This window comes from Oculina patagonica, chromosome 4 (assembly GCF_052425735.1).
Source record: "Oculina patagonica isolate OP01 chromosome 4, crgOcupat, whole genome shotgun sequence".
In the NCBI taxonomy this organism is placed as follows: domain Eukaryota; kingdom Metazoa; phylum Cnidaria; class Anthozoa; order Scleractinia; family Oculinidae; genus Oculina; species Oculina patagonica.
Genome location: NC_135761.1, coordinates 53,838,133 through 53,910,221, shown reverse-complemented (window position 1 = coordinate 53,910,221; position 72,089 = coordinate 53,838,133). Strand labels below are relative to the sequence as shown.

At 38.8% G+C, this 72,089-nt stretch overlaps 2 protein-coding genes, 1 non-coding gene and 1 pseudogene across 4 annotated transcripts in view; 3 read left to right on the top strand and 1 right to left on the bottom strand.

The window, feature by feature from the left end:
• LOC144650667 (uncharacterized) overlaps positions 1-3,297 on the top strand; it is a 3,515-nt pseudogene extending 218 nt beyond the window's left edge. The window contains exons 1-2 of the transcript XR_013570162.1: positions 1-671; positions 2,756-3,297. The exon at positions 1-671 is cut by the window's left edge and continues 218 nt beyond it. The product of XR_013570162.1 is annotated as an uncharacterized LOC144650667 (transcript). The remainder of the gene's footprint in view (positions 672-2,755) is intronic.
• Positions 3,298-11,867: 8,570 nt separating this feature from the next.
• Trnas-uga (transfer RNA serine (anticodon UGA)) lies at positions 11,868-11,940 on the top strand. Its single transcript has one exon. It is a non-coding gene; the product is annotated as a tRNA-Ser (tRNA).
• A 31,656-nt stretch (positions 11,941-43,596) lies between these two features.
• On the top strand, positions 43,597-59,886 carry LOC144650666 (deubiquitinating protein VCPIP1-like). The gene is given in 10 exon segments (XM_078510387.1): positions 43,597-45,152; positions 47,443-47,621; positions 49,264-49,481; positions 50,570-50,838; positions 51,055-51,269; positions 52,938-53,092; positions 53,095-53,154; positions 53,893-54,086; positions 55,146-55,415; positions 56,810-59,886. Coding segments are annotated over 10 exon segments (4,161 nt in total). The 5' UTR covers positions 43,597-43,652; the 3' UTR covers positions 57,911-59,886.
• Positions 59,887-70,034: 10,148 nt separating this feature from the next.
• Positions 70,035-72,089, bottom strand: part of LOC144650684 (RUN domain-containing protein 1-like) — a 27,270-nt gene continuing 25,215 nt past the window's right edge. Inside the window, exon 22 of the mRNA XM_078510412.1 lies at positions 70,035-70,226. Within this exon, the coding sequence (XP_078366538.1) occupies positions 70,111-70,226 (116 nt within the window). The 3' untranslated portion in view covers positions 70,035-70,110. The remainder of the gene's footprint in view (positions 70,227-72,089) is intronic.

Genomic DNA, 72,089 nt, shown 5'->3' with positions numbered 1-72,089 from the left:
ACCGAGAACACAGATCCATTTTCCAAAGGCATCTTTAGAAAATCGAGATCCCCGGGCTATTCTGGCGGATAACAGCATACACAGGTTACGGAACGAAATGTTTGCTGGCCGTGAGTGCAGTTGTGGAGCAGACGGAGCCACGATGGCTGTTGGTGGACCAAATTGGATCATGTGGAGACCCCCAATGCTTCCCTCCCACGAAAGCTACAGAAGGTCTCGAGAAGTTTGTAATAATTTATTATTAACTCCATGCTAGTTCACCGTCAAGGCAAAGCGTTACAGGCGTTACAAAGTTACAGACGCAAAACCCTGTGGCTGGAGTAGAGGTGGAGACGCCTGCCACGGAAGACCATCACAGTGAAGAAGACGAAATTGAGAGCGTAGAATCGCCGCGTTCGTTTGCCTCTTCTGGATCCAACAGTAGCCGAGATGACTTGGTCATCCAGTTCCCAGAGATGCAGAGCCCAGCAGAACGACACACACCTGTTCCGAAACCGCGGTCACAGCAGTCGAACCCTTGGGGGAGAGCCTCGTACTCCGACTTGATCACAATGGCTATAACTTCCACGGGGAACAACATGATGACTCTGTCAGAGATATACGGCTGGATTGTCAAGAACGTGCCGTATTTTAACGACAAGGGAACGTACTTATCTGTGCAGGGATGGAAGGTAAGTCAAGGGAAATATCATAAGATTTAGAACCGGCACTAAAGTATTAAAGACTGACCGTGCCTTAAGTTTTAACCAAGCCGTCTGGCAATGGACCTAGTTGCTTTCCAAGCCAGCCCTACTATCGAATCTGCAGCTTTAAGATTGATACAGCAACAACTTCATTGCAATTTAGGCTTTAAAATTGAAACAAAATTACCCGATTTTTAAGTAAAATATTATTTTGAAAAGAATGCCATCGTACAAAGGAAGCAATGGAATGAATCACATCGACCGTCAATAAGGTACTCTGGAAACTTCACCTAATGAATACAATTTAAACATACATCTTTTAAATGACATCAAAAACTTTTGTCTCGAGTATTTTCACATACTTGGGTGAATAATTTGGCTTGTTATTCAACGCATTAAGAAGCGGGGAGACAAAAGCAGGTATTTTAAAACGCGAAGGATTTCAACAGCCAGTTGATTGTTTAATGGAGGGGCTAAGTCACGCGCTATTTTGGGTACTATTCTGCTTGAATAAGAAACTGGTCTTAAAACCGGAGTAAAACCTGAAAAGAATTGGATATTTAACGATAGAAAAACACAAACAGAAATACTAAGAAACCGCAAAGGAGTGCGATGAGAAAACCCGCAGACAATTCGAAACGACGGATTGCAACTGAATTTAGGTCAAATTTTGTTGTCTATTTTGACTAAAAAAAGCTTTCCGTTTAACATGCTCAAATACTTCACTACAAATGGAAGATACGTTTTCACTGCTACACTTGAATTTAGAATCTCATGATTTAAAGAAGAAGACTTTAAGGACTTGAACCGGTTTGCCTAAGTCAGGTTTAACCCCGTTCCCTGACTCACTGATATGAGTTAAACAATGGAATATCAGCAACACTAATACTATGAAAACTCGGTCTTAAATATACCCAAGGCTATAGTTAGATCCCAGTGAGAGAGCTCACAGTACGCAAAATAGGCACGAGCGTTTATGTAAAATATTTTAATCAAGTTTTACTAAGCCTTTGAAACATATTTCTGGTCTTGCGTAAACTCGGTATTAGGCCTCGTATAAGGGCCCAAATTCTGAAAATGTCATATCCGGAAGATTGTCTTCCGCCCTGAGTATTTTTGTCTAAACTTTAAGTCTTCCTGTGTAGGTTCCAGTCTAATAAGGCTGCTTTTTTTCCTTTGAAAAGGAATTTATGTATATATAAAGAGACAGTATTTTTACTGACTTGCTGACACTCCCATCAGACTAAAGCCTTCCGTTCCTTTTACTTGGCGTAAAGACAATTACAAGACCAAAAAAATATTGAGAACGGCTCACCTCTGATTGCCATAATAAACTATTTAAAGTTAGTGACTCTGTATTCTTCATTTATACCACCTTACACGCTCTGTTTGGCAACTTGTTGATACTGTATAGGCTGAAGGACGGAAGGAAGGACAAATATGAACTTGATTTAGTTGACACAAACTGTTTCAATCTCGATACCTTCGCTTGAGCTCGATCCAAACTGGCAAAGTACGTCCTCTTTAAAGGTTCTCAGCGCCATTTACCGTAAACAACTTAGAGACATTTTTCTTGAAGCTTCGGTTATCAGAACTGAAAATTTATACTAATTGCAGTCGAGCTAGTTTGTTAGTGGCGTCCATGACTTCAAATATAGACAAAGGAACGCGGACATCCCGAGTCTCGAACCTTCTCCTGTGAGAGTGATTCAAACCCGCGCCACAGTTTCACCAAAGCAATATTTTAGCTGTCCACTAAACAACGATAACGGGAAAATTACAACCTTCGCTGGACTATTAAAGAAACACTGACATTAGCCAGTGAATGTAGATCTGCAGTAGAGCCCCCTTTACGCAATCTCGTTGGTGACGACCATGTCATTATTACAGCCAAGTTTTGACCGAAGAAAAGCCCAGTCATTTGCTTCCTTGTTTCAGATTATCTTCTTTCAAACGACCACCCATATTAAGTGGCCCACTAGTGGTCGTATCAACGGGGTCACACTAGCTACAGAGTTGCTTTTGAGTTAAAAAATAAAATTTATTTATAGTCTTTGTCCATCTCCCAACAGAACGCTGTCCGTCATACTTTATCACTCAGAAAGCGCTTCGTTCGTGTCCCGGACCCCAAGCGACCATACAAGTCGATGTGGACAGTTTCCGATGATTATCAAAGAAGCCATTTGAAGCAGAAACGAAGTCATTTAAAGAGTCAAAGAGAAAGCGTGGAGATTAAACAAGAAATGAGACAACGAATGGATCTAGACGGAGCTATGCACTGAGAAATAGTTTATTAAAAAGACTTGTTTTTAATAGGATATTATCAAATTCTGTTTCATAACTTACGCGCATACACTGTATAGCTATTTTGTTTTTAAGATATATTAACAGCTAAAAATGTAAAGTAAAGAAATATTTGCTCTAAACAAATTGTCATAAATAGCCAAAGGCTAAGTAAAAAGAGAATATATATTTTATAGTAATACTTGTAAAAAGAGATGAAGAGATTTATCCAAATTTTTATTCTTATACATCTGTACATATGATGTAAAATATAATATTACATTATTTCCCGTTTTGAAAAACTGAATAAAAATTTGCTTTTAACTCATAACCCACGTATTTGTTTTATTTCATATGATGGATTCTGCCCTTCCTTTGATTGGCTGTCTCGTCAGAGTATTTAAAAAATATCGTGTATTATTTCTATTCGCCCTTACGTTTCTGTATTGATAAAAAAATGGAACCCCGATCGGCGATAATATTGCAGTGTTTGTCTTTAGTGAAGTTATTCCAAAGGAAAGACTTTTGGTTGATTTATTCGGGATGTTTGAGAAATTCGGATTTCAATTGTAATACGGAACTGTTTGGAGTTCAATGCACTTGTAAATTCAAAATAATCATTTCATAATAGTGGCAAAAATAAACTTGAACTTGAACTTGAAGATTTTGGCTCACACTAGTGACATAAAGAACAAAAAGCCGTTTTATCCTTTTGTCATTATGTTCCTGCTATGCCGTTGGTTGTGATATTAACACTGGTGGCATAAAAATCCAAAGTGTGGTGTTTTTTGAGTTTGCAAGCGTGACTTTGCCTTCGTGTGCTATGTCCCTTTTACGAGGAAGGCTTAACCATGCGATTGAATGATCGACTTCCTCATGTCATGAATAGGAATATTAAGCAGTCAAAAGTTCATCGGACAGAACTGAACAACAGGAAGTCCTGTTACCAGTTAATCTTAAATGAAATTTGAAAGAAGGAAATTTTAACTTCGTGTTGAATAAACGGAGGACATTAGTTGTGCTTGTTTACGATATTCCCAAGAAAAGGAACCCACTTCAGTGCACCTGTCCGTCAAAGCTATCGCGATGAACGATGGAAAATCAGCAACACTGAGAAAACTCGTAGTTTTAAATTTCCCAGGGCCATAGCAAGGTCCCACACAAAGCGCTCACAGTACGACAATTTACTTAACGAAGTCAGTTTTGAAAATTATCCAGCTGACTTCAGGCTAAATCAATTATGCATCTTTATTCCTCCCTTTGAAGAGGACTTGATGTTTTAAATAGACAGTATTTTTACTGAATGGCTGACACCCACCAAACTAGCGTCCTCCGTTCATTTTAGTCGGTTATAGTTGCAAGACCAAAGGAATTTTTTAATTCTCATCGCTGATTGCTATGATAAACCATTTTTTAAAAACAAAAATCAGTAGTAGAAGTAGTATTTTCATCACTTGACACGCTTTGCTGGACAACTTGGCGAGACCGTTTAACCTCAGGGACGAATGGAAGAACAAGTATGAGCTTGATTTAGTTGATACAAACTGTTTAAATCTTGGTCTCTTCGTTTCAAGTCGATCCAAACTGGCAAAGCACGCCGGCTTAAGCACGAGTTCCTAAAACTTCGGATTAACCGAAAAACATGTGGTCATTCCACCTGGTTATTAAACAACTTAAGTGAATCAAGTTTTTCTCGAAGCTTCGATTATTAGTACTCTTGCAGTGAAACGACTCTTTTGGTATAATCATGGCGTTCATGACTTAAAATCAGCAAGAGAAAAGTAAGCGGACATCCCAACTCTCGAACCTTTTTCATTACAGGAGCAAGAAGTGTAACATAAATACAAGAACAAGTATTATCTCAATTTAGTTGATACAAACGGTTCAAACCTTAGCCTCTTCGTTTCAAGTCGATCTAAATTGGCAAAGCAGGTCGGCTTAAGGAACTTTTCTTGAAGCTTCTGTTATCAGTAAATGCAATTTCAGTAAACTGAGTGTGTAACGATAAGAAATACAAATAAAAGACTTGAATTAACCCTGATAGGCCAATTTGTGATCACTGCCGAATTATGGCGTCCATGACTTTAAGTTATAGTTAAAGGAACGCGGACATCCCTGAGTTTGAACCTCTTCCCATGAAAGAGATCTTAACTAGGCCAAAATTACACCAAAACGATATTTTAGCTGTCCACCTTCCAAAAAGGAAACACATTAATGGAAAAATAAGACTTCTCACTACAGTAAAATCTAATGTGGCCTTTCGCTATGCGTTACACGAACAAGAAGCAGACAATACAAGGTTAAGAACTAACTGTGGACTTTAACTAGCACTATAACTGATGAAACATTTACTAAATAGTTTTATTCAGGATATTAATCGGTCTAAAGGCAAAATCAGTCGTAACCTTGGGTAGAAAACTGGCGTTACCACAATTTAGCTTAATTTTCGTTGATACAAACTTTTCAAATTTTTGGTCTGTTCGTTTCAGGTCGATTCGAACTGGAAAAGCAGGTCGGCTTAAAGTCGAGTTACTGCAACGTCTAACTTACCGAAATACATGCATGCATTCAATCTGGCAAACAACTTAAATGAATGTCATTGCAGTGAAGCGAGTTTGTTAGTGATAATCAAATGGCGGTCCCAGTGACTTAAAATATAGACAAAAGAACGCGGGCATCCCAAGTCTCCAACCTTTCCCTGTGAGAGCGATTAAACATAAACCGGTGGCAAAATTTCACCAAAGCGATACTTGAGCTGTCCCTCTACTTTCCAATAAGAAAACGCTTAAATGGAAAAATTTGACTTTCCACAGCAAATCTAATGTGGGCTTTCGCTTTACATTACAGGAATAAGATTAGAAGCCGCAGAAATACACGAACAAGTATGATCTCAATTTATTTGACACAAACTGTTCAAATCTTAGTCTCTTTGTTTCAGGTCGATCCGTTTCAGAATGTTCCTGCAAGGTATGATTACCAAAATACATGTAGTCATTCCAAATGGGAAAAATCAAGTGTATTTTCCTTGAAGCTTCGGTTATCAGTTCTTTAAATGTAATTGAGTGATGGTCACGACGTCTCCTGCCATCTTCTGTGAAAGCGATTCAGGCGATATTTGACTGAGCTGTCCACTTTCCAATAAGAAAACGTTTGAATGGAAAAATATGACTTCCCACAGTTAATTCTGATGTGGCCTATCGCTATACAAGTATAAATAAAAAAGCTACCTTACCCAGTTTTTTTTTTATCAAGAGCGATCTATAAGATTTAAATGTAAAGCCTTCGAAGTACAGGAACAAGAAGCAGAAATGCACGATTAAGAGCTAAGTGCGGACAATATCTAACGCTATAATAGATGAAACATTAAGTTTTATTCTGGATATACAGAAATCGGTATAAAGGCAAAAGCAGTTGTAACCTTGGGTAGAAAACTTGAGCGTTACCTCAATTTAGCTCTTGGCACAAACTGTTCAAATCTATTGGTCTCTTTGTTTCAGGTTGATCCCATCTAGTTCATTGAGTGCATGCTGCAATGTCTAATTTACCGAAATACATGTAGTCATTCCATCTGGTAAACAACTCAAATGAATTTTTCTTAAAGCTTTGGTTATCAGTACTGTAAATGTATTAAATTGCAGTGGAGCGAGTTTGTTAGTAAAAATTATTAAGTTGGTGACTTCAAATATAGACAAAAGAACGTGGACATCCTGAGTCTCGAACCTTCACAACCTTCGCCCTGACGGCATGCAATTCAAACCTGGGCCATAAACTCGCCAAAGCGATATCAGTTTTAGCTGTCCACTTTCCAATTAGAAAACGAAATCTAAAAAGTGAAATCTGATGTGGCATTTTACTAAACATGTATAAATAAATAGTTGCTTTACCCAGGTTCTTTTATCCAGAGCGATCTATAAGATTTAAATGAGGCTTAGACGTACGGGAACAAAAAGATTACTGAAGAGCCAAATGAGGATATCATTTAACACTTTAACTTATTAAACATTAGGTAAGTTCAATTCAGGATAAAAATCGGACTAAAGGCAAGAGTAATTGTAACCTTGGGTAGAAAGCTTAGGCGTTACCTTCTCCTAGAAGGAATTTATGGAGAAAAGTTATTTCATTTGATGTCTTACCAGTGGCGACATAAGCATTAATTGAAAGAAACGGTTGCAAGATAAATTATATATGTCCCAAAGAAGAGGTTTATTGAAAACGAAAAAATTACAAACATTTACTGGACTATGAAAGAAACACCGATTTTAGCCAGAGAAGCCCCCTTACTAGATCTGCAGTAGAGCTCTCTTTAGGCTATCTCGTTAGTAAGACCATGTCATTATCACGGCCATGTTTAGGCTCCTCCATCACTTGCTTCCTTCCTTGTTTCAAGCTTCTTTAAACAGATCACCCATCTCACCCTACGAACTGAACGACAGGTTGTCCTGTTGCCAGTTAATCTTAACCACAAAATTCTGAGAAGAAAGAAAGTTTTAAATTTATGTTAAGTTAACGATTTCGGCGAGAAAGGAACCCACTTCAGTGCAACTGTCCATCAAAGGTATCGCGATGAACGATTCAAAGTCAACAACACTGAGAAAACTGGTAGTTTAAAATTTATTCAGGACCACAGCGAACCCCCACAGATAGCGCTGACAGTACGCCAAATTACTTAGGAAAGTCAGTTTTGAAAATAATTCCACTCTTCTCTAAAACAATCATGCATCCTTCCCTTTTGAAAGAAACTGATGTTTATTAAAATAGACAGTATTTTTACTGAATTGCTGACACTCTCACCATCCTCCGTTCATTTTAGTCGGCGACAGATGTAAAACCAAAGAGATTTTTGAGTTTTCATCGCTGATGCCATGATTTTTTTTTAATTAGTTCTCAGTAGTAATATTATTTTCACCACCTGACACGCTCTGTTTAACAACTTGTCGTGACTGTATAACCTCAGGGACGAAAGAAAGAACAAGTATGAGCTTGATTTACTTGACACAAACTGTTCAAATCTTGGTCTCTTCGTTTCAGGTCGATCCAAACTGACAAACCACGTCGGCTTAAAGTAAAGTTCCTGCAACTTCTGATTAACCGAAATAAATGTAGTCATTCCACCTGGTGTAACTGTTTAAACAACTTAAGTGAATTCGAAGCTTCGGTTATCAGAACTGTATACTGTTATCAGTATTGCAGTGGAGCGAGTTTGGTAGTAATCATGGCGTTCATGACTTAAAATATAGACAAAGAAACGCGGGCATCCCAACTCTCGAACATTTATCTGATTGCAGGAACAAGAAGCGTAAGCAGAAATACAAGAACAAGTATGATCTCAATTTAGTTGACACAAACTGTTCAAATGTTAGTCTCTTCGTTTCAGGTCGATCCGAACTGGCAGAGCAGGCCGGCTAAAGCAAAGTTCCTGCTAGGTATGATTACCAAAAGATACATGTAGTCATTCCAAATGGGTAAAAAATCAAGTGTATTTTTCTTGAAGCTTTGGTTATCAGTACTCTTAATGTAATTGAATGACAATCATGGCGTTCATGATTTAAAATATAGAGAAAGGAACGGGAACATCCATAGTCTGCCACCTTCTGTGAGAACGATTAAAAAAGGCGCCAAAATTTCACCAAAGCGATGCTTGAGCTGTCCACTTTCCAATAAGAAAACGCTTTAGTGGAAAAATATGACTTTCCACAGTGAAATCGTTTCGCTATGTATGTATTAATAAAAAGCTACGTTCAGGCCCAGATTTTTTTTATCTTGAGCGATCTATAAAATAAGTACAGGAGCAAAAAGCAGAAATACACGATTAAGAGCTAAATGCGGACATTAACTTGCACTAAACAACTCAAAAGAATTTTGCTTGAAGCTTTGGTTATCAGTACTGTAAATGTAATTTCAGCGGACCGAGTTTGACACGATAACGGCATGGCGTTCGTGACTTTAAATATAATCAAAGCAACGTGGACACCTTTTCTTATGAAAGCAAACTAAACCGGGCCAAAATTTCATCAAAACAATATTTCAGCTGTCAACTTTCCAATCAGAAAACGCTTTAATGGAGAAGTATGATTTACCTTAGTGAAGTTATTACAAGGGAAAGACTTCTGGTTTGATTTATTAGGATGTTTGAGAAATTGGGATTTTACTTTAAAGGTAATACGGAACTGTCGGTTTGGATTTTTTAGTGCACTTCAAAAATTCAGAGTCATTTCATTAAAGTGGCAAAAATAAACTTGAACTTGGACTTAAAGTGCGATCTATTGGTTCACACAAGCGACATAAAGAAAAGATTTTATCCTTTTGTCATTATGTTACTGCTATGCCGTTTTGTTTTGCCGGTTCACACTGTTGACATAAAAATCCAAAGTGTGTTTTTTTTTTAGTTTGAGTGACTTTGCTTTATGCGCTATGTTGCTAGTATGAGTAAGGAAAAACATGATTTATTAGTCAAAAGTTTGTCGGACTGAACTGAACGACAGATAGTCCTGTTACCAGTTAATCTTATTCACAATAAAATTTGAGAAAGAAAGAAGTTTCAACTTTGTGTTAAATAAACGGAGGATAGTAGTTGAGCTTGTTTACAAAAAAAGCAAGAAAACGAACCCACTCTAGTGCAACTGTCCGTCAAAGCTATCGCGATGTACGGTGGAGAATCAGCAACACTTAAAGAAAACTGGCAGTTTTGAATTTACCCAGGGCCACAACAAGATCCCACAGGGAACGCTAGCAGTACGCTAATTTACTTAAGGAATCCAGTTTTGAAAATAATCCAACTAGCTTCAGGCTAAATCAATTATGCATCTTCCCCTTTGAATAGGAACTGATGTTTTAAATATACAGTATTTTTACTGAATGGCTGACACTCCCATCAAACTAGCGTCTTCTTCTTGAACTTGAACTTAGAGTGCAATCTAGTGGTTTACACTAGCGACAAAAATACATATTTTCCAGCACTCTGTTACTAAATATACCTATATTTACTGTGAGACGTATCCGTACATTCATATATTTAGTTTTTTCGGTAAGGGAACCGTTTGGAAACTCTTTGGAGTCCAATGCGATACATTGGTTCACACTAGATCAGTTTTGTCCTTCGGCGATGTACAATGGAAAATCGACAACACTGAGAAAACTCGAGGTCTTTAATTTACCCAGGGCCACAATAAGGTCTTACTGAGAGCGTTCATAGTACAACAATTCTATTAAGGAAGTGTCTGTTTGCCTTACTGAAGTTATTCCAATTGCAAGGGAAAGACTTCTATTGGGATGTTCGAGAAATTGAGATTCCGAGAAATACGGAACTGTTTCGAGTTCAGTGCACTTGTAATTTCATATCATTTCACTAAAGTGGCAAAAATAAACTTGAACTTGAACTTGAAGTGTGAAGTACGATCTATTGGTTCACACCAGCGATATAACGACATAACAAAAAGTAAAGGTTTTATCCTTTTGTAATTATGTTTCTGCTATGCCGTTGAGCTGCGTTGTTTTTTTCACGCTTTTGACCTAAACATGAGTCCAAAGTGTAATGTTTTTTTAGATTGCATGACTTTGCCTTTATGCGCTATGTCGCCTCGATTGATTAATCGTCTTCCCCGTGTCATGAATAGGAAAAGTAAGCAGTCAAAAGTTTGTCGGACAGAACTGAACGACAGGAAGTCCTGTTACCAGTTAATCTTTTACCGAAAAAATTGAGAAAAAAGGAAATTTTTACTTCGTGTTGAATAAACGGAGGACAGTAGTTGAGCTTGTTTACGATATTCCAAAGAAAAGGAACCCACTTCAATGCAACTGTCCGTCAAATCTATCGCGATGATGGATAGAAAATCAGCAACACTTATAGAAAACTGGCAGTTTAAAATTTAGCCAGGGCCACAGCAAGGTCTCACAGAGAGCGCTCACAGTACGACAATGTACTTAAGGAAGTCAGTTTTGAAAATAATCCAACTGACTTCAGGCTAAATCAATTATGCATCTTCCCCTTTGAATAGGAACTGATGTCTTAAATAGACAGTATTTTTACCGAATGGCTGACACCCACTAAACTAGCGTCTTCCGTTCATTTTAGTCGGTGATAAATGCAAAACCAAAGAAAGTTTAGAATTCTCATCGCTCATCTTAGTTTTCTACCCAAGTATACAACTGCTTTTGCCTTAAGACCGATTAATATCCAGAATAAAACTTAATGTTAGATCATTTATAGTTCTACACAATGTCCGCATTTAGCTCTTAACACCGCGTATTTCTGCTTCTTGCTCCTGTAATGTATAGCGAAAGGCCACATTAGATTTAACTTTCCTTATTGGAAAGTGGACAGCTAAAATATCGTTTTGTAATTTTGGCCCAGTTAAGATCGCGTTCATAGGCAAAGGTTCGAGACTCGGGATGTCTGCGTTCCTTTGGCTATAACTTAAAGTCATGAACGCCATGATTTCCAAGGATCACTAATTGGCCTTTCAGGGTAAATAACGGTTTTTTTATTTATTTATTTTTGTAACAAACTCAGTCTACTGAAATTGCATTTACTGATAACAAAAACTTCAAGAGAGGTTCCATAAGTTGACATGCTTTGCCAGATAAGATTGACTTTAAACGAATAGAGCAAGATGTGAACCTTTTTTATCAACTAAATTGAGATCATACTTGTTCTTGTATTTCTGCTTACTCGATGCTTATGGTTCGCCGGTTAATCAGAAGTTGCAGGAACTCGCGTTTAAGCCGATCGACCTGCTTTGCCAGTTCAGATCGACTTGAAACGAAGAGACCAAGATTTGAGCCTTTTGTATCAACTACATTGAGATCATACTTGTTCTTGTATTTATGCTCACGCTTATTGTTCCTGTAATGATAAAGGTGGGAGAGTTGGGATGTCCGCGTTCCTTTGTCTATATTTAAGGAGGCAGCGTGGCCGAGTGGTTAGAGCGCCGGACTTGAAATCCGGAGGTCGCGGGTTCAAGTCCCGTTCTGACCACTAGCTGGTGTTGTTTTCGGTAGCCCCGAATTCAACTCCTCGGCTACGCTTGTAAATAGCCAACTGGTCTGCCTCCTGCCAGTTGGGATTCTTAATCATGTTTCGTTCATTTACAATATTTGTTTCAGAGTTAGTTTACATTGGCCCTGAAAAGCCCCATTCGGGGAGTGGTCAATTACATGCATATATAATTACATATATACATATATTTGAAGTCATGAACGCCATGATTATTACTAAAAAGGTCGCGCCAATGCAATTATACTTAGAGTACTGATAACCCAAGCTTAAAAAAAATTCACGCCTTTAGTTGTTTAATTACCAGTTGGAATGACTACATGAATTTCGGTAAATCAGAAGATGCAGGAGCTCGGCTTTAAGCCGACCTGCTTTGCCAGTTCAGATCTACCTGAAACGAAGATACCAAAATTTGTACAGTTTGTGTCAACTAAATCAAGCTCGTACTTGTTCTTCCATTCGTCCCTGAGGTTAAACGGTCTCGACAAGTTGTAGCAAAGCGTGTCAAGTGATGACAATACTAGTACTACTACGGCTATCGCAATGAACGATCAAAATCAGCAACACTGAGAAAACTCGTAGTTTTAAATTTATCCAGGGCCCCAGCAAGGAAGTCAGTTGTGAAGATAATCCAACTCTTCAGGCTAAATCAATTATACATCTTCCTTCTTGGAGAGGAACTGATGTTTCAAATAGACAGTATTTTTACTGAATGGCTAGCACTCCCATCGGACTAGCGTCTCCGTTCATTTTAGTCAGCGTAAAGACGGCTGCAAAAAAATATTCAAGTTCTCATCGCTGATTGCCATGATAACTGAACCTTTTTTACAACGAATGAGTTATCAGTAGAAGTATTATTTTCATCAATTGACAGGCCAAGCTCTGTTTGACTGTATAACCTCAAGGACGAAAGGAAGAGCAAGTATGAGCTTGATTTAGATTAAGACAAACTGTTCAAATTTTGGTCTCTTCGTTCCAGGTCGAGCCGAACTGGCAAAGCAGGTCGGCATAAAGTCGAGTTGCTGCAGCTTCTGATTTACCGAAATTAAATGTAGTCATTCCACCAAGAAAACAACTAAAGTGAATTTTTCTTGAAGCTTCTGCAGTGGAGCGAGTATGTTAGTGATAATCTTGGCTTTCATGACTTAAAATAGTCGTAGTAGCATCCATATATCCCATCAAACCCGTGTCTCGAACCTTTTACAGAGAGAGCGATTCAAACAGGCCCCAAAATTTCACTAAAGCAATATATGGACACTCAACGGAACACGAAGCATGTATATAATAATCATACGAGTGATCAACAAAATCGGACGACCGCGTAGCAGGAGTCCGATTCAGTTTGTTTAATGACGAGTATGATTACCAACAGAATTTGACGACAAAAGTCCTGTTATCAGTTAATCTAACTTTAAAAAATGCCCCACTGAGTATACTTCCAACCGTGAAATCTAATGTGGCCTTTTCAGCCTTTTGCCATTTACGTATTCATTAGTGAAACGTTGCTTTATCCAGGTGTGTTTTATACAAAGCGATCTATAAGACTCAAATGTCAAACCTTAGAATTTCAGAATCAAAAAGCAGAAATACACGATTAAGATGCGACATTATCTATCACTATAAATGATCAAGTGCATTAGGCTATCTCGTTAGCAATACCATGTCATTATGATGGCCATGTTTTGGCCTCTCAATCACTTGCTTCCTTCCTTGTTTAAGACTGCCTTCTTTAAACGGACCACACATTTCACCCACGTTGGTGATCGTATCAAAATCATACGATTGATTGATGGACGATCGCGAAAAGAGAGACCGATTTATTAATCATTCAGTTCAGTCCGACAGGAAGTCCTGTTACAAGTTAATCTTAACCGCAAAATTCTGAGAAAGAAGGAAGTTTTAACAAAAGGAGGACAGCAGTTGAGCTTGTTTACGATATCCGCAAGAAAAGGAAACCACTTAAGGGAAACTGTCCGTCTAATGTACAATAGTCTTCTTCACAGCCGTATTTTGGGATGTCACGCCTACATTTTGTAAATGTATTATGGATAATCGGCAACACTGAGAAAACTCGAAGGGCCACAGCAAGGTCCTGTAGAGAGCGCTCACAGTACGCCAGTTAACTCAAGAAGTCCATTTCGAACGTTATTCCACGTCTCTAAATCAATCACGATTTTCGCTCTTTGAAAACGAACCGATGTTTATTAAAATAGACAGTATTTTTACTGAATTGCTGACACTCCCACCAGATTAGCGTCTTCCGTTCATTTTTCTCGGCGAAAAGACAGCTCTAAACCCAAAGAAATATTGAGAGTTCTCGTCGCTGATTGCCTTAATAAACTTTTTTTAAAGTTAGAACTCAACGCTCTGACAAGCTCTGTTTGTCAACTTGTCGATTCTGAAAGGTTAAGGACGGAAGGAGGGAAAAGTATGAGCTCCATCTAGTTGATACAATTTGAACTGATTCAATCCTTGTCCCTCAGTTTCAGTTTAACCAAGCCAGCCAAACCAAGCACATCGGCTGACGATCGAGGTACTACAGTGTCTGATTTACCGAAATACACGAAGTCACATTTTAACAAACAACTCAAAGAAATTTTCTTGAAGCTTCTATTATGCTTTTCTAGTAATGTAATTGCAGTCAAGCGAGCTTGTGGTTTCAAATATAGACAGAAGAACGCAGACATTCCGAGTCTCGAACCTAGCATTCGAGTTGCTTTTGGGTAAGAAAATAAAGCGTGTTTAAAGTCTTTATCCATCTCTCAACAGAGCTTTTGGTTCGAATTCGAAATATTTATAGCACATGTCGCAGACCCGGGGGGGTGGGGGGGGGGGTACTCCCTATAATGGCCTATACGGGGAGGCTCCGCCCGAAAGGGGGACCTTTTTCAGGATTCAGGTATGTAAAAGGGTAGGGATTTTACAAGTTTAGGTATACGAAAGGGTATGGAAATCTGTCATTTAGGTTTTTAAAAGGACCTTTAATTAAAATATTTCGAACAGATGCAATTTATGGCTGTATTATTTCAACTTAAGAAGCGCTGCTTGAAAATGACAAGAAAACGTTATGTTTTAAGTCTATACCATTACTTTCAGGTATATGAAAGGGGTACCTTTTTCATGAAATGGTATACGAAAGGGATACAATTTCTGGCAAAATGGTATATAAAAGGTTAAGGGGTAAGAGCCCGGGGCGGAGCCTCCCCGTACAAAACTTCTTTGGGTACCCCCCGGGGTCGCAGACGGCCTAAACCACAGTGTAGTCCGAAAGACCATACCGCGGCTTAGTTCGTCTGCGACGCAGGAGAAAGTTATCAGGATATCGGGAGGTTCGGGTCGAGAATTCGGGAAGTTGGAATTCTACTGTAAAGATAATAGAACCGATTGGAGTCCAAGGCGATCTATAAAGTCTGGTTTATACATGGGACATAACGACATAAAGAAAAGACCAGGGTTATGCTTATGTACAGAAAGTCTTGGTACGGTAACCAGTTAAGGTTTTGTTGTTAAATAAACTGAGGAAAACAGTTGAGTTTAGCGATAAAAGGAACCTACTTCAGTGCCACTGTCCGTTAAAGCGAGTAAATGACGCATACTGTCCATAAACTCGGGCATGTGTCACCAATAAATGTTCGAATAAGGCCTGCTGATCACCAATCAGTTTTAAACATTTTGTTGTGTTAAAATTTGACCCATGAAAAGCCAAAGCCATGTAACTATTATACTATTAGAAATAACAATAACAAAACGAACAAAAGCAAACAAGCCTACGACTAGCTTTTGTTTCTTTATTTGTCAAATCCAGGAGTCGAGTCCAGTCCAAGGTCTAGTTTTCAAAATAAAAGCCTCCAATCACACTGAGTGACAGGGTGCTTGAAGGCTTTTACTCTGCAATCTAGACAGTTCTAATTTAATTTAATCAGGCACCAAAATTTAAACACAGGTACAGCCCCTTTCCAAGAAAGGGTCAAGATCACGTTTCACGAGTTAGGAGTTTTACATCACGCATTAAGCCCGGGCCAAAAGAGAATGAGAGTTAACTGAGAGTTCAAACTCTCGCTCTCGTTTGGCCTGAAACTCTCCAGCACTCTCATCGACTCTCGTGCACTCTTATCGACTTTGAACGTTCTCAAATTTGTCATGAAAGTCGATGATAGTTTTCTCTCGTTGGACGAGTTGACGATAGTCGATGAGAGTTGAAGAAAACTCTCATAAGAGTCATTTCTCATCAACTCTCATCCTCGTTTGGCCCTGGCTTCACAGTTAATCTAGTTTTTCATGTTGCTCAATACTGTTTGTACTCAGAGCTTCTTTTATACTGTGACTTTGAAGAAAGGAGGAAAAAATGTTTTGAAGGTAATGTCATTAGTCCCTGTTCGAATGTTCATTACGTACTGGAATTTGATAACAGAGTACATAATGACATTAACTCCATTATTCTCTGAGTGCTTTGTTTATTTGTTTGCCTTTTGCGATGTTATCACTCAAGAAACGTGTTATGGCATAAAATTGCAGTCATTTTTTCGTTTAAATAAATCTGGCACGAACAGTTTTGTCAAGTTGCATTTGCTGTCCAGCGTTGATTTCTGGTCAATAAATACAAGGCAATAAAATAATACAATAAATACTGGACCGGATAAATACAAGGTTACAAACTTTTGTAACCTCGAGATATTGCGCACGTAATAGACAAAGACTTTTGTAAATTGTCCATCAGCGAGTGCTGCTCACACATAATGGATTCGGAAAAAGAGAAACGACACTTGACCTAGATGAAATTTTAAATGACTTCCCCACATGCCACTTAGCACTATTTATAGAACAGCGCATGTGCACAGACCTTGGCACATAATGGTCCAAACCGACTAGAATGTGATTGGTTTAGAAAGTAATTAGCAACAAAAAGCTTTTGGCAAGCTTGTTGCTTCTACTCAATGGCGTTTCGTGAGAGTTCGATCAGGATTTTGGCAATCTTAAGGCACGATATCTTGCGTATGTGCTAGTTTGTGTGGGAGAAAATGTCAGGCTAACTGGGTCAAACTCAAGGTAAGCACTTTTTATGTGAAGAATGGAGGGATGGCTCCTATTTTGTGACACTATGGCCAATTGTCTTAGCTAAACAACACGTCTAAAGCAAGAAGCATCCATCCAAACTCGTTATAGTTTTGTAACAAAATTTACTAAGTTAGTTTGACACAGAAACAAATTTCCATGATAAGGAGTTTCCACAAGATGAGGCTGAGATGAGGTCAACAGGTACATGAGCATGTTTAGGTGTGTGAGACGGTGTGAGATATTTCTATCAGCTGAAACTGTGCATCAAACGTCTGTAAAAAATTTGAATTATCGTGTATATCAGAATTTTGCACGTATACTATCTGACTTAAATCGAGTGATGTCAACACGCAGTTAGCATTGGTCTGGGTAAAGAAAATGGATACGGAGACTGATTTCATTGGAATATTTGCATTAGAAAAAGAAAACCACTCTTCTAAGATTTTGTTCCCTTGCTGGAGACCACAAATCGTTCTAACTTCGAGCCAATATTTTGTATCAGTAGATGACTCTGGTATTCGAGTCTGTATTTCTGTAGTCATTGTCGGCTTTAGTAAGTCACTCAAGATTGTTTTTGTCAGATACAAAGACCGATATTTTTTAACAACTGCTGTATACAAATTTGAAGTTGTAGGCATTCAGAGATTTCTTAAATATTACTGTTTGTGTGGTCCACGAGGCGAGGTAAAATGTAATCAAAGTAACACCATTCAGAGCAGTTTTCATTGCCTTCGGCCTATTGCGGTTAATGCTTGAGATTTCATTTAAACGAAAACCTCTAAACATGAATGATTTATTATTCCATAAGCTAGCTGAGGTTTAATGCAGACCAATTTCTTTCTTCTTTATTTTTTCCATGAATTTGTCACAGAGTTTGTTTTCTCATCAACAAATGTTCTCTTAGAACATCGTGTGTCCTTAAATATACCTCCATGCATTTCAGTTGCACCTTTGGACTCCTGATGGCAATGGAATATTTCATTACCTCAGGATAGTTCTACAGAGGCAGAGTCAGTACGAATTAGGTTTCGTTGTATATAACTCAACGAGATAATGCGTTTCTTTAAGTGCTTTAGAAGATTTAGTTCTTTATCATCACTTAGTGGAGGAATAATCGAAAACCTCTCTGGCTCGTTGTTCATATACAAACTATTTACTATTATAGTTGTATTTTACTAATAAACTGAGATCCCTCTACTTATGTTAACGCTGTTTTTCTACATCCCTCTACTTATGTACCCGTGATCAACTTTTTTGGGAACCAGCACGTGGTTAACCTCTTTGTAACCCTTTCGTTTGATGGAACGTTTTGCTGTTTACATGTTCTTTTACTGCTTCATGTTATAATCCTTTGCAGTGACCCAAATTTCGCTTAACTTCGATTCCGTAGTAAGATTCACTAAAATTGTATGCTGTGGTAACGGATGATATGGAGTTTCAACAACCGCGACGAAAAAGAAAACAGTAAACTACAGTTAGCAGTGAAATTGTATATCAGTGTCAATTTGAGCCAAAAACAGTCTCTACATATTCAGCTACAAAACAGTTCTGTCCTAAAATCGATGAGATAATTTTTAGAAAACCTCTCGTTTATATCAGATTATTTAACCTCTTTACTTTAGCAGCAAGTCAGTTAAAGGTCTCCATTTAATGTTTTGTCGTACTTTATGCTTTGCAGATCGACTTGAGGAAAGAAATGACTGAACTCTGAAATTAAGAGATTGGAATTTAATTTAGTCGTAGGCAGGAACATAGGGTAAATTTAATATTTGTCAGGGAATGCTGCTAGTATTAAAGATAGTAAAACTTTAGCTTAGTCTCTTTTGTCTGCATGTGGCACTTATATGTTTTGATCCAAGGCAATCATGTATTCAACATTCTTGTTGACAAATGTTCCACAAATGTCTTAGCTCGTTGTATGCACTGTTGCAATCATTTATCATTTAGTTTATACTAAGGTTTGAACTTAATAATATGAAAGAGGTTTCGTTCTAAAAGAGGTTTCGTTCTAAATTGTTGACGATCAATCAAAAGGCAGCCAGTTTTACAGAAGTAATAGACGTTACTTTCCGTTGTGTTCAGTTGTTGTTGTTTGCATGTTAACTTTTCCTGAGACCAATGTAATTAGTTCCACTTTACAAAGCTTGATTCCGAGATGCAAAGTCGTAAATACTACGTAAATAAATGCTCGAGAATAAAAAAGCAAATCATGCTTTCCAAAAGAGGTCTTTTATAATTTCAAAGGCTGATATCCAAATATCACAAAGTCACGATAACATCAGTGCTCAAAAGAGAATTGAAGATAGCATTTGCAAGCATTTTGGTTGATGAGATAGTTACAAGTTAGTGTGCAGATGAAAAAAATTCAGTCTTTTAAAAAATATTTTGAGTGTATGAAGTTAACTGGATGTGATATTTACCGCAAAGTAACCTTTGTTATATTATAAAGTAAGAATCTTGTTTAACTTGTAGTTGGCCGGAATTGCATTCCAGGTAATGTTAAGGATTCTCTTTAGAGGATTACCATGAAAAGTTATCTGTTTACACAAATAGGCAGTGGAATTTTACATTTGCACAGCCCTTTCTACTGTTCATGCTAAGTTTGGTAGATAAAGCATCTTAAAGATTTAGATTGAAGAGCAGAACCTCGTGCAGTTATGGGATATTCAACGAGTTTTGATCACTTTAGATCAAGCTAGACTTTAGCTACAACTAGAACTGTTTGAAACAGTTAGAAACCAAATTTAGAGGCTTGCTTGCTCGAAGTTGTATATACTACCTGAAAGCTGCATTTCCCCACTGTTTCTTCCCCTTTTTGTTAAGTCTGACACCAACTGAGGAGAAGCACAACTCATATGTAGTGATACTTGGTTGCTAAAACGTACTTTTAGTTATACTTTAAACATAACTAAGTTGCAGAAACGTGAATAGAAACCTTTATAGTGGGCAGATTGGGTCATTGACGATTTCTAGCTTGTAGTTGCCTTTGGTTCAAGCTTGCTGTACTCGTTTGGGCTGCAGAACTATGGACCAACTGCCAAGGAGGCATGAACAAATCTCGACAATTTGGTCATGGTCACCAACGGTAGTTGAAGCTATTAGCTGCTAACAAACCCTATTTTAAACAGTTGCATATAGTCCTCGATTGCACTGGGTTTCGCAAGAAGGAGTGTGCAAAGTAAAGGGATAAAAATAAATTTATATATATAGAACTATCGTGCGACTAAAGCATTAAATAAAGGAAGTAACATTTATTTGCTTTATCTTCATATTTGACTGGAGCCATAAACGCCTTTGTTATATTATTTTAATATCAAGTGTAGAATTTCTTCTCCAAAAATAACCCTTTCATAAAAGTGGAAAGCCCTATTTTATTTCCGGTTGGGCCATAAACTAGTCATCAACCGAGTCAGGTTAGGCAGGTTGCTCCGGTTTCACACCAGTTTTAATGCAAACAATGTCAAAAGTTTTGATGAAGTTAACTTAAGTTCCCAGCTGGTTCCGATAGGTAATACAAATTATAACTCGATAAAGAACGCGCGTGACGTAAGCCGCGTGCTTTACGGAGCTATAATGAATTCGAACTGACCAATCAAAGTGCGCGCAATTCCTCGATCATTTTATAAACATTGATATCTCCGCTCTCCCTGAGTAGTAATGACTGTACTCTGAGAAATGATTTATGTCTTACTTAACAATTTGGCTTTCATCTAGATCATATCCCGGGGGCGTACTCCCTATAGTTGCCTATACAGGGAGGCTCCGCCCGAAAGGGATAACTGCCCAGCATGAACCGGAAATGAGCCGTTTTGAAAAACTCATTTTTCATGCCGGGCATGAAAACGGTTTATTTCCGGTTCATGCCCAGCATGAACCGGACCCGAAATAAATCATTTTCGTGTCCAGCATGAAATCCAGGACTCGGAAAATGTTCCTTTTTTCATGTTTTTCATTATTTTCTTCTTTTGTAGCATAGGTGTAAATTATTTATTGAATTTCTGCAGTATTTTTGCAAGCCTGTGCGGTGCAGAGATATTACACACGAAAGTGTACGGTTTTCAAGTGGTTTCTGATCCAAAGTTTTCTTTTATCAAAAGTTTGATTTTTCACGTTTTTGAAACTTTAGATAAATAGTTAAGAAGGACCCCCCTTAAATTTAGGTGTAGAAAATTGGAAACCAAACAAGGGATTTTTTAACATTGTGACATGGCTCACTGATTCGTTAAAGCGTGTTGTCGTTGCGTGTTGCTTAAAACAATTGACGTTTTCTGTGATATATGGGTTTAATTTCGACTCTTTATAGAAACATTACAGGATATATAGAGAACAAAATAAGACATATACCAAAAATGTATGAATTTACTATTTTGACTTAAAAACAATTCAAGCCAGGTCATTCAGATGAAGTGAACTGTACCGCGAAAAGATGAAGCTCCAAATCAGGCGGAGAGATATTTTTAATTAGTTGCCTTATAAGGTGCTTTAAGATTTTACGTGCTTGTAAGGGTCAACGGAAAAGTCAAAGTAACAAGCTACACAGTCGAAAATGAGAAGGACAGTTCTCTGAATGCCAATACATAGTCAAACAAAGCTTCCCGATGGCGGCTGATGATTGGAAGAATTTTCACTATCATTCTGTTAAGGTAAATAATTACATGCACCTGCGCCAGTGATAAATTTGGAGGAGGGGTAGTTATCGCCCATCTCTAATATCCTTCTACCAGATCCTGCCCCTGCGCCTATCCAACGTTATGACAGCCCAAAACAATTTCTGAAGAGGACAAAAATTATCTATGGGCGAGTACTGTTATTTGTTTTTTGATCTGTTGAGTTACTACCGCAAAATTCCCCCGCCCTCCTCCACACATACACACTTCCGAAAATGAGACCCTCGAATTTTAGATGCAAAAATCTTTTCAGGACTAGGTCATTTTCGAAAATTAAGGTATGGACTTATATAAAGTCTTAGCTCTTAAAGAACAATAGAATTCTTCCAACAATAAAGCCTCCGAATGTTAGCTACTGCAGGAGCCTTGCTGCAGCAGTTTGTGTGCGTCACAAGTCTCTTTCGCATGTAATCCTGACCATAAAAACCTCTAAACATAAGCTAACCTGAAGATTAGCCCACCAAAATAGCCTTTTGAACAAAACTTAGCCCATGGCGTATTATCAACTGTTTTGAACGTTTCCAAAAAATGTTCTATTTCTGTGAAAAGGGTGTTCATTTCATTTAAAGCCAGCTGATGGGATTATTTAGATCTTCAGGACAAAACCACCATTATTTCTTAGTGACGTGTGCAGACAATTCTGTTTAGTCTTTACCTACCTGTAGCTTATCCTCAAAGTAGAAAATAAAATAGTTTATACTACAAAAAAAACGTATCTCCCTTAAGAAAAAAAGGCATCTTTGCAAGCTGCCGGAAACGTGACGAGTTTCCAACAACGTCATCATCCCGACGCATATCCCGGTGGCCCATTGAAGTTAAAGATGAAAGTGCGCAAAGTAATGGAAGTTTCCCAATTAACCATAGGCGTACGGGCACCTTCGGACCTGGGGGGTGGAGACCTAATTGCCCGAAAAATAAAATGACATGCATTGAAAGCCGAATAAGAAGGCATTTTAAATGGATAACGAAACGTGCATTGAAATAGTTGTGTACAAACCTCGACTTGCCTGCTTGCTTTAAGGAAACGATCGTGTTTTTTTATTAATTTCGTGGTGTTGCCCGAAGATGTCAATGCACTGTATCTTTTTTCTTCGGAAATATAATTATTATTTATCCACTCCTGAGTTCAGCAAAATCTAACGTATTTTCGGGCAGCCAATTTACATTCCCTCACTTGAAAGATATGTAAAAGCGTGCATGTCAGGTAAATGGGTTAAAACATTTGGTTAAAAGTTTTGAGCTAGGCCTTACGACTTAACATTTGAGTCAAAGCACTAGTTTGTTTCAAGGTCTTAGGCTGGATTCACCGTGCGCAAACGGTCGAGCTACGGAGAATCCTTACTTCTGGTTACCCTCGCAAATTTCCTTCTTACTTCAAAATGATTGTAACTGAATCAAACTGTGGAGTAACACAAAATTTGCGAGGAAAATCGAACGAGATTATAGCAATTGACATGAGAAATCAGTTAGACTTTTGAACCACAAAGTTATATTTCCAATACATTTTTTCTGTTGATGTAATTCGTTTTGAACGTCCTGTTGAGATTTGTCGGCTTGTTTTCTATTTTTTCTCTAGGCTTGTTGCCCGAATTCCAAGCATTTTGCCCGAAAAATTTCGGCACTCGGGGGGCTGCAGCCCCCCTCGCCCCCCCGCCTCGTACGCCTATGAACTTGACGCCAGTTCCTATAGTGTGATCGTCCGGATGAGTTAGAAAGAACTAGAAAGAACTGTTGTTCATAACTTACGTTTCGACAACTTAAGCGGAAGTCATCTTCAGAGTGAAGGGAAAAGTTGTCGTCAGTCGATGATGTTACTGTATATCTATTACCAACTCACACTTTCGAGAACATTCTGCCCCCTTGTTGCTAAACTGGCCGGGCATCTTAGGCAAACAGATGGTGATGATGAAGTCGGACCCATTGAAACTGATTGAAGCAGTTAAGACTCGTGTAAAGTTTGTCAACAGTAGCTGGTCAGTTTCGTCCGTCTATTGTTAGAAAAATTTGGGTCGTTCTATCTGTTCGTCCGCTTTTTTACCAGCTTTCTAGAGTCAGTCGTTAAAAATAGTTTGTCCTGTAGGTTAAGCATTCAGTAGAGTCCCAGTCGATGATGTTCAGAAATGTGATTATTGACATCACCATTTCTCGTTGCTCGTTTGAGTTCAGTCAGTCTCTTGGTAAGGCGTCTTTCCAATGGAAGAGGCCTGGCAGTCGGAGCATTTGATCTTATCACCTGCTCCCTGTCTATCGTTATCTTAAACGTTGGTCAGTAAATGTCGTAATGTAGTTATATTGTAGGATATGAAGAATCCCTAAATGATCTCATAAGTGGGTCGCTGTACTGAAGGGGCTGCAGTATAGTCGTCAGGTATTTAAACAAGATGGGAATAGACTGTAATCTGTAAAACTGTCCAACTTGAAAACGTCTGCCTGACTTTTCAAGTTTTAGGGCTTTTCTTTTCTACCGGTGTCACATCACTGTTTAACAATTTTCATGACTAGTGCAGATCGTTTTAGCAAGGCCAGGCCACTATTATTGGATAATTTATTAATACCAACACCTTCATTGGATTTTCAAGTAGCACTAAATCTTGGTGACACTGCTCCTTCAAAGAAAGAAGTAATTCCAATCTTTGATGCAATTCCAATCTTAGATTTTATTACTGGACATCTTGTTAAGACCCGCATTTTTATAAATGCTGATAGATTTCTTTCCAGGTTAAAAAAAAGCTTTTATTATTATTGTTATTATTATTATTATTATTATTATTATTATTATTATTATTATTATTATTATTATTATTATTATTATTATTATTATATTAACTTCTTTCTGTTGAAGAAACCCTGTGGTAGTGTTTGTTTAGCATTGTATGTCGTTACATTATACTCAGAGGCTTTTGATGTTCACCTGTTGACTGAATTTCTTCGTTTGTGTTTCATACTGTTATGTTAAGACAGTTTTACAATGCGGTATTCGAATCCTACACGAACTTTCATTCGCAAAAACCCCTTTTCAAATTTAAGCCCAAATTCTTGAAAAGCAAAGTAACGTTCCTTTAGATAATAAAACTGCTTTTAAAAGGGTATCGACTACCTGCCATTTTCATGTGTAAGATAAAAAAAATAAATGAGAATTTACAGTGGCATATTCCACATAATGGCCCTTCTTGTTCCCACTGATTCCAGATCGAATTGAATTTAGTAGTGTTGGTTTTTGTGGAAGGAGGAAAACCGGAGAAAAACCCTCGGAGCAAGGACGAGAAACAACAACAAACTCAACCCAAATGTGATGCCAGATAACTGTGCCATCCCTGCTCCCTGGAAAAGAGGCGGAAAAGAAGTGCTTAAGACCTCACTTTCTCCGTAGTCGCAATACGTGATCAAGAAGGACAGGATTAAACACAATAGATGCCCTACGTGGATACTTTCAGTTTCTTTGAAAGTTGTATTTTTTTTTCTTCGATCCCTACTTTGAACCTCTTTAAATTCCATTCAAGTTCAGGTATAATGCCCCCTTAAGCTTGTGAACCCCATTGATTGTCTGGTCGATTGATTGATTGGTTTAATTGATCGATTAAATCTTATTATTTACAGTGACTGATAGTTGTTAAGAGTAAATGGCAAAGGTGTGTTATAGCAACAACAACAACAAACATCAATAACAACGTGTTTTATTTGTACTCTTGCTTGCAAATGGTGCATCATTTATATATCTGAGCAATATGTTCAGTATATTAATCATCTTTAAGTATTGGTTGCATGAAGTAATTAATGGGAGCTATATTAGAAATACTAACTACTCATTATCCAGGATAAAAACATCATTAGGCCGCTATCGTTTCAAGATACAATACACAAATACAACACAGAAACAAATAAAAAAGCGTCCAGTGCTATAAGGCTAAGGCCATACACAGTTAAAATTCAGTAATAGCTAGAGTTTGACAGAAACTAAAAATTGAAAACGAGGAAACATTGTATGAAATAGTTATGGTAGAACACAAATATACATAGTAAAACATCGCCATATTCACGCGACCTTTCTAGTGTCAAAGCTCTACTTGCTTGCCTTCTTGTTTGACCATAACCAAGGAAGTTATAATCCGAGCAATGATCCTAAGTAAAAGATGACTCCATTTTGGGTTTATACTTAGCTCTTGTTTTAAACCTTCTCTAACGTTTTTTCAAGGGAGTTTCAAACTGCCATTGAAGCACTTTTTAACATGAAGTGCTCTGGCTGTGATACTATAATCAATCTAAACTTAAATTACAACCATGAAACGAAGGCGAAATGTAGTAATCACGCTATTATTAATAAGATGATTTTATAATTAAGTGATCGATTGATTAGCTGATTGATTGATCGAGCGATTGGTTGATTGATTGATTGATTGATTGATTGATTGATTGATTGATTATTAGCAGGTTGATGATCGATTAAACAAACCATGTTAAAACTCGTGTCGTTGTTAATGCATGTTTCTTCCAAGCTGTGTGTAAATGCTCTCAGATCACGATAAAAGTCTCCAATCACACTTCATAAAGAGCGTGATTCAAGACTTTCATCATATGACACTGAGTGCAGAACAAGCTCCAAACTCTATCTGTATCTTGTCTTGCAACACCTGAAAATATTGACATAAAACATGCATTGTCGTAAAAGTATTTTGTGCCTTCTTTCGATATAATAAAATTCAGCCTGGTAGCAAGGCCTAGAAGACACAAACAAAAGAAATTTCAAAGCACGTTTATTCATTTCTTTTGTTTGTGTCCTCGAGGCCTCGCTACCAAGCTGAATTTTAATATATCGAAAGAAGCCTATTGTTGAACATCCTTGCTGGCAGGCCTGAGTAGCACTATCCATCGGGGACACTTAAAGTATTGGTATTGCCAGTTTTCAAATGAGTGTCGCAGCACCCAACCAAAGTAACCACTTTGACCAATCACGAACAACACAGGCAATCTAGTGAACCAATCAAAACTCGAAGCAAGTACATGTAGCCTGCACGAAATGCGGGAAATCGTGTAATTGATGGTTTCCGTATTACTTCGCATTGTTTATGGAAGTAGCTTAGTAATGCAAAACCAAAGAAAATGCGAATTACTTTCCACACTCAACTGAAAACTACTCCAACATCGCTTGTAACAATTATCCTGCGAAATCGCGCGGAATATCGCCTGATACTTAGCCGACGAGGCCGTGGGCCGAGTTGGCTAAAATCAGACGATATTCCGCAAGATTGAGCAGGATAATTGTTTTATTATTCAACAAATTGTCAACGAAACACATTTTGCACATAGCAAAACTGTAATTATGCAGCGCTTTACAAGATTTCGGACGAATCTTCGCAACCTACGAATATCGCAGGATATATGTTATGTACGGATGACAGATATCGTTAACATTTTGACCATATATGGGCAGCGCGCGCATCTGTTGAATAATAATTAACAACTAAAATGGTGGAGATACTTGATCTACGACAGGTTGCTACAAAAATTAGTTGGGAAATCAACCAACGTTCCACAAAGGCTAACTGACTCCAAACAGAGCCCTAAGATTTCAATACCGTTTAATGTTTCTTTGACTTAGGAGCGTCGCGAGGTATGAAAGAGGTTTCTTTGACTTTTAAGTAAAAAAAAGGTGTATGAAGAGCTGCTCGCTTACCCCAGGGTAACGGGGGCGACCGGGAAAGGGGTGAGTCTGGTTGGGTTTCCCGTAGGTTTCTCTTAGGATGCGTCACGCCCTTTCAGGGATAGGTTAGTTACACTCCTTCCCCATCCCCCCTCCCCCAATCTTTTGCATTCTTGTAAGCGTTTTTCTATAAAAGCGGAAATAAAGTGAGTAAGCCTTTATTTAAATAGGGTAACTCCATCAGCTTTACATTTAAAACTGTTATCAACCGAGGCCTTAGTAAAAAGTAATAATTAAAAAGTCACAAAAAAAACTTACAATACCCAAAATAGAGTAAACAAATATTAAAAAAGAATATTTAAAATACTAAGATTTAAGTTAAAATTTAGCTGCATCTGTATAAAATCGGAAAATTTTAAAATAACATATCATTTTGAAAACAGTTATAAATTTGGCAACCTGAGTTTCAACATTGCTTCTAGTTATAAACTGTTTTAGTTTGAGAACACCGAAAGGTATTCTAGGATACACCACACGCCCAGATGATATTTTTGAAGATAGAAACTGATATGAAAGAGCGAACATTGCCTGAGACCTCCCCCAGACTTTTTTTGGCAAAAATAACATTCTGTCGTGTTGTTTTTACTTTGGCTGTATATAACAAACGAGCTTTGTTTGTTATAGCAAAATCTTGAACAGACCTCACTACATTCGGTCTGCCCTTGTGTAAGATCAGATTCTTCTGTACAAACTGACTCAACTCCATTGTGGAAACAATATAACGAATGGAGTCAAATACTTGGCAACATTTCACACTTCCAAACACCATCGAGGAATGATTGTAGATTTTTATGCATATGTCCAAATTCTTCTAAATAGCACTTTTCTGGTTTCTTCATGTGCCTTCAAACGATTCTGCAGATAAAATTTTGCCCGGTAAGATGCTTACAAACGCATTGAGATAAAGTCAGAGTAAATAGAAATAAACTTCCTTAGTTTGTGCATATAGAAATGACAAACAGCCTGAGTTCAACCTCGCTTATCTCAAGTTACCCAAGTCCATTTCACCAGGACTTGCTTTTTCAGCCATTTTCTATCATTTATCTTGAACTCCCCACTTTCTCGAGCTATTTTTCGTCTCTTTTAAGAGATCGCGATAGCGAAGTTCAACTGTTTTCATTATTTTCGTTTAAATAGGAATTAGAAGTTCATCATGAGCCCGAAATTAACGTGATTTTGCTGAAGCGAAATTTTGACTTAATCAGCATTCGAGCTGCGAAAGTTCGACTAGACAAGCGCTCAAATTGTCTCATCTTTTGAACGACAAAACCCCGAACCGGTTTACATTTCAAGAGTAAGATGTCGAAAGACAGCAAAAACGTACGTTCTACTACAGAAATTCTATCCGATCTTTGAGCAAACAGCGACCACTTCGTTAAGCTTAATAGCCCCGAACGAACTACTTCTCAAGAGCTGGGAGAAGGTTGGCGTTCTATCTCGTAGCTTTTAAGTGATTACGTGGCTCGTTCCAGAAGGCAAAACTGGCAGAAATTTTACATACGTTTTTACGCCATAATGTAACACCTGTCAAGCATTTGATGGGTGAATCGTACCAACATCCCCCGCATTTATTTGTATTATACGTGAATTCATAAAATGGACTTCTCCTGATGGCTTGAGGGTCATGGTGGTATGAATAATCAGAGCGAAAAAATAAAACGGTTGTTCTATTTATACCGAGAGAGGTATATTTTGCGAGCCTGAACTGTAGTTTTAATCGCTGTAAATAGTCTTTTGAAAACCTCATTTCTGAAGTAAAACTGAATAAAAAGACTCGCAAGAAAGATTTCCTTGTCTCAATCTCAAACCCAGAAGTTCGCACAGCCGAGACTAAATCAGGTTTTGAGAAAACAGCGAAGAATTTGTGGCAACTTTGTATGATATAAAACTGACTCGATTATTTGACAAAAAATGTCATGCCAAGGGATATTTTATATTAGTGTTACACTAGCTTTTTATTCTGCTTTATCATGATGATGGCCAAATATTCTCCACACCTAAAGCTGAGGACATGAAATGACTGAGAAATGCAGAGCCAACTTTAACACGTGGTTTATTTTCTGGAGTTTCAAGGTTTTGCTGACTAGAATAGATGTTGTTAGACTTGTAGAATAACCTACAGTATATGCATCATCCATGAGTTAAATTCGAGTTCAAATCTGATCGAACCACCATGCAACAAACTCAACAACAAGGGCGTTTATAACTCGAGCAAATTCTCCATGACACTGGAACAGAACTCGATCCGGCTCCTTTTCAAATCAATGTAAATCTATTTGTCTCTATTCTTGACTTCCATTTACCAGTTTAAAATAGATTGAATGAAGTATTCGCCGAAAAACACCAATAAGGGAAAGTTCGTTGCTTGATGTTTTAGTGTTTCAACATATTTCCTTTGAGCAGTATAATGGCGAAATGTCACCACTCCTTACTAAGGGCGTGCAATGACAAAGAAAAGCAGAGCCAATTAAAGATGAGTTTCCCAGTTTTACCAACTAGAGAAAGATTTTGTTAAGACAAATGAATCATCGAAGTTAAATTCGATTTGAAATCGGATCGAATCGACAACTATCATGGCTTTTATAACTCAAACAATTCCACTATGATACTTGTGCATACTCTTCTCAAATCAGTAAATATCTACAGTAAAATCCCGATTTCTCGAGCCTTCGATTATAAATAAATAAATGAATTACCTTTATTTATACACGGTGAGGATTAAAGCTAGAAGCTTGTGTGGCCGTGTATTCCTGATCGAATTGGAATTTGGAAGTGTTGATTTTTTGTGGAGGAAGGAAAACCGGAGAACCCGGAGAAAAACCATCGGAGCAAGGACGAGAACCAACAACAAACTCGACCCACATGTGACGCCGAGTCCGGGAATCGAACCCGGGCCACATTGGTTGGAGGCGAGTGCTCTCACCACTGCGCCATCCTGCTCCCCAAATGATTTTCCTAGTTTTGCTAACTAGAGAAAGATTTTGTTAATCTTGTGAATTCAGTTTAATTTATGAAATATGATTCACCGAAGTTTAATTCGATTTCAAATCGGATCGAACCAACAACAAGAGTAGTGTTTATATAACTCAAACAAATTCACCATGATGCTTGTGCACTGTATATTACTCTTCTCAAATCAATAAAGATCTACAGTGAAATCCCGATTTCTCGACCCCTCGATTATAAATAAATAAATGAATTACCTTTATTTATACACGGTGAAGGTTAAAGCTAGAAGCTTGTGTGGCCGTGTATTCCTGATCGAATTGGAATTTGGAAGTGTTGATTTTTTGTGGAGGAAGGAAAACCGGAGAACCCGGAGAAAACCCATCGGAGCAAGGACGAGAACCAACAACAAACTCAACGCACATATGACGCCGAGTCCGGGAATCGAACCCGGGCCACATTGGTTGGAGGCGAGTGCTCTCACCACTGCGCCATCCTGCTCCCCAAATGATTTTCCTAGTTTTGCTAACTAGAGAAAGATTTTGTTAATCTTGTGGATTCAGGTTAATTTATGAAATACATGATTCATCGAAGTTTAATTCGATTTCAAATCGGATCGAACCAACAACAAGAGTAGTGTTTATACAACTCAAACAAATTCACCATGATGCTTGTGCACTGTATATTACTCTTCTCAAATCAATAAAGATCTACAGTGAAATCCCCATTTCTCGAACCCTCGATTATAAATAAATAAATGAATTACCTTTATTTATACACGGTGAGGATTAAAGCTAGAAGCTTGTGGGCCGTGTATTCCTGATCGAATTGGAATTTAGAAGTGTTGGTTTTTTGTGGAGGGAGGAAAACCGGAGAACCCGGAGAAAAACCCTCGAAGCAAGGACGAGAACCAAAAACAAACTCAACCCACATATGACACCGAGTCCGGGAATCGAACCTGGACCACATTGGTGGGAGGCGAGTGCTCTCACCACTGCGCCATCTAGCTCCCCTCGAACCAAAAGTGGTTTTCCTTCCCTAGGTCAAACAGTGTAATTTTACTCCCGATTTCTCGAACCGATTTTCATTTCCCTTGGAGGTTCAAGAAATCGAGATTCCGCTGTTTTTGTCTCTATCTTTTACCTCTATCTACCATTTTTAAAATAGAATAATTCAATTATTTACCGAAAAACGCCTAGTGAAACTATATCAGTGATCTTTTAGTGTTTTATTAGCATTTCACTGAGTCTCCTTTTTGCTTTTTGATGGCGGAATATCGTCGCCAAGCCAAGCTTAGGGCGTGTAATGACAAGGATACGGAAAGTCGACTTTTGGCTCATTTGTCTGAGTTTCATGGATTTGCCGACTACGAAAAGGTGCTTTTAATCTTGTGAATTGACTTTTAAGTCGTAATATGAAATATCCTAGTTAAATCTGAGCAATCTTAAACCGATTCGAATCGACAGAAATGGTGTTTTCGGCAAACGCCATTTTTGTCCTTTCGATTCGATTTGAATAACTCAGGCAAATTCTTCGTGAAACGTTGCGATTGCATGTACATGTTTAGATCAAATTTTTCTTTTTTTCTCCATCCTTTACGTCCATTAACCATCTAACAGTGTAAAAGGAAGACGAATAAAAAGCCAGAACAAAATACAATCTTATTCCTAGCCATGACCGCGAACTCATTTCAAGTACACGTACAACAGATAAACTTTCGACACGGTCTTTAGTGTTCTACGACTCCAAAACGGTGCGTCCTGATGCAAATACAAACTCAATTTTTACTACATGGCGAAACTGTACCTTTTATTTAAAAACTTGGCCATCATCTATCGTTTTTCTTACGTTAAACTTAGAACTGAATTGAGTTGAGCAAGTCTCGAACCACTGACAACTGATTTTCAAATCGTACTCGAGTAACTTTCATGAAACTATTAAGCCTTACTTTGACTGAAATGTTCCCTGACGCACTGAGCAGAGTTTTACACCATTAACTGTACTGTCTTGTTTCTAGTACTTTCTACAGTCTTCATAAAGACTGAGTGAAGTCTTTGGAAGGCTCGAATCGAATCGGCCGGAAATTCTAGCACGTCGAATATCTTTGGCTGACTATTGTTAAAGAGCAGACATCATCCTCGGAAGTATCCGACATTTATTTCTTATTTTCAGTACTACGTTTTGACCAGAAACTTCGTATTTATCATAGTCCATCTAGTTGGTGAGATTCTTTTCCTTTCTAAATCGATGTGGCCCCAAATAAAACACGAAAACTGCATTCTCTAGCGCTAAACGACCTCGAAGCAATTCTGTAAATGGCAAAACCGCAGTTTCACCTGCGATGCAGCTCAGTTTTTGTGGTGTATAATTTTGCTCGACGCTTCTGGTATCCTTAAATTATTCGCTGTAAAAGATTTTTCTCAGTTTGCAAGCATGCCATGCTAGATTTTTCACATCAAAGCATTCTATTGATAGTTAAAACTCACCAAAATGTTCCCTTTGAAGAGGAGATCCTTCTCAAAGCTCGCGACGGCCGTCTTCAGCTTTATATTTAGTAGTTGACTTCTTCCACTGCAATGTCATCAAATTTGATTCATTTTACGTTCATTTAAGGCTGTTTTAGTCAGCAAGTATTCTTCTTCCAAGATATTAGAACTTGCTGTTGTAAAAGTAGTATATTATCTAGACCGTGTGAAGTATATAATTCAGAAGGAAAGCCTTCCGAGCTGAAATGAAGTTTGCTACGAATCCCTAAATTCAAATCCGTCTTGCAACAAAAAGATTTTCTCATAGCAATCTTAAATTTATCTGCAGTGATATCTCCTGATTAATTCTATTGATTCGCAGTTTAACTATACTGAGCAAAAAAATAAATATTTAAAAAACCATCATGGTCGCATACTACATCAAGTCTACTGCAACCTCGGTTTCAAGACACCCGGCCTGCCCGTTCATGTTTTTTCCATTTGTTGTTTTACGGGTTCTCCTACATTACAGTTCTTTACTTAACGCACTTAGTAAAGCAGGAAACCTGTTTAAGAGTTTTCTGTAGTGACATTAAATAATAAAACAGTTTGACCCTTTCCAACTTACAAACTTACGCCAGGATAGCTTGACGGAGTGCATACACTCAGGTGTCAGTGATAACTACATGAAGCAGGCTGTCTTTTAAGTTTTCCTTTTTTAAGTACACGCAGATGCTGTAAAATTGCCTGGTGTTGAAACCACGAGCCAGAATCTTCAAGGAAAAGCACAACTTCGATGTCCAAGAGATTTTTGTGCGAGAGTACTACGTTCTAAAGCGCTGTTCAATTCACACAGTGAAAGACTTGCAAAAATCGTCCCTGTTCCGTCATTTTTATGGCGTCTTGTAGATTACACTCCCTAGAAGCCGAAGAGGGCTTCCACTTGTGCGGGAATTCCTCTTGAAAATAAGATTTGAACTCCGTAGAAAAGCGAGGGAGTTCGTTGAGATATATTTACCGCGTGTCAAGCGATAAAAAACCAGCTAAGATGCTAATTTTTCGCTTCTTAACAGTAGAGTGCGTGGGTGGTGGGTAGCGAGTCTGATCATATCTGGCTTTCTATTGGTTCGTGCTTGAAATTAAAATGACTGCGAAGTCGAACTTTATCTTTTCGTATAATTCCCCAGAATATTCAACTGTCAGACATAAATATGAGTCTGCCGTTAAAAGATTTCGCATTTAAAACAAACCACATAAAAATCCGTCCAAATATAAAAAGTCGGGGAATACATGATCACTATTGCATCATCTTTCGCTCTCGCCGGAAGACACAATTGCATAAATTCATTGTGTAGAATTTAGCCTTTTTGCTTGCAAAAGAAAAAACGAAGCAGGAATGAGCCGATAGATCACTCATTTATTGCTGTTTTATCGAAAACATTAAGCTAGCGACTATAGCAGAAAATGTTTTGCCGGGGAGCCGTTAGCGGCCCACTAAAACTAACTCATTATACGGCAAACAACAAAAAAGCTGAAGGTTATTTTTAGCTTCCAAAAATAAAAGTGGTTGATTTTCTATTGATAATGGAAGAAATTGCGTCCTATTTGTCGAGATCTACATTGTCTCCGTCTAAACAGCTGCATTTTAAAGGAACATTTATAATATAGAATTCCCATCGTCGACTGCTTCAATTTTATTGCTCGATTTTCATGGGTTTTTCCACCCACGCGAGTCGCTTACAAAATAAAGAAAATGACTGCATTATTCATTAGATGCGAGGAACTCTAAAAATAGACCAAAGCCTGCCTGATATACTTTTATTTCAGTGTAGGTTAAGCATGATTAAAATTGTATCATAAAGTGGAATTGTGGACACAGTTATCTATAAGCACAATTTTTGCAGCTCAAAACCCATTTATTTCAGTACATTTTGTCACTGCAAAGCGACGGCTTCGTTTCTTGTTGAAATTTCTCAGTAAGCGTTTTGGTTTTCAATGCCGGTGTTTCGAAATCCACATGTGAATCTTCGGGTAATTTCCCGCCATTTTCAGAAGAAATGTACCATTAAGGAGGAAGTAGAGTTAACTCCTCAGAACGTATTGTGCAATACACCGTACCAAAATAACTTTAAAACAAAATTAATATTCGCCATTGATTTTAGTATTTATTAAGACTAGAAGCGAGCCCGTCTACACACGGTACTTCGAGCGAATGATCCCGCGAAGCAGCGTAAAATAAATAATAAAAAATAAGGTCCATGAGACCAATTTTCTCTTCTGCGAATTACGCTTTCATTGAAGGCTCTCGAAAAAAGAACCAGGCCAGGAGGCAGGCCTCCTTTGCTCGTTTTTTTGCATTAATTCCACCTGGTTTGCTGGATATGTATTTTTTCCTGTTTCATCTAATATGGCGTCTTTTAGTGAAGGACAGGTTTCGACGCACGAATTTGTTACGGTTTGTTTTAAAAGTATTAAAGTCACTTCACCCTTCAAATTTGCTCCGTCTGGCGCAAAGCAAATTGAATTAAAAATAAGAAGGGAAGAAAACATGGCGGCTTGTAAACTCCAGTATATGATACCGCCATGATAATTCAATTCTCTCTCAGTCATTTTCCTTCTTGCCTCCTAAATTTAGGCAATTTCCTAGGCCTATTTTAAGTCAATATCTAAAAGCACGAACACGTTTATGATCTGATTTAGCTTTACACTGGTCATTATTTGAGGTAACAAAAAGTCCTCAACGTGGCCTTTCAATGCGAGCGTTAGATACATGTTACTATTACACGTCATTGAGAATAAAGCCTCCCTTTTGGCTGCGCATAAAATTAACAAAAAAGACCCCAAACTCACTTCATATTTTGGCATGTTTTTCCCCTTAGTCTTTTCGCGTCGAATAAAATCCCAACAACTTTTTATAAGCTGAATAAAATTCGAAATATCTTGGTTGCATATAAAAAGAATTAATGGTAAAATAAGGAAATTCTTGTTGATTTTTAAACGATTCCTCTAGGCTGAAGTGTGCTTATGTCTGTTTCCCACAGCAAATTTCATAGAGGAAAAATAAGAAACGGTTCGCGGAAGAACATGAATTCGACCCTTATTCGACTCCTATTGAAAGAATGCGCAAAAAATTGCGATTACCTTAAATGTCACATCTTTCTCAAGGAATTAATTTGGTTTCACTCAGGTTTTAACCCGGGATAAGCAGAAAAACTGATCAGAACAGGTAATTGTACGTCGTTTAATCTTTAGAAACTGAAAACAATGAATTTAACAGCTGAACATAAAATTGACAACAACATAGTACAAGAAAATTCGAGATGTTCTTTGATTCATAATTGTTCAACAGTGTTGCGAAACACTGATCAAAATCACTAGGTGGTGCATAGTGATTGTTTCGGCTCCGTTTTGGAGCTTACTTCATTCACCTACAATCATTCACCGTTGCTACAAAGGTTAGTGCCGGTATAAGCGACGGCGGGGGCAGTTGCATTCCACGACTACATTCCGGTTCGACCGTTGCCTTAAACTTCAAGGCCAAGTTTTTCGAAAGCCGATTAAGCGGCCAGGATTGAAAGTTGAGATTATTCGATGTCAAAACTGGAAGACAGAAAATATAAACAGAAAAACTCACTGGGAAGTTAAAAAAAACTGAATCAAAATTGGCGCTAATCCAGGATTAGCTTTATCACGTTTTGAACGACAGGGCCCAGAATAATAAACTTGATAATAAATTCTTGGTTTCTAAGTTAATGACTTTCGCTTAGGTTTTAAAAGATCACGAGTCCGCCATTGTGTTTCACAGTGACGTGAGTCCACCGTGTGGGAGTGAGTTATGTCGTCGGAAAACGCTGTGAAACAACAAAGTCTGAGTGAAATCTCCGCGGGTATGCTTCAAACACGAAAGAATGTGATACTATAGCCATCTAGAACTTCATGTTTAGAAAAGAAATAGTTCGCATACGCCGCTATTGGCAGACCAACAACGAAAAGTGACGACAAAAACAGAAGAGGAAATAACTGACGACGAATCAGATTTCGATTGGAAGAAAATTTTGCTTTAGCGAACGAAAAGTTAACCTAGCAACCATTAAAGTTAATGAGCTTGAATCATTGTAAGGTTGAGTGGTGGTTCAGATGAATTTAAGTTAACTCGTATCGCAGAGAAAGTAAAAGAACGAAGCAGTAGGAAAGAATAAATGAACAAACAAAGAAAAGTACGAAGGAATGAATCAAAAGGAAGGAGTGAACCAACCAATGAACCAACGAGCGAACGAAAGAACGAACGAACGAGCGAGCGAACAAAGAAATAAACTATAAAAGAACGAAGGCGAACGAATGAACGAAAGAACAAACGAACGAATGAGCGAGCGAGCGAACGAACGAAGAACGAACGAATGAGAACGAAAGAACAAATGAAGGAACGACCGAAGATCAAATTAACGAACGAAGGAACAAAGAAACGATAAAAAGGAACGAAAGAAGGAACGAACGAACAAACGAACGAACGAAATAACGAACGAACGAACTAAAGAGCGAACGAACGAACGAACGAAAGAACGAACGAACGAACGAAATAACGAACGAACGAACTAAAAGGACGAACGAACGAACGAACGAACGAACGAACGAACGAACGAACGAACGAACGAACGAACGAACGAACGAACGAAATAACGAACGAACGGAGGAACAAAGGAACGAAAGAAGGAACGAACGAAGACTATCACGACTCTAACGACTAACTTCAATGAACTGTAAATAGGCGAACATTGTCGCGAATATCGTACACCTTGCAAGTTAAATAAAGTTTCTTGGAGGATATTTGAATCAGTCGCAGATTCAAGGTGGGCGTTCTCCTCAATAAAGACGAGTGAATGCAGCGACCATGCTAAAAATTGCTTTAATCATGAGCTGTGTTAGCCATTGAACTTTTATAAAATAACCAAAACTGTGAGTTTACTCTCCAACAAAACAGGTTTCATGTGCAGAAAACTGGAGCTTAATACTTCTAGTTCCTATAAAATTCAACACGATATTGTATTATGCCGTTCTATTTTTATATCCTTGATCAGCTGCAACTTTCTTGCACTGAGGTAATAATTAAAAACTCAACAGATTCCAAGCAGCTTAAGCAGCAAGTAAAGTAATGAAAATAAAAAAAAAACCAAGACCAAAATCAAAAACACAAAATGGCTGTCTTTGAGGCAAAAGGTGCACTTTCGCTTGTTTCGTTTCCCTGCCTTCTTATCGTCCTGGCTTTCTTCGTATTTTAGAGCCAAAATGGAATAAATTTTAAATAAGTAATGATGTTGTTTCCTTGTTATTTTAACTCATCTGCGTGTTTGCACTGAGATAATGCTTAACATAGCGATTCGCCTTTCTTGTCTTCTGACAAGGGAGAATTATTCACCTCCGAAAAACTGAAATAACTTGCCTTGCGTGACGCACCCCAGTCCATATTCCACAGCCATGCAAATAACAACTCTAGGTTATTGACTCCCAGTTTTATAATTTATTGTATTTTTATTATTATGTTTGATGTGTTGAGCATGGAAAAGCAGGTCTATAATCGAATTCGTTCGTTTCTCCTTGAGAATATTTTTAGAATTCACTTTTTATCAGAACCGAGAAAGAAAAAGGACGACAATTTTGCGAAGAAAAAAGTGTCGCTTGCTGATGTTTCTGTGCCAAGCTAGCTAGCAGCGTTGCAAATGATGTTAGTTATAAATGATTAAGTTGCACGGCTATGTAGGAATCGAAACTGAGTGGAAGAGTTTGGTAGTTTAGCAACGGGCTAAATGTGATGATGTACTGAAAAGTGAATAGAAACTGAGTTTTTAAGCCTGTGAAAAATCCATCAAAAGAAGAACTAAAATTTTGTCACCTGCGAGCAGATTGTCGAAAATACTCTCCTAAATGCAATGGATATGTAGCTCAATAACTAAATCCAAAGTTTTCGAAACATTTTCAGCTACTTACTTGGATTTTCGGCTAGGCTCCCTTCACGAAACCGCATTACCGCTCTGGTTTTCTACTTTAATAAAACGTTTTTCGTGAAAAGCGGGCGTAAGTTGCTTGCATTTTGTGGTGGTTAAGCTGGCTGCGGCATAGTGTATATAGCCCAGCTCTGCGTGGGAGTAAAGGTTATTCTGGCTCTTTCTCCTTAGCTGTCATGTGTCAATAGTGCTTCTCACAAGACATCTGCAGCAAAGGGAATGGCAAAAAAGCAATTACTTGAGCTAATCACGCCAACAAAGGAATAGTTTTACCGCATAATATCACCTCCAAGCTTTAATACTTCACGAATCGAGGAATTGAACATACAGTACTTTCAAAAGCAGCATTGCACTATTCCCTTGATAAAGCAGGCCCGCTTTTTCAAAACCATTTCAAATCGATTACATGGCATATTAATTCATTTGAGCAATTTACACTTGAGTTGCGTTTTCTAATTTGTTCTTGTTTTGTCTTCAATGCTGCCAGCGAACACTGTGTAGGTGGATGCAAGCTTGATCCCTATCGCCACTCGCTTTAAATCGAAAGATTATTTTTCTGGCTTTTCCTTAGTGTTCCAATGCACAGCATTATTTTAAACTATTATCCAGCACCTTTTACTAAATTATCATCGACAAAAGAATGAAGTTTGCGTGTGTCTTTGCTTTCCAATGCATGGAAATAAAAAAAAAAAAAATGTAATTTAGATTTTATCTTAACTTGCACGATTGATCAAGTATATGGAGTTAGACCGGAATCCATGCGCAATATAAATTGCAGTTTCTCGCAGTTGCGTGTCCTTATGTGAAAAAAAGGGGGAAAATCGCCGATCTAAAAATTTACATCTCATTATTGAAGCCGACTGCAACAAACAAACAACATAAAAGGCAATAATGTGGTTAAGTATAATGAATATAGCATAGTTTGTTTCAGAGGCCCTGGGTATTTTAATACAAGGAATTCGAAGCGTGACACACGCACATTATTTCCATGAAATTTAACTATTTCCTTTATTTTCCTTTTAATTCACACAATTCATATGCGCATGCACAGATGGCTTCTGTCCGTGTCTTCACTATGTTGAAGAAAATCAGCTGTGTTCCTAGAAAAGCTATCAAATACCACGTCTTTATTCATTTCAAGTTGAATTAGGTTAATTTTGCTTCCGTGACCCTAACGGCTAGTATTGCTGTGTAGTGAGAGAAACTGTTCTTTGCAGACGATTTATCGATTTCAAAATCAGCAATAACGTACCGTCTTGTATAAAAACGTTTATCACAATTTGGAATAGATTAATACATGCGATGGCCTAATGGCTAACACATTGAGCTCCGTATCGGCAAGCGGCCCGATTTAAGGGCTGTGCGAGGTCATTATTTGTGTTCCTGGGTACAACACCTTGCTCTCAAATTACCTCTCTCCACCCATGTAGGAGTGATCAGTGACCTGTTAGGGAGAAATTAAACCTGCATGACAGAATGTAGGGCTCTAACCTCTGGGAAAAAGGGGAAGCCTTGAGCCATGCGGCCCATACTGCCGGAGCTTATCCCGGTTTCGGTAGCATTAAGCGGGTAGGAAGATTTCTACTCCCCCCTGAATTTGATGCTAGTCCATCGCAGGGTACCCTCCCCAAAATTATGTCGCCGGTACCCATTTATACGCCTGGGTGGAGAGAGGCACTATGAGAGTGAAGTGTCTTGCCCAATAACACAACACAGTAACCCCGGCCAGGTCTCGAACCCGGGCCGCTCGATCCGGAGTCCAGGCAGTTACCACTAGGCCACCACCCCTCCCACAACCTGTGGACTTACATCCAATCCACTGCCTGGGAGAAGAAATACTCCTAAGCACCAGGAGCCAAACCTATGGCTGCTGTAAGCACCTCACGCTACGGTAACCGCGGCAAACTCGGACAGTGTTGGTTGCAAGCCAGTTGGCCCTAGTGCGACTATAGAATTAGCTTTTTTGTTACTGTGAAACCTTGTTAAAGTGAAATCCTGTAGGTCCTTGTACGATCCTTCGCCTTTTCTCGCTACCGCTTACTAAGAACTGTTCAAACTCTAGATCTATTTTCTCCTTTGACTACAGCAATGCGATAGCAACCAGACACGATCCGGAGGGAAGGTAATTAACAAAAAGAATCCATTTTGCCATTGGTCTGTTCAGTTATAAATGAATCTTTTATAGTGTCTACTCAAACAATAAGACTTCTAGCCCTCGTTTTCTATGAGTGATAGTCGCTCATAGAAACTCGGGCTCGTATTATAATTAACACTTAGTTTATAAGCTCGAACTTTCTGTGAGGTGATAGTTGATGAGGCCATCACCTCATAGACAAAGGAGTCTGAACACTACTCTTAATTTTTTATCTGTGGCACATATTAAGGATATGTAAACGGAGACTCGCTGTACGCAACAACGCCGCACGAAGCAAGAAACAACAACTACAAATTCTTCTTCTTCTTCTTCGACACCATTGCTAGTTAATTGCGTTCGATTCCTAGCTGTGTTCATCTTCGACTCATCCTTTGCTTGCTTGCAGTCCCGGGGGGGGAGTACTTGACTTATGATAAGGTAAAGGGGTGCCGCTGGGGGTTTGAAACCCTGACCCTGTTTAGAACAATAAAAACTTAAAATACCTACCCTGTGTAGGACAACATCCCCCTATTTTAAGACCCTATTTAGGACAGAGGACAACATCGACAATCATTTACGCTTTTTGTGATTGCGTCCCGTACGCGATGTTCGACGCATTGAAATCCGAAAACCGATCCCACCAAATAAAAATATGCTTTTCATTGAAGCGAAAGAGAAAACAATATAAATACGGTACTCGACGACAGTCTTGCAGTCATACCCTGTCTAGGACAGGTTCAGGTCCTGTTTAGGACAGAGGAGCTTGAAATCATATACCCTGTTCAGGGCCGGAGGAGTCAAAACCATACCCTATCCAGCGGCACGTCCCCGTATAGGCCATATAGGGGAGTGCCCCCCCCCCCCCCGGGCTTGCAGTATCGCCACTGACGCGAGGCAGCCAGACGTCTGATTTATGTTCGTGGTTTCAGGTTCTCGGATATAACTCTTTCAGGAATGGATTACTACCCACACCCAACTTGGTTTTCTGTTTGGGTTTTCCTTTCTACTGGAGAAGCGCGGATGCCTAATCATTAGTGCGCTGGACTCCGCATCGAGCGGACTTGGACAAGACACCCTCATAGTGCCTGTCTCCTCCCATGTGTATAAATGATAGGCATGAGTACCGACGAATTTAATACCGAGGTGTAACCCTGCGATGAATTTATAGTATTCTATCCAGGGGGGAGTAGAAATACTCCTACTTGCTTTATGCTACGGAAACCGGGATAAGCTTCGGCCTGATAGGCCACTAGTCTGCAACGCAGACTTTACCTTTCTTTCCTACATCCACTGCACCCGGGTTTGAAATCAGAGTTTACCATTTCCTAGACGGGCTGCAGTTGCCCTGTAGGGCTACGGGCCTAATTTACCCGGGCACATATTAGTTCATTTGACCTTCTTGAAGAAGTGGCTGTATTTATGAACTTCAGCAGTTTGTTGATTGGAGAACCTGTTTTGTGTTAGCTCGGAATTGACAAGGAGATCACGTAGACTTGCGTTACGTCTGTAGGTAGGCGATAACTGGTAGCTACTAGTGGATGAGGGAAGGCTTTCTTGCAGTTGGCAGACGACTGGAGGATAGTGATAAGTATCTTGATAACAGATGATATTTTGGGAAAGGCAGGGTTGAAGGATATGACAAAGGGTTTTCGATCTGTTTTTGTTAAGTTTCCCGTTTCCCGTTAATATAATGAGGGCCACTAGTTTCTCAGTTTTTAATTGTAAAGTGTTTTTACCCTCGTTAAATAAAGTTATTATTATTATTATTATTATCTGGTGACTGTAGTGTTGCGTGGCGTGGAATGGCGTGGAATGGCGATTTCATTTCTCTGTAGGGAAGACAACAACAACAAAGAGAAGAAGAATAGCGGCTGTTACCACATTTCACTAGGTGCTTAATGAGTTCTTCGCTTCCGTTGTCAAAAAAAAAGTGTCGGTAGAGCATATGCGGCGGATTCGGAGGAAAAGACTGAATGGCTTCTTTGGTGTGGTTAGGGTGGCATGAAGTTTTGAGAAGAAATTGATGTTTGTCTGTCTGCTTTGTATATATGGAGATCTGTTTGGATGGGGAAGGGAGTGTCTGATGCGAGGAAATTGCATTGAATATTCATGGGTATTAAAATTTTGATGGCTGGGTGAATAAAGTTGAAGTATCTTTTGAAGTTCTTAAGGAGTTCTTCACTGAGCCGTCCATATCATGAAAACGTCATCGATTAACCCGCACCACCAAACGAGGGGTTTGTATACGGTGTTTTCAATGGCATTTATATACTTAACATACTAACTTGTGTCCATAAAAATACAGCCCCTCTTCCGGTGAGCCCCCAAGTGATTTTGTTTTTGCCTTACAAGCCTTTTAAAAGGTCCTGTTTTGTGAAAAATAACCCCCACCCCCTTAGTATGCAAAGGGTTTTAAAAGCCCATGAAATAGGTTATTGCACAATTTCTTTGTTCTGTTGATAACTAGGTACTCGACTTGCATTTCAAATTGTTTAAATAAACGAATTGTCGTATTTTATAACAATGTTCATGGAGAAACAATATTCACAGAGGCAATTCTGAGTGCCTCCCATGAGTCCCATCCCTAAAGTTGACCCCCACCCCTCCCATCTTTCATCTTTTTCTTCATGGCTCGTTCCCAGGCGTACTCGTGCCATGCGCAAGGGTGAAAAAAGAGACGAACAAGAAAACGGAAGCAAGTTCGTCTGTTTTCATTTGTTGTTTCTGTTCATGATGTGGCGAGGGCTGAGAGTTTACAGCGGAATTTGCCCGGACCCTGAGTGTCGAACAAAACTTTATTTTCCATCTTACGCCAGTTCAAGCGTGGAATGTACGGGATGCGGTCAACACCACGCGAAGGACAGTCTGTTAAACGTGGAAGACATCCAAGATCCCGACATCGCTCTTCGAAGTCTTTTACGTTCTGTTTTGCTTGGCCAGACTTCCTCCAAGACCACACCAGACCTGGTGAAAGTCAAGGGATATTCAAACTATCACTGCAAGCTGCTGTCTCCGCTTTTAACGCATTATGGTATGGATAAAAGAACAGGAGAGGGCAAATTGTTAAGTGAAATGGGGCAAGGTGCCATGTTCGACTGCGCTGTTTTGGGGGATCGCGCATTTCAAATCGAGTCAGAACACGTGGAAACGGCTGGCTATGGGCGGGATAAAACAGGATCACATTTATATCTTGATAAAACCCTACAGGCGATAAAAGTTGTTAACGACAACGAGGACCGACTGATCCCTGTTCATGTGGATGGTGACGGGCATTGTCTTGTTCATGCAATTTCGCGCGCACTTGTTGGAAGAGAAATCTTCTGGCACGCGCTGAGGGCAAACCTAAAGAGCCATTTGGAAAATGAATTACACAAATACAAAGGATTATTCCGAGATTTCATTCATGAAGATGAATGGAAGGATATCATTTCTGAAGCAGACCCATACTTTCAGCCGCCCCCATCCTCCGGAGAGGGGCTTGGGCTGAGAAACATTCATCTGTTTGGCCTTGCTAATGTGCTGCACAGACCAATCATTTTGCTAGACAGTGTCACGGGATTGCAGTCTAGTGGCGACTATTCAGGAATATTCCTTCCTGCACTGATCCCGGAAGAAAAGTGCAAAAGCAAAGACAACGTTCTCAACAAACCATTGGCGGTGGCCTGGAGTAGTTCGGGGCGTAACCATTTCATCCCGCTTGTTGGGGTGAAAGGCAAACCCATACCCAAGCTTCCTCAGTGGTTAATTCCCAAAGCCTGGGGAATACCCAATGAGGTAGTCAAACGCTATGTTGAATTTGATAGTGACGGACACTGTTTTGTTGGTGGGGAGCGATGCCTCCAAGAAAAATACTTGCAAAGACTAGTGAAAGCCATGGATGACCTTTTCGTAAAGAAAAACAATATTGCTGCACAGCTAGTCACTGAAGTGCACCAATATGTTTACAAGCCATCAGGAATGGTCGGTGTTAAACCAGAAACAGTTACCATGGCAGCCAAATCAGCTGTTGCTGACGGTCGGCTTTATAGATGCCTGTCATGCAATGCATTATGTGAGCTACATGTGGATGTTTCATCTGATGTGCTCAGGCCAGGAGGAGAGCTGTACAATATTGCAGTGGAAACTCATGGCCCTCTTGAAGAAGGGCTTAGTTACACATTCCCCACCCGTCAAGATCTGGTCTGTGTATTTGATGCAGAACGAGACATGTTGGTTCCTGTTAAACACAAGGTATCTTGAGTATGTTAAGCCTGTGAAGCAAGTATTACCACATTTCAACATGCTACATGTAAAATGGAGGTGAATGTTGAAAAAAGAGGACAAGTTTGTTCTGTTGGCAGGCATTCCCTTCTGTCCCCTTCTTCTTGTCTTATTAGTTTTGCCCTAACCTGATTTCCCCACAGCCAAAAACTCTTCACTAATGTGGGAGCCCTGTTATTCATGTCAATATCCCATTTAGATTTCAACGAGAGGAACAAGGGGTGAGTAATGAGGGTGGCGCAGGTTGAGTATGTTTTCAAACAAGATACACTAAAACATGCTGGAACAGCCCAAAACACCTAAACTAACCTACATGTTGAGCTCCCCCATTCCAGCATGTTCCATGTTCCTGGTTTTAGCATGTAATAAGAAGTTGGTATCTCATTGCAAACCCTCACACAAACAATTTATTGAAAATAAGCAGATTTATATGTACATGTAATTTGAAATGTTACATGAATGGTGTGAAGGGGGTTCAACTGATGTCCAAATCAAAATAACGTGACACAAAAACCTCTGTTTCTTTTGTAGTTAAATCACTGCTTGCTAAAGCATACATTATACAAACTACATACTGCCTGTAAATGTTCTTTTAAACTATTTTCCCAGAATAGTACACTGTACTAACTTAAATTTACAAGACTTATTGGTGTCACGGAAGGAAAATTGGCGTTTTAATTTAACTCAAATTATAGGCAAATTAACGCTTGTAACCCTAATAAAGTATGTATTTTCTGAAAGATTAACGCAACTTAAATTAATGCGAATTGAAGGAAAAATTGCTTCCTCGATAAAGCGCAAATTAACGCAACGTAGCATTTGGTTAACAATTCAAAATGAAGCGAAACTTTGGTTAACTTGACGAACCCATTTACAGGAAGCAAAAATTTTATTTAAACACTAGATCTAGGCGTATAATCGTCTAAACGAAAACAATGTTCTTGGTACTTTTCTCACTCTTGAGCGTTCATTCAGTATTTATGATAGTGTTAGACTTTAAAATGGTGCTTTTAGGGCTTCTTTAAGTCAAACAAAATCTGGACGTTGTAACTAAAGTATTAGGGTCAAAAAAAATCCAAAGTTACAATCGTTATTAAATTAAGCTCTCACTTAATATAACGTACTGGGGTTACAATTGACGGTTTGCACACAATTTCACTTGGAACGCGACACAAATTATCCTTCCGCGATACTTTGAAATTCGCGTTAATTTCATGACGCGTTAATCTCCTCTATTACTATAATAAGGTATAAAATTAAGTCAAAAGTGGTTGGTATTTTCTTTTTAAAGTTTTAATCATTATTTTAGCCATGTAAATATTTTTTTGATACAAAGTGAACATTATTTACATGCACTAACTTCATGTACACTGTTGTCTTTTACTTTTATGTCGGAAATTAATTTTATTCATTTTACATCAGAGTGAAGCCTAAGTCATGTTTTTCTTGTGTTTATACATGTAAATAGAATGTTCTGATTGTTTGCATTTTTCTATAAGTACTGGTATATAGTATCTCACTTTTAAAAGTTATTTAAACAAGCAATTAGTGTGCAAGTTTTTGTATATTTGTATAATTTAAGTTACATGTAATTCAAATTCATTTGGAATGTCTGGGATAATAGGCTCTTTGCATATATCCTGCAGTCATGTGACTTATGTTTGCCAACCACAAAAAAAATAGCCATGTAACATGGCTATTTTTTATGCTCAAATATAATTTAATTTTTTTGATGCTTTGAAAGTTTAGAATATTAAGAAAATTTGTTTGAGAAAAAGTTGCTAGATGGCAGGCTTTACCATGCAGCATACAAGTCCTTTAGTTTTTTTCCAACAGCCATAAAATCTCACACTGACACATCAGTTGTCTCAAAATAATTATTGACAGTGTTACAAATTTAATCGTGTTCTGACTTTCAGTTTCTGACATCCATTTCCTTATATGATTTTTTTCATTGACAATGATTGCACAAAGAGCCTATTTGGGATAAAATAACCAGGGAGATACATGTAGGAAGCATTTTTAATTTCACTGAAGCATTCCAGAATATCAATGTAGACAGGCAGACAGATAGACATGGACAGACAGACATACATACAGACAGTGGTGTATGATCCTCGATCAATCTGTACTTGTGGCAATTAATATTGGGTATGTTGTAATTGGGAACACTGAGATGTATTGAAATCCTCAATCATCTGGAATTTCCCCTTACTATGAAAATCAGGCTTTACAATATAATTGATTTTCATGTTCACAGAATGTGACCTTGCTTGAATGCCGTCTTTGTCATGGTCCTCTTCGCCGAGTTAAGTCAGATGGCAGTGCAGTGTATGTGAATGGCGACAGGACAACAACACCTGTTGAAGGAAAAAGTCGATGTGGGTGTGGCTTCAAACATTACTGGAATGGCAGAGAGTATGAGAACGTGCCAGAAAGGTCAGACAATAACTGTAACTATTGCTTCAGCTACTGTACTTAAAAGAATGCCATGAAATTAATACCATAAAAGTAAGATTATTTTCAGGGGGCTTATAATAAGCAGGGCTTATTATTTTAAGGAGTTTTGCAGTTTAAAAAAATAATGTTGTGGCTTAGTTTATATTATTTTGGTAGGGATACTGTTTCAGAAAAAAATGATAGGTACAGCTGTACGTACAGTGATCCTGCGTGCTTAAACTCTCTACTTATTTTAAGCATAATGATAGTAGGCGTACGCTCAGACTAATTTTTACATCTGAGAATGGGGGGATTTTTTTCACAATTTTTAAATCTACATTCTTTAGACATCTTTAGTGCATACAGTGTACAATAATGGGCCTTTTACAACACATGGATGTATGGAACAAAATCTGCCATGCTACATGTAGATGGCAAAAGAATGTAACAGCCTCCAAAACAAAACAACTAAACCCAGTCAAGCTTGACTTTTCTTCATTTTGGACGTCCCAGTGTGTAGTATAAAAATAAATCAAAATCAACTTTGTTTTACGAGGGTTGCACGTAACAGTCTTCGACTGACAAACCTGTGGCCCTCGGATTCCCGATCGAATTGCAGGGATCCATATTCGTTTTTTTCTCCAAGTCGTCAGCCGGGCAAGTATGCAAGATGACATACTTGCCCTTGCAAATTTTTACTTGCCCCTTCAAAGTGAAGAATGGCGACCGTACAACAAGTAAATGAAAAGTTGACTTTTTTGTTATTATCACATTATGTAACACTGTGTATACATGAAATCTTCAAGACAACGAATCTGTTTTAATAAAGTTTGATTCACAAGTATTTGTTAATGAGACTTTTTACTTGTCTACCTTGGCTGCCGGTTTACAAATTTCACAAAACATCACGCCCCCAAGCGGCCTGTGATGTTGCGGAAGCGTATGATGCGGGCACAAATGAAAGCCAGGGCCTCTTCGACTGCAACCACGGAAGAAAAGAACGCTTTTTCTCTTCTTATTCATATTTGGTTTGTTTTTCTAAAGTGTTAACATTGCTTTTTTTCCTTTGCTGGCGGCGCCAGACCAAGATAACGGCAAATTTTGATCAAAACATCAGCTGATGCGATCGCCTCGTGTTTTCGCGGATGCAGCTGCAGTACAAAATATCAGCGGCTGAGAGCTTGAAAATTGAGCCTGCAATGATTTCATTGATGGAAAATACCGCATCAGCCAAGATGGCGGCCAAAATTATGATTTTATCGCGACAGAAAGTTGCAAATTATGTTATGTTTTCGAAAAGTTATGAATGGATGACAAGTGGTCAGAACGCAAGTAACTCATAAGAAAACTTAATAATTGTTTTTATTTTCATTAAGTCAAACTTAAGTCGTCCAGCGGACGAGTTTATGTAATCTTTTGGTCGTCCATACTATTTTTTAGTCGTCTCGGACGACCGGACGACTGGGAATATGGATCCCTGAATTGGAATTTAGAAGTGTTGGTTTTTGTGGAGGGAGGAAAACCGGAGAACCCGGAGAAAAACCCTCGGAGCAAGGACGAGAACCAACAACAAACTCAACCCACATATGGTACCCTTACATGTAGATGTACTGATCTAATTATTATTGTTCTTTCTCATTAGCTTCCCAATTAGCTTAGAATGGGGTGGAAAGACTGTTACAGAGACAGTGTACTGGTTCCAGTATGAACAGGATCCATCTCTTAACTCCAATGTGTATGATGTCGCAGCAAAGCTTGTACAGAAACACTTCCCAGGGGAGTTTGGCAGTGAGAGACTTGTGCAGAAAGTAGTTGATATCATTTTACGGCAGACAGCAAGGAGAGAAGGAGAAAACAAAGGTTTGTTGCCACGGTGATATTCATCGTTAAGTATTTAGCCAGAGTAATCAAGGTCAACTTTCTGCTTCAAAACAAGATAAACAGCCACACCTGAAATATGACTGGTCTAGGGATGAGTACATGCCAGATTATGGGAAACCTGTACATTGTATAATTTACGTTTTTAGTTTTCCATGCATTTGTCTGCAAAAAGATACCATTGTCTACAGGAAAATTTATAGGAAATTGTACAAAAAACTAAAAATGCAAAATCTTACAGGTTACAGATCCAAGACTAGTGGCCCATTAGACCATAGCTTATCCCGGTTTTAATAGCATGAAGCGACTAGGATTTTGTATTCCTCCCTGGATAAGATGCTAGTCCATCGTGGGGTTCCCCAACCCCTGGCATATTTGCCAGTACCTATTCATATACCTGGGTGGAGAGAGGCACTGTGAGAGTAACATGTCTTGCCCAAGAACACAATACAGTGAACCCGGCTCAAACCACAGCCACTAGCCATTAGGCCATCGCACCTCCTTACAATATTGAAAAGCACTGTCAAGTGGTACAGCTGTAATGCACTCACAAAGATATGTTATTTCTTGATTAAAAATATAACACAAACAGCAGTGATAAACATTATGAAAAATCGTATTTTTATAAACTTGACGTTTCGTATGCTAAGCTACATACATTTTCAAAAGTAAGACCGTTAAAATTGTGGCAACTATTTATATATTGTTATGAAATATATATTGTTAAATGCCAATGTCGGCAGTGAGAGGTTGTTACTTTATTAGCCTAAATGTAAATATTAAGTTACTGCTGAAGATCAATTGTCTCAGTCTCGGTTCCAGACCCCTTTCATAACAATATATAAATAGTTGCCAAAATTTTAACGGTCTTACTTTTGAAAATGTATGTAGCTTAGCATACGAAACGTCAAGTTTATAAAAATGCGATTTTTCATAATGTTTATCACCGCTGTTTGTGTTATATTTTTAATCAAGTTACGATGGCCTAAAACCAAGAGTCTATATGTTATTTCTTATCAAGAGCCGTTGTACATTAAAAACAACCCTTCTAATGATTAAATCATTTTTAGGAGCACGTCCTGATTTTGTTCATCAACATGCTGCAAGTGGAACAAACAATGATCAAGACTCCAGTGCCGATAGCCCCTTCACTCCAAGCAAGATAATCCTGACAGGAGAAAAGAAGAAGACTTTACACAAAGAGGAGCTTACCATGAGTGAAGCAGAAAGAGTACTGAAGACCAAGACGGAGCATCATGCTGCTATTATGCAGAAGAGAAGGAGTGGTGAAGGGGCAAAGAAAACAGTGGAGAAAGAAGCTAAAGTTCCAAAACAACAGGTAAACACAAACTGTAAAAATGTACCAAGTGTTGTTTATAGCGGTCATGCACTTACATGAAGCTTCGAGATAGCTAGTTTCCACTGCATGCCACTGAAACAATGGACACAAATAAATTATTTTAAATTAACAAGGTAAAAAATCTCAACTGACAGTAGGCAGACCAGTTGGCTATTAATAATAAATAATAATTTTAATAACTGATTCAAATCACAGACTGGTGTTAAAACACAACAAGCTAGTCCTCAAACAAGCCCCAGTAAAGTCTCGCCTACACAACCAACTGTGAAACGAACAGACAAGAAAGTGCGCCTGTCAACATCAGATGGAAAGCAGTCCATGTTAACACTTGGCATGGATACTACATTCAAACAGCTTCAAAACCTGATTGAGAAAGAACTCGGCATTCCACCAGAGCAGCTAAGGATTAGGTAAGTACCATTATGATACTGATTTGATTTAATGCCCTACTTCCAATGTGTAAGTGCCCCACTCCCCATTTTTTGTAGTAAGGGTTCCTGCTCCAATAGGTCCCACATTCTATTAAAGGGGAAGTTCATTCCAAAACGGAATTTTGGTGAAGAATGTAGCTTGGAATTACCTTTTCATTGGCGTGAAGAAAAAAAGTGCCATTTTGGAATGAACTTCTCCTTTAAATGCTTCCCCATATTGGACGAGGGGCACTTTCTAATACGTGTCTATCTTCCAATATTAGTGTCGTCATACTGAGTTAAATTAGTGAGAAGTTTTTTAATTGCAAATGATAAAATTAATATTTTAAATCCAACAGTAAAGATTTTAGTGAGGTTTGGGCACTATGATGCCAGGGTTAAAAAGAAAAGAAAATAGAGTTTTCAAACATCAGTCAATTTTTAACAAGAATGTACATTGTACATGTACATGTACATACATGTATAATTTAAATAATGATCTCCCACCCCACTTCGCCATCCCAAAAAAAAAAGTTCAGCCATTTCAAGGCAGGGCGAAAAAGTCCTGATACAATGTAGGTGAAGATGTTGTTATTTAGCTGTTTTTTTTTAATGCACCTTTATTTAAACATATAACATTGACATTACATTACACTAAACTAAAGACTCAAAGGAAAAGAGAAAAACAAAATAAGTAAGCTACACTTAGTTACAAGATATAATAGGGATGTCGCTAAGGGCCGGCTGCCGGCTGATTTCACCGGATGAAAGAGGACTTAAATCCATCTGATTTTCACATGAAAACAAAGACATAGGTAAACTTTTAGGGCTGCGAAGGCCACAAAAGCCAGCTGGGCTTGTTGATGAGACGGCTTAGTGTTTTTTTTAGTAACATCCCTGTATACACATGCATTATTTACAAAATAAGTTCATTACATTATTTACAAGTCTAGATTATTTTAACCTTTTTTGCTAATTAGTTCCACTGTATCACCGTGTAAAACTCTCTCTAAGACAGACACCGTCGGGACCAGCCCCAACTGTCCGTCTTAGAGAGGTGTCCACCTTATACAGAGTCGAGGTAACGTGACACCAGAAATTTTGAGAAGATTAAGCTAAACGGCTATGCACAACGAATACACGTCTGTTTTAAGTCCCTTACTTTAGCAAAACCTGTAAAGTGGAACAAAAATAATATCAGAAATTCGACTTGTTTGTTCATTACAAACGGTAATACTGTAAGTAGAAAACTACCTTATTAGTGCCATATACTTAAGCAGAGAAGTAATATGTTATAGCGGATTGTTTTTGGTAAGTTTGGTATTCTAAAGGCGGACTTACTATGCTATTTAGTTTCGAAGTATTATTCAGTAAAAGATAACTTTTTGTGCGTGTCCGTTGGCAGTTTCAAAATGTCCGTTGTCTGTCTTAGAGAGATGTTTGTCTTACAGAGAGTTTTGTTACAGTAAAATGACTGAAAAATGGCAGGGACCATCACCAGGTGTCCGTCTTATAGAGGTGTCCGTTAAGAGAGAGATGACTGTATGTAATATAGTTTTTAGCTGTTGCTCATGCATGGTGACTATACTGAGAGCTGTCTCCCAGATCAAATATTGTTTTTGTTAAAACATTCACAGTCTGACAATGTACGATCATTTTGTTGACTAGGTACGGATTTCCACCCCGTGAACTACACCCTCCTGATGAGGGACATGAGGAGGACCCAGTTCCCTTGCAACATGGTGACAGAGTGATGGTAGAACACTTAAAACATGTTGTCCCAGAGCAGCACCCCCCTGATGTGGTTATGTCAGACGTAAAAGACCAGGGGGAGAGAGTATTGTTCCTTTGGGAGCAGAGGCACAAAGTAGTCAGCAAAGACAAGGTTATACATTTAACATAATTACATCATTGTTATTATTTATAATGCATTTAGTTACAATCTTCTGATTATGTCAATGATGAAATAGGTTTTATTTTCCTAGTAATGTTCTGCTTAAAACATTGGAAATTTTTATCTTATTTTGCTGGTGTGATGTTTTAGTTTCATAACTCATGTTTAGTTTAGTGTCAGAGCATTTTATCATAGTCCATTTTCATCCTTTTTCTCATCAATCCATTATATACAGCGAGTGGAATGGTTCATCATGACACTACTAGTATTGCAACCTTGGAATTGCACTGAGTGCACTGAATTCAGCAGCTTTTAATGAAATTTTAAATGTTCAGTAAAAGAACAGGCACTTGAAACTGAATAAACATTTATCATAATTCAGAAAGAAAAATATTTGAATGAAAATGTCAAAAAATGGGTCCTTGTCAGGGAAATCAGTCTTGCCTTCCATGATGGTAGCGATCCCGCCTCTCACAACCCTTGTTACATGTATATGCTTTCTGACATATCTTATAGTTGTACAGAGGCAATATGACCAATTTTGTATTTTTTTTTTTTTTGGGGGGGGGGGGGGTGAGGGGGTGTACTTAATTAATTTAACCAATGACACATATTAAATTTGACCAAGACAAATTTTAGTGATTCTTACATTTAGCGATTTTCATCCAACTCGCTAAAATCAGTAGCTGCTATCAATAGTAACCTTAAGGTGTATTGGTGTTTTTTCAGCCCAGAACAATGCTGCCATGGCGTCAGCTCTTTTCAACGCTCTTGGTGCATTGACTGGTGGCGACATGTGGGAAGCAGCGGAGAATTGTTATGAAATGTTTGAAAGAGGAGGGTTCTACTACAACAAGGTTGCTAATGATCTGGGCCCACTGCAACCAAACCAGCATTGCACACTTCCTTTCTTCCCAAACAAGGTCAGTGATTGACTGGTTACTTCTCAGTATACAGTTGAATCCCGATAACTCGAATCCTCAATGACTTGAACCTCCCGCTTTGAACCTTTTTCGATTCCCCTCCAGGTCATTTTCTTACCAATTTTACCCCCCCGAGAACTCGAACCTTTTTTGATTTCCCTTGAAGGTTTGAGTTATCGGGATTCACTAAAAAATACCCTACAGTTACTACACACAACATCTTTCAAAAACGTTGTACATGTATGTATGATTTGAAAATAATCAACTTCATCGTGTGCGTAAGATTTAATGGTCATGCAGAGGTTTATCATAAACAGGAAGTACCATATTAAAAACAGTGCTGGAGTTAAAATAATTTATTTGATTTTACATGTTTATTTCCAAACATTTCTTAGTTTTTCTTTGTGTACCTACCGGTATATTGTTCACTTCTTTACATTGATGATTTTCCAGAAAGTCCCAAAACCCTTTATCCTGTGCATGAATATTAGCTGAATATTAGAGGGCTCTGTGGCTGGAGGGAGAAGTGGTGACTTAACAGTTAGTGTGTTGAAGCCTGGAACAAGAGGTCCGGGTTTAATCCCTAGCTGGGGTCATTGTGGTGTGTTCTGCGACAAGACATTTTACTCTCCCCCCCCGGGTGTATGGCTACTGGTAAATAAATGCTGGTGGGTAACCCTGTGATGGACTAGCATCCCATTCAGGGGGGAGTAGAAATACTCCTAATCACTTTATGCAGAAGCTCCAGCTTGTATGGCCACTAGGCTCACACAGACTTTTTAACCCTGTGATGGACTAGCATCTCATCCAGGGGGGAGTAGAAATACTCCAAGTTGCTTTATGCTACAGTAATCCAGTAACCAGGATAAGCTCTAGCAGTATGGACCACTTGCTTCACACAGACTTTACCTTTTTGCATGGCTGCAGGCCTTTTGCATGAATTACAGGCTTATGTGGCCCTAGCCCTTTGCATGTGTTGTAGAGCTTTAATGCTAGCCATTGTTGTTTGTATTCTTTATCTGTGTTATCTGAGCCCTGTTTGTTTTGTCATCCTTACAGGTGTTTGCCTACAATGCTGACAAAGATCGCTTGGACCTGTGCCTCGGCCAGAGACACATTCAAGTACAACCACTGGACAAAGAAACCTTACTGCTGGCTCACACTCGTCCAACTCAAATGTCTACAGAGGAACGGGCCAGTGGCCTGTCAAGCGAGGCTAGCTTCAGTGGTGCTATTGGACACAAGGGCACGTCACATGCTCACAAGGCATTTTCTGGCAAGGGGCAAACGTTGTCTGGTGCTCAGTCCCCTCCAAAACCCACTGTTGAGGTAATAATAAAATCAATTCTTGGTTTTCATGTTACATCATAAAATTCTGAAATCAAAATTCACTAGGCCTACTAAATTTTCGTTGTCATTAGACGTAAGATAAACTAAAAGTATATCTTTTTGCAAATTTGCAGATCGATAGTGTCATTCGTTTTTTAAACAGAGCATTTTGAATATTTGAGTTCTCCGTCGTACATGTATGTGACATCAAGCTGAGTGCCGTGACAAAGCTGTTTTGTTTGAAAAAGGCCTTTCCTTTCCATTTTCAGCAGATTGAACATTTCAGATATAATAAGTGGTGTTTATGTGAAAGTGTACTAGCTCATGAGCCAAAGATTGCCGCTGTTGTAAACAGATGGCAATGGATGGTTTCTCTGACATCACGGCGGCCATATTTGTGTCCCTCGGAAGGACACAGTTATGGCATCTCCATACTAAGCTTTATAAATTTGCGTGGAAAGGTTCGGCAAATAACTCGCGAACGGTACACCGCACAGACCTAAAACTTGGAGAAATTGATTATCTATTTATCGTCTATAATATTTGAAATTCATACCTTCTGTGGTTGAATGGTTTTGAATTTATTTTTTGATTGCATGACAGTGAAAACCAGCAAAATTAATTTACTTGTAGCTACACCCAGGGTGTAGTACGGGTCATGGAAAACCTGGAAAGTCATGCAATATTAGAATTTCATTTTCCAGGCCTGCAAAGTCATGGAATTTAAGTGTGGATCATGGAAAGTCATGAAAAATGATTTTGATCGTACAAAATAAATTAGGCAGGTTATTTTTTGTAAAAAAAGGGGAAAGTACAGTATAGCCGATATCGAGATAATCTTTGAAAATTTACAAGAAAAATGATGAAATTTAGGACAATGGAAAACTTTGAGAAGTCATGAAAAAGGTCATGGAAAGTCATGGAATTTCAAAAGCTCAAAAGAGCATGAACCCTGTAAACGTGGAGTATTGCTTTTTTCTTGGGTAAAAAAATAAAAAAATGCACTTTGTGAAGTTGATATTACTTGCATGTTAAGTGCACATTAAATAATCCATTTGGCTCTTTGTACAAATAAGCCTATGGAAGGTGCAGAGGCCAATTAATGGTTAGTGTATTGGATCATGCTACAAACACTTCCTGACAGTTGGTATATAGCCAAAGTCTTAGCTGCCCACGAATACTACTAACTAATTTTTGTAATCTTCCATAACTATACTGTAATAGAGTAATAATCATCGTCATCGTTATCATCATCATCATCATACATGTAAATAGAATGCCATGGGCCCCGTAAATGTAGAGCATGGTTTGCAGTCAACCAACGATATGCCTTACAAAATAATGTAAAAAGAAAATTTGTTTCTCAAGTCCTGTTACTTACTGTTCCTTCTAAGGCTCCTGCACTCGGAATTGTGTCATCCAGCCCCAGCTCTTCGCAGACGAGCACAGATCAATCTGCAGCTGATCTCAAGCAAGAAGAAGTAAAGGAAAATCAAGGACAGAGTTCTAAAGATCTGAGCTTAGAAACAGGCCCACCTGCAGAGTCCATGGTCACCGAGCAAGTCGATGTGAAAAAGGAGGAAAATGTTCAGGAAATGCTGGTCGAGAGTCCTGCTGCAAAACAGAATGTTGTACAAATAGACCCAAAACAGGGACAAGTGGAACAGACCACACCGCCTGAGCGTGACAGTAGTGTTGAAACAGATGTCACTTGCGTGACAGCAGTGGAAAACGAGCAGGTCGATGTGAAAAAGGAGGGAAATGTTCAAGAAATGCTTGTCGAGAATCCTGCTGTAACACAGGATGTTGCACAAATGGACCCAACACTGGGACATAGGGAACAGACCACACCTGTAACTGCTGAACGTGACGGAAGTGTTGAACCGGAAGCGGCGTGCGTGACAGCAGAGGAAAATGTGCAAATGGAAATAAACCAAGAAAACGTTGAAAATGTTGTTGATGAACTCATCGTTGCTGATAATGATTCGACAAATCTATCAAAACAAGAAGGCAATGTAGAATGCACCGACACTGCGTCCGAATTGATGGAAACTGATCAACTGACCGTCAAAGAAGATGGCGTGACTCCGGAAGTCACGCTGGTCACGCCAGCCCAATCTGATGGTGAGACCTCAAAGGGCGACGGCACGGAAGGTGAAGTAAATGACAAAGCTGAGCAAAGTGACACTTCTGGAAACCGCGCAGGCATTGGGTCGAGTGACGCAACAATTCCACAAGTGCCTGTTGCCATGGAGATCGACACTCAGGGAGAAAATAGTGACACTAGTTCTTTAACAAAACTTGGACTTACTGAAAATAAGTTGGAATCACCAACTGCACAAAATAGCGAATCAAATCAACTTGTGAATCCTGAAACATCAGCTGTAATGAACATTGAAACTGCGGCCGAATATGATGCTAGTGAAACTTTTGTGCAAGTACATAACAGTTCAGAGCAGGATGGGCTTAGCACGAAACCTGCATCTAATACTTAAGGTAACATAAAGAGTAAAATTAACCGTTGCGATGGTGTTAAATGCTAGAAGTCTCTTCAGAAGGGATAAATGTTACAGAGAGGAGACCGGCGGCATGGAACGGCAAGCTCTGACTTTCACACTGGTTGTAACTGCTGACAGTGGAAATCTTGGAAAGAGACCTTTCACAAGTGCCAGTGGTGTCAAGGCTGACGGAGCCATTTATGCAGTCCTAAAAATTAGAGTCAAGTGCTCACAACCTGGTTGTTCATCAGACTGGGCAACATTAGTAATGGCCATACCTTCATAGAAGTACCTAAAGAATTTCTGATTCTTATTCACACCGGCAAGACAAAACAGTGCAAGTGCAACTTCTCCTGAAGCTGTCATTGCAGGTTGTTGTCGTGTCTCTCAGCAACTTTGTTATAAACTATAGGTTTAGTCAGTCCAGCCGAAAAATTTTGGAAGTAGTCTCTCGACTGTTATTGCTTGTTTGGAAGGTTATTTAGAACTACGCGATTCATACTTAACCTTGATTTAGGTACATATGTTGTGTACATGTTGTGTAGCTTAAGGGACAATCACAGAACAGGGGACCTTATGTAGTACACCCTGTTAGCCCAACACAAACGTGCTACCGAAATATGGCCACATTACGGGTTGCGAAATAAGTATTGAGCTGATGGGAGGACAGCCACAGAAAACCACAGCAATGTTTCTTGGTTTGTGGTCACGGCTATGCTAGCTCTTCTCTGACATGTTCGACGGGGAGTGCTGGGTCTGAGAGGCTAGTGTTTCAAAGGCTCCACTCCCTCAGAACATTGTGGTCATTTTGGAGTCCCCCCTCTCAGAATATAGTATTCTTTAAGCAACGTGGATCATACTAATTTGCAGTTAAGGGAAAAGACGTGATATTTTTACATCTTTTATATTTCAATGTCACATTGGTGCTTACAGTTATACATTATGAATAATTCTTATGGGACATAGGAATCACAGAGACGCGTTATTATTTTTTCTCTGGGAATAATAGACAAACTTTTCGACATTCAGTCCAAAAATTATTTTTATTATATTAGCAAACTTCAATTCTAACCAAAAGGTTCAGGGAGACTTAAAATTTTCAAATTCCGCCATACTCATTCTAGTGATATGACGTGGCTGAGTGATTGGATTAAATTAGTCACGTGACGGGAGAGTCGTCCTTAACCGTGAACTCTATCGTTGCTTTCGGCTGGTGAGAGATTAGTTGATTTTGAAACCGAGGAAGAAGTAGTTATCCCTTAGTAATCAATTGGTGTTACAATCCTGCAAAAACATTTTTTGAGGTTACTTTTTCGACAGAAACGTATTATACAAAAGTCCCCTATGCGTAAAAATTGCCCGTGTATACGCGGCTTAACAGTAACGCATAAAAAAGGCTGGTATTTTTGCTTTTCAAAACCCAATCGAACCTTTGCAACAGGCTATTAAACAAATGCGTGTGTATATGGAACGTACACAGCTAAGTTTCATAAAAGTAGGAGGGTAGTCATCTAAGGCCACCTTACACTAGCCTGGGTCGTTCGTGGAGTTGGAACGCGGGACGAGCCCAAAGAACGTCAGTGAAGTCCTGAGGATAACCTTGACAAATTAAATAACAATTTGACACGATCGATTTGAAAAAGCTCTTAACTGTTGGTTATTTAGTTCTGTGTTGCTTATCAAATCTTTTATGTAGTGGCTTAAAGTCCAACTTTTGTAGACAGTTCATGAAGACAATTAATCGGTAGAATTAACATGACCTAGTTGCGAGCCTCCCAAGCCCACTTTATCGTTACTCGTTCAGTGTGGAGCGCGGGTTAGAAATTAGTTTTACGTCAATGAGAGCTTTGGTGCTTACCTGGTAAAATTTATTGTAACAGTTCTTTGGTTTGAACCTGGATTAATTGTACAGCGAGAAGTTGTACCGTAAATGTTTGGTACTCATTAAAAACGGTCGAAGCTGGTTAAACTGTGTCATTTGTGCATTTTTGTTTGAGAACTTTAGAGCCGAGTGCGACCACGAATGCGAAATTTGAACACAGGTCTTCGGCAAATTATCAAGAAAAAAGATAACAGAAAGCTTTAATTTATTCTGTGGTTAGCGCGCCGGACACCGGATCGAACGGTCCGGGTTCGAGCCCTGGCCGGGGTCACTGTGTTGTGTTCTTGGACAAGACACTTTACTCTCATAGTGCCTCTCTCCACCCAGATATATAAATGGGTACCGTCAAAATATTGCTGGGCAGTGAGGGAGGTTACCTTGCGATGGACGAGCATCCCGTCAGGAGGGAGAAGGAATATTCCTAGCCGCCTAATGCTATCGAAACCGGGATAAGCTCCGGTAGGTATGGGCCACTTGGCTCGAGGCTTCCCTTTTACCCGTTTTCATTCATTCTGTGTAAACATGCCTTTCGATCAGGAACTTGTTTTCGCCACTACGGCATGACTTGATTCACGCGCGCTAGAGACATTTGTTCGCACTTAGAGTGACGTCTGGTACGAGCATTTCTTGAACAAGAGATCCGGCAGCAGAGAAGCAAAGCAGTTTTTTCTTCGTTGCGTGGTCCCCTGCATCCAAACTGTTTTTAAGAAGGTAAAGGTATTTCTTCTGCCCTGGGTATTGTTATTCATGACATTTCAGATAAGTTGTGAGGAATCGCCCTGGCCTAGGACAAGTCCAAACCAGGCTCAGTAGATCGCCAGGTGGATCCCGGAGACTTCATGCCAACCGCTCGCTTCCGCGGACTAGAATGGAGTGCACAAAGGGGAGCACATGTTGGTGAAAAAAAGTTCAAACGAGGCTTGCTGCAAAACCTTTCGTTAAAACAAGTCCGATTTGCATGAAGATGAACGTGAGTAAAACTTAGCTTGTTTTGATATCAAAGTAGTTTTCACCGGGCCTCGTTTTAAAACAAGTAAAAGACAACGTTGGATGATGATTTAAAGGAGCAGTGTCACCGTGATTAAGGGATGGATCATTATTTTCTTAGAGGGGGGGGGGGGGGGGATGAAAATTTTTCCTCTGCAAACTTTTTATTTTATTTTATGCACCTCTGCAAACAATTTTTTTCGAAATTCTTACTATTTTTTGTTATAGATATCGTGTTTGCAAACAATTTATTTTGTCTTTCCAGGCCCTGCAAACACTTTTTTTCAATATTTTTCATCCCCCCCCCCCCCCTCCAAAAAAAATAATGGTCCGTCCCTAAGTGCTACTTGAAAATGCAATGGAGGTATGAAAAATATCAAAGATTCCGACACTATAAGCTCTTTTAAAAGTAAACTTGAAGTCATTTTAATTTTACTAGACTTTTAAATGTTTTTGATGGTGACAATTTTCGTTCTTTTAAATTAATTTGTCCTAAGTGTCGCCGTGTTAATATTTTCTCTGTCTGTACTTGTTAAGTTGATTAGTATATTTCAGATTGTATTTGTGTTATTTAGATTTATTTGAGGGGGGGGGGGGGGTTTTTTGTTTTTTTTGGGGGGGGGGGGGGGGGGTTTTTTGGGGGGGGGGGATTATAAAAAAAAAAAAAAGAAAATAATAAAAAAAAAAAGGCAAGAAAAGAAATAAAGCCTAAAACTTGAAAACGTCTCAGACGTTTTCAAATTTGACAATGTCACTTGGAAGAAAACCACTTTAAAACCATTGACTATATATATTCACACCTTGTAGAATGAATTTATGCCTTTCTTTGTTGTACAAAGGTTATGATGTTGATCATTGAGTGCACCCCAATAATTCTATCATAGCTAACGAAAAAACTTATAAGAATTCTCGTGAACCGCTCCTTAAATTCTTCAATAGCTTAAAATATTATACGAAAAATAAAGCAAAGCCAATACAACGTAGAGTTATAAAATTGATTCGGTCCAACATTTCCACTGGAAACTACCAGCCAGATTGAGCCGTTTTCATTTATCAATCAGATTCGCAATGAACACGGATTTAACCAGAGGTTTTCTGCCATCGAGTGAGGAGATCTGGGAGCGAGAATACATTAGATAGCTTCCTTTCCCTTTCATCTCTCCGATTTCATTAACCAATTGACGTAATTAACAGCTTAATGTGTCAAATGAATGAATCAATAAACGTTTGCATGTGATATCATACTCTGTATTGTTCAGTTACACTGAAGGAGAAAAACTTTGCAGCGAATGTGCGTTAAACGAAATGGGATCATTTAGTTCTAAGGTGCGTTCAATCCGTTATGGCGCCAACCTTCGCGAGGCAGAGTCGAACGAGGAGGTAAATAGTGCAATTGAAGACGAGCCTCGCTCAATAACTAACAGCCATGAAACGGCGGAGAATTCTACAACTCAAGGACAAGCCGGCAAAACGAATGGAGATGTAACAAACACTGGCGCAGCCACGAGCCACGAACAACAAGTCGCTCCGAAAGTGGGCCAGTCATTTTCTTGGTTGGCATCGTCGCCAGTTGTTTTGAACACCACGACAAAAGATCAGAAGTCCAAAGGAAAAAGGCCCATGGAGGGAAGAAAAACAAGTCCCGTTATGAAATACAACAATGAAAAATATCTGAAATCCTGGCAGCAGCATTGTGGTGAGCCATCGTCCTCAAACGCGAAAGGAAACGCGCAATCGTCCTCATCACGGCATGATTATGAAGGAAGCAAAGAGGAAAAAACAACAAAGCAGGGAAATTTGGGCGACACTTCGTCTTCTCGCTGCCCTACCGTCCCTGTTGGCTTTGGCGTGGTTGGGAAGCAAAGTCCTTCAAATTCTTCGAGCCGTTCTCGGTTAACTGTCCGTGCCTCATTGAAGCCAACTCTCTCCTTGGAAAGTAAAGATGAAGAGATGAGTTTGCAGTCTCCGTAGAGACGACTTTCACTGAGGCTGATTTCAGTTTAAACTTTGTGCGCATGTGAACTGTAAGCTGAACTGTGAACTGCTGTAAGTTCGCCGAACGATTTTCTGAAGCGATCGCTAGCATAAGCTTTTGCAGGTAACGAATACTTGGAAACTATAGTTCAGAATTGAAGTGTATATTTTGACTTATTTTTTTGAACTTATTTAGTTACTTTGCTTGGAAAGGGACTCTTTCATTTATTTTCGCTTCATTAAGTTGTAAATTCGTTTTTACAGTGATGTTCTTTATCGAAGGCTTGATGACATAATTGCATTGGCTCTGATATGTTACAATGGTTAAGGGTAAACCCAAATAATTTTTAAAGCTTTTTTTTTAATATACCGTTTAGGCGAGATTTTTTCGACCGACTTTTATTTAAAATGCGATATTAGAAAAACAGCCCTTCAAAAACCAAAATTCAAAACGAAAAGCACTGATACATATTGCAACTACGCTCTGTTTTTTTTTTGCCATTTCTTTGATCGCAAAACGCGAACGAACTATGCCAGATGACTCTTACAACAAAACATATTTTGGAAATTAGGCTAATCGCAGGTTTTTTTGCAAAGAAAACTAAATAATAACGGTAATTTCGGCGCACTTTTTTTAAATATTTAATGAAATCAAAACTTCGGTCCTAGGGAAATAATAATGCGAGGAGCGCAGTTTTTTGTTAAAAGTGGAACAATTTTAGCACTATGCCAAGTCAATATTTTTCGGCTGTGACCCAGAGTCCAGAAAGCAAATGCGGATAAGTGATTTTGGGCAAATACTTATTTTATCGACCGATCAAGGTCTGCATAACTCTTGATATCGCACTAAATCCAAGTAAAATCATTGATTTATTGCTCATTAAAATAAAAAACAAAAACAACTCGTAGAACTTGACTATAGGAATGGGTTTTTCAGGGAATTATATTAAAGCTTGAACTCCTTATTGTAAATGTGAAATATATTTACTGTAAATAATGATCCAATGAGGCAAAATAATATTGTTTGATTACCAATTTGTTACTGAGGTCAAATCTTCGGCGCTTGTGAGATTTTCAGACTCGCGGTAGAACTCACTGCCGACGAGCCCTCGCCAAAGTGTAAGCTATCGCTCTCGCCTGTTCACTGGGAACTTCTTCAATGACTCTGATCGACTCGTACGTTTTTATCGAGGTTTAGATCACTCGTTCGATAGGAAGATAATGTTGATCAAAATTAATGTCGCCACATACTTACAGCTACCTTCCAAACGCGAAGATATCCGCAGTACTCGCGGAAGGACCCTCGCGCGCCTCGCGAGTGACGCCCGCGCACCTTGCGACGCCATGCCCATTCCCTCAAACACTTTACTAAAAGCCGTTTACGAGCTCACTAAATATAGGGACAGCACCATTTTATATCAAAGAGCGAATCCGGTTATCTTTAAATTAAACTTTGACACAAAAACGAAATTTGTAGGTAGCATGGAATTGGCAACTAATTTCCCTCGCCTGTGCTGTTACACGCCATATTAAAAACGTCATACCAAAACCAAAGGCTCATTGAGATATCTCGTGAAACTGAATTCTCTTTCCAACAAAATAACCTTCACTACACAAAGCCATGAAGGCGCTAGAGAATCATACCGGGCCGAGATGGCGTTTTCTTGCACACCCTTCAAATTTTGTGTTTGAGCTGTGCTGTCTAGCATTGAATCCCTAACCACGCTTTAAAAAGATGCTATGCTGATCAAACAGCTGGGAATATTTCAATACGGCCCAATGTTTGGGTTTGGCAAAACTAGCAAACAAAAATTCGTCAGGGGGTAGGAAAGCTAATTGAAATGGAAACAAACGGTTCCAATCCCGGTTAAAATATTTAAAAAGAATGATAAAATGTCAATCTATGACAGGCTATTAAATGAAAAAAATTATTTACGGCTAGCCTGAAATGCCAGTTATGTCCCGACCGCCGCCTCTCTCCGGATCCATTTAAGGCTAAGTAACAACAGGAAAACATCTCCAAATCCCTAACCAGTCATACTCATCGAAAAATATCAACTTTCGTAGTTACTCCTCGCCTGTAGCCATGGTTACGCGCGTCTAAAACGATCGTATAAGAGATGTCGATTCGATATTGATCAATGTTGTAGCCGACTTTGTCGAGACTTTGCTTTGCATGTACATTGTATTAATTGTAAGGGATTTTTGCTGTTGTGGTCACTGTTTTGCAGTAAACAAGGTTGTAACTAGCTAAAAAAACACTTTGGTAGTGGCGGTATTCCTTTGAAGATAACGACTGCGTATTAACTAAGAAGTAGATGACGTCAAGAAAATTTAACACTGCGAAAGGATTTTTGGCGCAACTGGTGAGGAGATACGCATTCGTTTGCGAAGTGCTTAACTCGCTGATCAAAATGGGTTCGTTTAACTCAAAAGCCGCTTCAAAGCAGCATTCGATGGCAGCAGATTTGTCCAAAGGGGAGAATAATAACAAAGAACAAAGGAAAGGAGATGGCGAATGGGAAAAAAATATCGAAAAATGTACGAAAAACGACGGAGATATGAACCGAAGTGAAAGTCCTGAAGCGGAAGACGTGAGTAGAACGAAAAGATCGCAATGTAAAATAACGAGCGAACCAAAGCACTCTACAAGCCTGGCGTCGTATTTGTGGCTTGCATCATCCCCGATAATCCAAGATGACGAATGCTTGATAAAGGAGTCAGCCAGAAAATACAGATACCCTGAGCCTTCCACATCATCACTTCCATCCTGCTGTACCGCCACCAAAGATGAAACAGTGAATTCCGTGCGTTTCAGGCCGCAGTTTTATTCGTACTCAACATGTCCAGTTGGAACCTGTACGAAAACCCGCTCCTCGAATGGCAAAAAAACACGATGCACCCACTCGCACCGCCCGAAACAAAGTCACACCAAGATTCAAAGCTTGGACAAGACAGCGCTCAATAGGTCTATTGGGTTTGGAGTGGATAAGGCCTTTTCACATCCTGCTCAACGTAGCTAGATGAGCGAGAAATCTCCCATTGTGGGTGAACAGATTAAATTTAAAAACATGCAAAATAATTTGTGTAGATGAGTACAGTGTTAAACTGACAAAAAAAAAAAATGAGATTTAAATGTCCGCTGTAAATACCTAGCTGCTTTGCATTTGCATGTGTGTTACGCAGTCGTAAATTGAAGCGCCTGCCCACAATATCCAGAAAATTACGATTATATAAGTATTTTTCGAACATATTTAATTAATGTCAAATGTTACAATGGGTACTTTCAATTCGTTGCTCCGTTAGCCAAAGTGGCACAGCGCATTGTGTCCACGAAACGTCGTTTTATTTTTTGGCACGAGTAATTTTCTGACAGTTTTTTTTTTGTTATTAATAGTCCTCTAAATGACCGTAAAATCGTTTTAATATACTCCAACTCGTGATATCCCCACCTTTGATATACCTACAGCCTGAAAAAGATACCCCTTCTGGGCAAAGCCTCCCCGTATAGTCCACTAGGGGGAGTAGATTAGTCAAGAGAATTTAAGAAGGACTTTAAATAAAAACCGCGCTTGCACTGGCAGAAAATTGAAAAATCAAATTCCTTCATTATTTTGCTCATTAATAGCTTTTAGGTAGATAAGAAACCTGATGTATTTTGTTCCCCCCAGAAGTCTTCTAATTTCGAGAAAAAAACCAAAGTCAGTTTTCGTGATCGGAGCCTCAAAGTGACACAATTTTCAACCCGAAATTCGCTATCGTTAACTCTCGTCGCGTTCACAAACAAAGCCACATTGAAAACTTTGGATGCTTTCTATCAACAGAGAAACTCTTTTCCATTCGCTAAAATATAATTTCAGGGCTTAAGCAAAACTCTTTGAACTGAAATAATTAAAAAGGTGGGGAATACTTTTCACGATACTAGAAAGTCTAATTAAACGGCAGTTTTCAACGGAATTATTTATTATGTGGTATAACTCCAAATTTTCTCAATTGTCGTTTAAACACACATGTAAATGTTTATCTAAGACATACCTGAGAATTGGCTTGGGTTGTTGAAGGCAGCATATTTACCAATGCATCGTAGTCCCACAAAATGTTGTGATATCGATCAAAATAGCCTAACTTACAGCTAAACACTTCTTGGCTCCAAAATGCAACAAAGCAACTGATAAGCGCGAAAATCCTTTTGCATCTTCATCCTTAGCAATTTTCCTTTATCGTCGTTCTTTTCTCTTGACGAATTCGTCAAGAGAAAAGAACGACGATAAAGGAAAATTGCTAAGGATGAAAGTGTGTACAGAACGCCAAAACGATCAATTTGCTTCCTCAAACTGCGTTGTCGGTGCTGGAGAATTGTTTTGCGTTATTTTAACTCCGTGACATTCTCGACCCCAGAGCTCTTACTGCGCAGACTCACTTACGTCACAATATCGTTTTTCATGTCACGTGTATTATGTCACGTAAGTCACAAATCTAATCTTGTGGCAAAATGGCGAAGAGGTTTTGCGATCAAAATGGACCTTAATTGACCCAGGTTGGCTTTTTTATCTCACTCTTTCGTTGAAAAGGGAATTTTGCAATGGAACATTCGGCAAGGAGAAGGAAAGACGAGCATTTGGGGTTAAAACATTCATTATCGTGGCGTTTGGCAATTGGAAGTATTTACACAGTTTACGGTCATGCTGTGAAAATTTGTCGAAGTTTGATGCCCTCTAAGTGAGAATCTTTCCAATAACCCGAGCCAATTCTCAGGTATGTTTAATAAGAATATCTGTATGCATGTTTGAGCGAGAATTGAAAAAATTTAATGTTATACCACATGCTAAATACTGCCGTTGAAAATTACTATTTCATTCAAATTTTTGTTATCGTAAAAAGCATTCCTTGTCAGTTCATTTTTTTCAGTTGGAAGAGTTGCCATAAAGCCCTGAAATTATATTCTAGCGAAAGAAAAAGAGTTTTTATGTAGATAGGAAGTGACCAAATTTCTCTGCGCGGTTTTGTAAGCGAACGCGAGGAGTGTTCATAATAGCTAATTTCGGGTTTAAAAGTTAGGAAATTTGTGACTTCGACCACCGAAATCGATTTTCTTTGTTTTCTCAAAATTAGAAGACCTCTAGGGGAAACAAACTACATCAGGTTTCTTATCTACCTTAACGCTAATAATGAGCAAAAAACGAAGAAAAATCGATTATCCAATTTCTGCCCGGAAATCAAATTCTTGCTCGGCCGTTCGTAAAAGTCACTCTTAAGGGTCATCATCTAAGAAATGTAATCAACCGTTCGGTGGATCTGTTCGAAATATTTTAGAAAGTCCTTGCATATACCTGAATCCCAGGGGGGGGGGGGGTACTCCGGCTTGTAAATGACGGGGATGATCGAAGGATTTTTTTGGGTTTGAAATTTTCGATTCTGGGATTTTTTTGGGTTGTAAATTTTGGCAAGTATTTTTTTGGGTATTTTGATTTAAATAGGGGATTTTTTGGGGTATTAAAAACGAACTTTTAAAAATGCCTTGGCGCGGCCTTGGCGTATTTATGGTATGATAAACGAACAAACACGAGCGTTTCTTTTTTTTTATGATTTTCTTTTTGTTATATTATTGTCCCTCCTGGCAATTTAGGGGTAATTTGACAAGGGAATTTTTGGGGATTATTTTTGGTTCAGGGATTTTTTGGGTTATGTTGGAAGACTTAGGGATTTTTTTGGGTCCTTAAATTTGCCTCTATTCGATCATCCCCGTCATTTACATGCCGGAGTACCCCCCCCCCCCCCCCTGGGACCTGAATGACAGTTTCCTCTACCCTTTTGTATACTCCAGTTCGTGAAATCTCCGATCCTCTCCCCTTTTTACCTTAGCCTGAAAAAGGTACCCCTTCTGGGCAGAGCCTCTCCGTAGAGTCCACTATAATCGAGAACTATAAGGAGTAGATTAGTCAGGATAATTTAAGGCTTTATACATCATCTAATGGTCGACAAAAACGTCATATATTTTTAATTGTACAGAATGGATGAGCAGTACGAATTATGTAATAAAGGATAATACAGTTGTTTGTTAATAAATCAAAGATGGTTAATTGTTTGTTGTTTTTGTCATGCAGTCGACTGTCAACTGCATTCCCGCTATGTCAAGAACTGTCGGCAAGGAAAAAGCCCTGGGAACTGCGACATTGAAATAAATTCTCTGCTTATTTCTCCGCCTCTCGCCAGATGCACATGTATACATGTATTGGCGAGTACATGTAAAGCATTACCACTACGTTTCTTCTATGTCTTAGTTTTTTTTCCATCCTTGTCATTGTTTGGCTGCGAAACCCTATTTTTCTCGCGACGCGCAGAACGCAAATTAGCGCGTCGACGATTATCGCGAACGAAACTCGCGCGGCGGTCGCAGAAGGAGTGGGGCGAAAAGAAAAGGAGAATCATTTCAGCACTTTTCGGATTTCTAGTTGTTTTCTGTCATACTCTCTTGTTTTTTTTTAGCTCCTCAAAATCATGTTAAAATAATCTATAAACTCGGGTCACTGTGAAACGTGTAAACAGATGAGGCGCATATCTGTTAATATATCTTCATTTAATTGATATCTCGTTCCACTTTAGAATGTACTTTTAAACTCTATACATCGATTCTATTCCATAGTGATACATTATATCATATAATTCCCCAGGCATATTATACCATTACTGCGAATATTATCCAACTATTATCTTAGTTAATATTATCAGTGACATTATACCGCTTACGAGAATGTTTTAATGTATATTTCCATTCAATCTTAATTCAATTGTGGCCTGTTTTCTTGGAAAAAGGCTAGAATTGGAATTCCCTGTTATAATATACACATAATTTGCGGGAAAAATGAGTTAAAGAAAAACTCTTTCAACAGCTTCACAAATATTTTATCCTCACGAATTAACGTAAAATACAAATGAAAGCAAAAATGTACAAAAGCAAATAACTGCTCCTTTGAGTTTAACCTTATGAGTTAAGAGTTATAATGATAATGAGTTAGAAAAAAAAGATAATGAGTTAGAAAAAAGAGAAATTTGAAAAGAAATGCAAAAACTTAAACTCAATTCGCAAACGCAAAAGTGCTTCTGTTACTTCAGAAAGCTCCTGCTAGTTTTGTTCGAAAACTTCAATTACTAATAAAAGCGAAATAATCTTTTACTCATACATGCAAGCAAAACAAACAAATTAAACAACGAAACAATATTACTACAAAGCTCAATACATTATCAAACTAAACATTTTTTAGTAAACCAGACGCGTCGAAAAAAAAATCCCGCCATTTAATTATTTACCATTTTGTATTTTAGATAAATGCTGTATTTTTTACATTTCCATTCATTAAGAGTCTCCAAACGCATCGTTGATCTTGGTTAGATGTCTGATGGCCAGGTCTTCAGGAATATGGTAATTATACTCATTTAATCGTTCCAGATGTTCCAATGCTTCGTCCATTCCTAAAAAAAGCAACAAAGGACAGATGATCAGATTCGACTTTCTCACTACAATTCTTAAACTAGGGGTAGCTGACACTAAAAGTGCCCCGCTCTTTTGTCATTCTGTGAATGAATGGAAACTTGTTTGTGTTTATTTTTTAGGGCTGTATGTGAGAAACTGTAGCTAATGCGGTTTAGTGCTAGTTGTAACTTGTTCATGTTACGGGTTGAGTGGTTTCGCATCTGGGTACTGGGCGAGGCTTGTGGGCGCGGGTTGAAGATATAGCTTATTTTGATTATTAAATTTATTTCTCTTTCCATTTTAACACTGTAACAATTTTATGTGAGTCGAGTTTTTGAGCTTTTGCAGGTAGGCTTTTGGGATTTTGTTCCTCAACTACAACTTGCTACTGTGCGGGTTATGATTGCTGGATTGAGATTGCATTCAGTCTATCGGATCTCGCTATTGATGTGTGGTTTCCGCTCCCAAGTGCTAAAAACGTGTCGGCGTTTCGTCGTACGTAAAAACAGACATTTTTGAAGAAGGTCAAAACGCTGTCGACGTCGCGACGATTTTATCCTCGTCCCTTGGGTAGCTAGAAATCTTGATGCCTGTGTCGCCCCGTCCGGGGGCTGTTGCTTGGTTTCGGTCACTCCTGGGGACTGGGCCTCTTCGTGCTGACGCGATGAGAGGGGGCTTCGTGGCTACGATTTCTACTGTGGCGCCGAAACAAAGCCCTACTAGATCAACGTTCTCGCAAGCATCGCTTTACATGTTTTCCCGACGACAAGCTTGAAAAATAGCGTCCCTGTCACGTGGCTCTTCCGGTTGGAACATCATTCTATTACTTTTATAACACCTAGCTTTATACGTCATCTACCCGATACTATTTGCACGCAAAACCTATTGTGACGTCATCCCTTCTTGCGCGCTCACTTCAACCAAGTCGAATTCTGGCTTCTGACTGTGCACTGTATTATTTCACCCTTATATCCTCTGTATTTTCCTTATGTAACTACTTACGTGGGGACACTATATGCCTCCTCGGCTGGCCTCGGGGCCCTGCGGGGGAATTACTCAATGACATAAAGACACCAGACCACCTGGCAGAAAATGTTTAGACCTAACGCGAAATTCTCTCAAAGATCGGTACTCAAATGTATTTACTCAAATGTTGGTACGAATGTATTTACGTTAAGACGGTCCCAAACACGATACATAACAAGGATTTACTTTGAGTATTGCTCAGACAGTTTCTTGCACTCGCACCGCAAAACTCCAAAAATTAGCCCTGGGCGTGTTGTTGTTAAAAAGGCTTTCTTTGGATAGCAAGCCGGTCCAAAAGTGATCCCACAGACCGGGATAAGCTTAGCAACGTAAGAAAATTTCCATTTGAAAAGTGGTCAGGATTGTATTTTGCGCCTGAACAATTCTAGGCACACATTAGAATATTGTGTGGTCAATACAACTTTCTAAACATAAAGATATATAAACAAAACGAATTCTACAAATCAATCATTGGGTGAATGTCAAAAGTCTCCGAAATTCTACTGATGGGCTTATACTCGATCTTATTCGAAGGAGTTTTGCGTCTAGGACGTTTAACCGTCTAAGACTTTATTTGCAAGATTTTTATTTTACATTGTATTCTTATTATTAGATCGAGGGCCCTTAATTAATCAGTAATTGTGATTACCATCATGTTACCCTCTTAAAATAAAGTCGCTTTTGTTTTCGGGGGTGGGGGGGGGGGGTGGGGAGAGTCATTTAGGTAATTTTGCAGATACACAAAGTAGAATTTCCACTCAATACGACAGCCTGCGAATACAGCCGCCATGCGAGTGCCTCCGTGCCATTTACTGTGTATCACATGTTAAGGTCAT